Source organism: Coenobita brevimanus, chromosome 58 (assembly GCF_032717465.1).
Source record: "Coenobita brevimanus isolate Jiangsu-jjx chromosome 58, ASM3271746v2, whole genome shotgun sequence".
Lineage (NCBI taxonomy): Eukaryota > Metazoa > Arthropoda > Malacostraca > Decapoda > Coenobitidae > Coenobita > Coenobita brevimanus.
Window position 1 is genome coordinate 24,468,341 of NC_137011.1, and position 66,910 is coordinate 24,535,250.

General features: G+C 41.2%; 1 protein-coding gene across 1 annotated transcript; it reads right to left on the minus strand.

Moving 5' to 3' along the window:
- Positions 1-32,272: 32,272 nt before the first annotated feature.
- Positions 32,273-60,233, minus strand: LOC145402690 (glutamate receptor ionotropic, delta-2-like). The gene is made up of 7 exons (XM_080274663.1): positions 60,099-60,233; positions 58,617-58,749; positions 57,599-57,816; positions 49,979-50,156; positions 46,588-46,687; positions 33,928-34,057; positions 32,273-32,392 (listed from the first exon to the last, which is right to left on the minus strand). The coding sequence occupies exons 1-7, from the start codon at positions 60,231-60,233 to the stop codon at positions 32,273-32,275; spliced, it is 1,014 nt and encodes a 337-aa protein (XP_080130789.1).
- Between the last annotated feature and the right edge of the window lie 6,677 nt (positions 60,234-66,910).

Sequence of the window (66,910 nt, forward strand, 5' to 3'; positions counted from 1 at the left end):
TATTTAGCGCTTCACAAATATCTTTCTCTTGAGTATAGTTGATTCCCTCGTCCTTAATGGATTGTATAATATCTTTTACTTTGGTTTTGCTTCTGACGTTGCTGTAAAATAGCTTTGGTTGATCACTACTTTTATTTATTATATCCTCCTGAAACTGTTTTTGGGCTTCCCTCCTTATTCTTGTATAATCGTTTCTTGCCTGTTTTTAATTATTATATGCCCTTTCACTATTATGTCTTTTGTATCTATTCCACAACAAATCTCTTCTTTCTTTTGATTTTTTACATTCTGCATTGAACCATTTCTGTATTTTCTTATCTGCTTCTTTGTGCTGTGGGATGTACTTCTGGACTCCTATTTCATAAAATTCACAGAATTTTTTATATACAACATTTAAATCTTGTCTTCTAAGCTCATTTTCCCAATCAGCTTCTAAGAAATACTTCTTTAGGTCTTGATAATTTCCCTTTTTATAGTTTAGGCTCTTTTTGTAACTTTCATTGCTGTTAACTAAGTCATATCCTATCCTGAAGTTGTAATTTAGTACTGCATGATCTCTTTTGCCGAGTGGAGGGTGATATATTAAACTGTCAATATCATTTTCTTGCCTAGTAAATATTAGATCTAGCATTGAAGATACATCGCGTCCTCTTTTTCTGGTGGTTTGCCTCACATGTTGCGTTAGGAAAAACTCTTGCACGAGATCCAGAAGCTTTTGGTCCCAACAGCTTTCTTGGCTTATTATATCTAGAGTATTCCAATTTATATTTGTATTAAAATCTCCAGTTAGTATAATTCTTTCCGATTTCTCTTCCATTTTATGTAGTAATGATCTTAAACTCTGAATTGTACTCTCTGTCAGGTCCTCATATTCGTCTCTTTCCCATGTGTTTGATCTGGGTGGCATGTACAAATTGGCTACAAATTTTCTTTTCCTTCAGATGTGTTGATCTCTACTGCAATCAGTTCTACTTGTGATGGTATATCTAGTTTTATTTCATTGACTTTTAGATTTTTCTTAGTTAATAATATAATTCCTCCTTCTTTTTTTAAGTTTCTGTCTCTTCTCCACATATTGTATTCCTCGAAGTTTAGTATGTCCTTGGATATCCTTGGTGTTAATTTTGTTTCAGTTAGGCATATTATATGTGGTTCATTTTCTCTTACATAATCATTCATCCCTAGTAATTTAGATACCATTCCATCCACATTTGAGTACATCAACTTTATCATCTTGTTTATATACTTGTCATGACATGGTGTGTGTGTGTGTGTGTGTGTGTGTGTGTGTGTGTGTGTGTGTGTGTGTGTGTGTGTGTGTGTGTGTGCAATTCAGTAGACGCAACCTTTCGAAACTGTGTGTGTGTGTGTGTGTGTGTGTGTGTGTGTGTGTGTGTGTGTGTGTTTGCACTTCAGCAGACCCAACGCCTTTACCATTCTAAATTTATCATAGCAAATTCGGCTGGATTATTATTATTTTGTGTGTGTGTGTGTGTGTGTGTGTGTGTGTGTGTGTGTGTGTGTGTGTGTGTGTGTGTGTGTGTGTGTGTGTGTCGATTGACTGATTACACTTCAAAGTCCTGGCAGCGTAACATCAAAGGTCACTGCTGCTGCACAACAAGAGGAAAATCAAAACGAAAAAAAAAGAAATCCACATATGTACCATCACAGCTAGTACAAATATCGAAGTTACCCCTATAAAACAACACACAATAACATTATAGCACATTTTGAGGCGTTTTGTCTGCGGCCACCCTTTGCGGGATTAGGGCGTCGGGCTATAGATAGATAGATAGATAGATAGACATTTCAAGATAGAAGGTAGCTCCCCCCATCAGTCAAGCCTCCTCACCTACAGTAGGATTGAGGAGAGTCCTCTGTCGAACGGCCAGAGAGACATACTTAGCTGAAAAGGACCAATGCAGATTTTCTACGGGTAGTGAATGCATATTCTCTGTCGGTTCACTTGTATGGCCTTTTACTTACTGGTGAAATTTGTCGGAATAAAATGGAGAAGATTTCTTACTCAGTCCTCTCTCGGTCGACCAGATGGCTATAGTTTGTGGCTGCTTCTTAGAGGGGTTGTAAGACTGGTATTGATATATCATCACTCTGAAACATAGGGGGGATTTCCAGTTAAATCTCTTCAGAACGACATATATTCTTATATATGTTACATTGCCTTTAGAGTGCGATGCCTTTACGTAAAAAAGGCAATTTCAGCCTGTAATCCACTGAATTTACTTCCGGATAAGCCTGGAGAAGGAAACACGCCAACAAAAACAGCAAGTTACTGTATTTGTTTCGGCTTAGGAGGTCTCGTAGTTAGAGTCAGAAACATTCACCATTACCCCCCACATTTCAACTCCCTTGCTACGAATGTGCTTCCAAGCAAAAATAAAATTATCAGGTAGCAAAAGAAAGTGAAGTTGGAAAGCATTAAGTGAAATTATTAGGAAAATAAACAGTGAACTTTAGAAGCTATTGTTTATTTACCACGCCTGATCTGATCTTGTGTACTGTACACTGTAAGGTTGCCTCTAGGAAGAACAACTCAATGGGCAACGTCCTTCCTATACTGAACTACTGGTGTTGGAGCCTATGAAATTGTGGGACGGTCATGTAACAGAACGAAAAGAAAAGAAGCTAAAAATGAAGACATAGATCGAAGGATAGAAAGCATTTGAGATGTCAAGTGCAATGGTAAAGCTTTCGCCAAAGTCCCGAAAGGAGGATGACCAGGAGTCGGAAAGAAAGAAGAGAAGATCGCCATGGAGCATCCCTGGTGGAACCCATATTGACGATCTGAAAGGAGGTTTTGATAGGAAAGGTGCTTCAATTTTCTTTTCTTAAGAATAGATTCAAAAACTTTTGAAATACGGGATGTTAAAACAATTGGGCTGTACTTACAGGGTGGGGAGTTGTCGTTCTTGTTTGGGACAGGGTGAATGAGAGAAAACTTTCAGCAAGAACGAAAGGTACAAGTTGAGAGACAAAGGTGAAAAGGTTTACCTAGCCAGGGTGAAAGCACAGAAGCACAGTTCTTGAGGACAACAGGAGGGACCCTCTGAGGCTTATATGCCTCGTTTGTACTGAGGCCAGTGATGGCAGAAAATACATCAGTTGAAGAAATTTTAGTGTCAACCATGAGGAAGTCAGAGGGGGGAAGTGATGGAAGAACAGCACCGGAATTGTATAAGGTGAAACTGAAGGAGAGAGTCTGAGTGAAGAGTTCTGCTTTATCAGTAGAAGAAATGTTACTGAGACGCATGAGAGTGGAAAAGAGAAACGGACGATGAAGTAAGAGTGTTAGAAAGATTTTTGGCAAAGTGCCAGAAGGAGCGGGAAGAATTTTAGTTGGAGAGTTCAGAGCATTTAGTACGAATGACATTATTTTCAGAACAGCACAGAACAGACTTAGCATGATTCAGGGCAGAAACATAAAAGAGATGAGATTCAGGGATGGCTTGGCTCCGGTACCTTTTATAGGCCTTCTCTTTGTTGTGGATAGCATTAGAACAAGCATATATATATATATATATATATATATATATATATATATATATATATATATATATATATATATATATATATATATATATATCAGCAGCAGCAGCAGTTGAGGTTCACTGCAGGACCGGCCTATCCCTACCGAAGTAGGGACGATAAAGCCAATGTATCTCTACGCAGTGGCTTAGGCTGTCTGGTAGAGACTATATGTAGGGTGAGAAGTGCTTGTGAATGTGATTGTAGTGTTGTAGTGGCTTTGGATGTGTGTGTAGTCTGTGAACCAAGTGTAATCGGCCCGCCTTAAGCCGAGGGGGTGCAAGCATACTAGTATGCGACACTGCTTCAACCACAGCACCCCTTGTGTCCGCCAAAGTACCAAGTGGCTTGGTGAACGCTTCCCAAAGTTTTTACAAATCTGGCGGGAGGCGAACCTGCGCTCACCAGCGTGCGAAACGCACACTCTACCATTGTACAACAGAGGCTACACACACACACACACACACACACACACACACACACATATATATATATATATATATATATATATATATATATATATATATATATATATATATATATATATATATATATATATATTTAAGTGCAGTAGTCAGAGGATATCGGAATGGAATGTATACTTTGGACTTCTGCGCAAATCACATGGCACACTCATATGGCTCTTGGCCATAGAAACAATAATAATGCCAGGGAAAATGAAGAACTGCCTGAGGGACTCCCAATCAGAAGTCCAAAGTGCCACAACTGCTGCTTCATGGAAGGCTCCACAGGCCTTACTGGGGCAATAGGACAGGTCAGGGTGATAAGGTTGTGATCAGAGGAGAGGAATAGAAAGAAAAGATTAAGAGCACTGGAGTAGCTGAAGGATTAGATGCGAGGAAGAGGTAAAATGTGTTGGAACTCTCTCCGAGGCAGTCAGGGTTACCGTTAGGGTACTGTACAAGCTGCACTAGGTCAATAAGGATAGAAACGTTATAGGCTTGTTCAGCAGGTGGATCAGTGAAAGAAGAGGAGAGCCAAAGGTGGTGGTGAACATTGAAATCACCTAGAATGGAGAGTGATTTAGCATATATTACCACCATCTTTGGATCTCCTCTCCTTTCACTGATTCACCTGGTGAACAAGCCTACACCTTTTCTATCCTTAATGACCTAGAGGAGCTTGTACAGCAACCTACCCATATCCCTGACTGCCTTGGAGAGAGCTTCAACATACTTGACCTCTTCCTTACAACTAATTGTTCTGCTTATACTGTTAATCTTTTCTCTCTGTTGGGCTCTTCCGATCACAACCTTATCACCTTAACCTGTCCTATCGCTCCGGTACGGCCTCTGGCCCTCCAAAGAAACGTCGTCTGTGGCACTTTGGAGCTGCAGATTGGGAGGCCCTCAGGCAGTACTTCCTTGACTTTCCCTGGAATGATTATTGCTTCTATGGCTGGGAGCCATCTGAATGTGCCTTGCATATTACGGAGCTTATTTTCTCGGGCATGGAAGCATACATTCCTATCTCATATCCTTTGACTAATGCAAGAAAGCCTTGGTTTAATCACGCTTGTTCTAATGCTGTCCACAACAACGAGAGGTCCTATAAAAGGTACCACAGTCAACCCACCCTTGAATCACATTTTTTATGTTTCTTCCCGGAATCGTGATAAGTCTGTTCCTCGCTCTGCTAAAAGTAATTTCATCCTTACTAAAATGCTCTCAACTCTCCAACTCAAATTCTTCCTGTTCCTTCTGGCACCTTGCCAAGAACCTTTCTAACAACTTTACCTCATCATCCTTCCTTCCTCTTTTCTACTCTGATGGCTCTGTAGCTATTTCTTCTACTGATAAAGCAGATCTCTTCACTCAGACTTTCTCCTCCAATTCCACCTTAGACGATTCCAGTGCTCTTCCTCCATCACTTCCCCCCTCTGACTTCCTCATGGCTGACATTAAAATATCATCAACTGATGTATTTTCTGCCATCACAGGCCTCAATACTAATATGGGATATTGGCCTGATGGAGTCCCTCCTGTTGTTCTCAAGAACTGTGCGTCTGTGCTTACACCCTGCCTAGGCAAACTCTTTCGCCTTTGTCTATCAATTTGTACCCTTCCTTCTCTCTGGAAGTTTGCTCTCATTCAGCCAGTCCCAAAGAAGGGTGACTATTCCCAACCCTCTAACTATCGTCCAATTGCTTTAACCCCTCCGTGGCCGCCGGAGTCAAATGACGTTTAGCCGATCAATGGCCACAGACGTCGTTTGAGCGCGGCTTATAAAAAACTGCAAAATTTTTTGGGAAGTGAACGAACGTTCTGAACGTCTTCACACTGACCTACACTACACTCCCATACACCTCATCAAGCAGTTCAAAGCCTGCTGCTGTGATGAGTGGATTTTCGATTTTTTCGCTCCTAGCCATGCCTAAACAGGCACAACTACACCCATTATCTCAACCCAGGCAGAGCATATCATCTTTGTCTTCTCTTGCAAAACACACACAACCACCTGCTTACGATTATGAAGTAATACAGGCATATACAAAAAAGACATGATAAATGAAAAATACATTTTTGTCGTGGTATCTTTACCTACAGTATTTGCTTAGGTTTGCTGTAATGGTTTGGATCATTTGATGCAGTGCAACTTGTAGAAAACTGGAAAAATCCTTCGGGAAGTGAACGAAAATCTGGGACATGAGACTGACCTTGACTTCACCCTCTCACATATCATCTGTGTGTACTGCCATTTTTGTTTACATTATGAGGGAGTCAGAAGCAGGTATGTTAGAGTTAGTTTCGGAAGTTTGGACATATTTGGAATATATTAGTGGTGTTAGCGACTGTTCCTACGGTTATCTAATATAACAAGGTTATAGTTATTTGGCCTAGAAAGTTATGAGCAAAACGAAAAGTGAAAAAGGGGCTCGCTCTTTTAGCCCTTGTTTTCAGTATAAGTTTTCAGTTAGGTTCGTGTCTAACTTGACCCATAGTAACTGTGTGTTAACCCGCATTTTATGAATTTCAAATATGAAAATTCATACCATATTCTTAATTTAATAAAACTATTAATCTTAGATTATTCGTATGGAATTAATCATATTTTTTTTTTCTTTTAACTAAAGGCACATATAACTTCTAAGACTTATATTTGCATACCGGTACCTTTTGTCAGTATTATGTGTGAAATTGTGATCTACAGAATTTTTTTCAAATCTCAAGAAATTTTATGGATGATTCTACAGATATTTTAGGGCCAGCACCTGGCAACACTGTACTGTCAGTTCACCACCTGCTGTCATGACGAGTGGACTTATGATTTTTTCGCTCGTGGCCATGCCTAAAAACACATAGCTACACCAATCATCTCGACCCAGACAGAAAATACAATCATTTTCCTCCCTTGCAAAACACATACAATAACCCTGTTTACGAGACAGCAGTGTATATTGCGAAAATAACAAGGTAAAATGATAAAGAACGTAAAATAACAGAAAAAGATGAACATGTTGTTACGGAAAAAATACGGTTTTCCCCCGTCTGTAAACTTATTTATTTCTGCTTTGTATCTGTATTCGTAATAATTAGACTTCTGAAACTGCATTACGATTCTATTTTTTGCCATGCTCGTGGTGTGGGAGCTGGAAGTTGCGACCCAACCTCCACATTGCTAATCGGATCTGACCCTCCACTTTATTCTCCTCTGGCAGAGTCTAACCTTGGAGGACGTGCAGTTTTCTCATTTAGGACCGAAAATTCAACTCTTTCGCTCCCTTTTCCTAGCATGGGCACAACGATAACGTAAAAAATAACTGGAAACTACCATAAACATATTTTATATCAAAAAGGTGAAAAAGTATTCATATTTTTTTTTTTTCAGCCGTTCCTAACAGATTATGTACTGAAATCATTCGATATTATTATATCTCATATATGCACAATATTTCAGCACCATTCGTATTGTTTTGCGAGGTAAAAAAAAATAACAACACCTGCCCAGTTGCGTTGCGGCACCGCCCCTGAGCGGCGATATCGGTTGCCGATATTTCTGCAACTTCCGCACTCCATTGCAAGCAATAAAATGCATCTAGGAAGCTGGGATTTGCACTGCTAGATGCATCTGAACTTTCTCTTCAATATGGCAAGAAAAAAAAAAACAATTTTTGAATCTTAAAAAAAAAATCCCCCCCCCCCCCGCGTCAGCCTGGCGTGCACGGAAAATTCCGGGCCTTCGGCCACGGAGGGATTAACATCCTGTATCTCAAAAGTTTTCGAGTCAATTCTTATTAAAAAATTTTTTTAGCATCTTTCCTATCACCTTCTTTCTGATCGTCAGTATGGGTTCCGTCAGGGACGCTCCACTAGCGATCTTCTCACCTACCTTTCAGACTCCTGGTCATCCTCCTTTCGGGACTTTGGCGAAAGCTTTGCCATTGCACTTGACATCTTAAAGGCTTTCGATCGAGTTTAGCATAAATCTTTAATTTCCAAACTGCCATCTTACGGTTTCTATCCTTGTATCTCTGCCCTCATATCTAGCTTTCTTTCTGGTCGTTCTATAGCCCTTGTTGTAGACGGCCATCGTTCTTCTTCTAGATCTATTAACAGTGGTGTTCCTCAGGGCTATGTCCTATCACCAACTCTCTTCCTTTTATTCAACAATGACCTAAGCTGTAAATCTAACCCTATCCACTCATATGCTGGTGACTCCACCCTTCAATCGGTTCCAGCAACGCCCATCTCAACAGTTACTTCAACAAACAATGAGGCTATGGCACACCTAATGTCTGACTTGGCTCGTATCTCTGACTGGGATAAAAATAATCTGGTTGTTTTTAATGCATCAGAGACTAAGTTTTTACACCTATCAACCCGACAAAATCTTCCACAGGTATACCCACTAATGTTTAATACTATTCAGCCTAACCCTGCATAATCCTTGAACATGTTTGTGGTTTCATTTACTCGGGACTTATATTGGAAAGATCATATAACATCTCGTGTAAAATCTGCTCCCAAGAGATTAGGTGTGCTAAGCCAACTCCGTTCCTTCCTTACCCCTGCATAATTGTTGACTCTATACAGGAATTTTATCTGCCCCTGTGTGGAGTACAACTCTCATGTGTGGGGAGGCTCCCCACATACAGCTCTTCTCAATAGGGTGGAGTCAAAGGCATTTCGTCTCATTAACTCTCCTACTCTTGCTGATTCCCTTCAACATCTGTCTCTTCGCTGCACTGTTGCATCTTTATCTCTTTTCTATTGCTTTTACAATGGACACTCCTCTGAACTCTCTGCATGCATTCCTCCACCTCTACGATGGGCGCGTAGCACCCGTCTAGCAGCAACCCCTCATCCCTTTTCTGTCCAACTCTCTAATGCAAGAGTTAACCGTTACTCCCAGTCCTTCATTTATGCAACAGGTCAACTCTGGAACTGTCTCCCTCTGTCTGAATTTCCTGCTTCCTATGATCTCCAGTCTTTCAAACGCAGTGTGTCCAGGCATCTCGAAATGATCGGATCTTGAATTTGGCTCTCTCTTGTATTTTTTTTTCTCTTGGAAGGAACAATAATTGCGGGCTTGCGGCCTTTACTTCCTTCTTCTTTGTATATATATATATATATATATATATATATATATATATATATATATATATATATATATATATACGGGTTATATGTACGGATCTCGAATGTGGCTCTGGTATGTCGTTTTGTTTTTTCTTTGACGGAACAATTTGGAGTCTCCTGGCCTTTGGTTCCCTGTTCTCTGCATTATATATATATATATATATATATATATATATATATATATATATATATATATATATATATATATATATATATATATATATATCGTCATCATCAGCTGTTGAGGTCCACTGCAGGACCGGCCTATCCCTACCGAAGCAGGGACGACACAGCCAATGTATCTCTACCCAGTGGCTTAGGCTGTCTGGCAGAGACTGTATGTAGGGTGAGAAGTTCTTGTGTGTGTGATTGTAGTGTTGTAGTGGCTTTGAATTGGTGTGTAGTCTGTGAACCAAGTGTAATCACCCCGCCTTAAGCGGAATGGGTGCAAGCATACTAGTATGCGACACTGGTTCAACCACAGCACCCCTGGTGTCCGCCAAAGTAGCAAGTGGCTTGGTGATCGCTTCCCAAAGTTTTTACAAATCTGGCGGGAGGCGAACCCGCGCTCACCAGCGTGCGAAACGCACCCTCTACCATTGTACCACAGAGGCTCTATATAGATAGATAGATAGATAGATATAGATATAAAGCGACTACGTTAAACAGTAACGCAAGAACAGTTATCTGGTAATTGTTTAACAAAACTATCATAATGCAAGAGGAGTGAATTAGGTGAAATTCTGCTTCATTCCAACAGTATTGTTTGAGCATTGATATATTTAAAATGCACGGCTACGTCAGTGGTAGGATAATGCACTAATAGTCATCATTTCGAATGATTCCCCTTTGCTGTAGTGATATAGAAACATAATTTGTTCAAACTATAGACTATCTAGTGCTATAGTAATGCAAGGATAGTATATTAGTTAAAATTATACCTGTGTCATAATAATACAGAAAGTGAGTCAGGTGAAGTTGTACCTCAGTACTGCAGCAGTGGGGGATAATTCAGGAAGATGTTTTCAGCCACTTACTTTGAACGGACATACCTGCACCATCAGGCAGAAAGTTATTGATAAGGAAGTACACCATCAGCAATATGATAATATTTTTCATTCTTCGGTCAAACGAGATGCTGAAAAGGAGAAATTTCGAAACTATTAATGACTAACCGAAAAAGGGTGAAAAACATCATAATCCAGCTACTCAGGCTGTGTTTCTATAGTAATGTCAAAAATATTAACAATATAACATTTATGGCATCTGTATATTTACTGGTACCTGCTTATTTCGGATAGTTATAAAACTCCCACTGTCCACACACCCCTCGACCCCCCCAGACTCCATCAACACACTACTTGTCGAAAATTTGCTCATAAGGATGTCCAGATGAAGGCCACTATGTAATGGACTGACAACATAAAGTTTAGCTGCAAAAGCAAGAAGTATGCAAAGAAGAAAACTCAAAACTAGCAAAATATATATTTGAAAGAAAATTGTGCACATTAAAGTCCAACACTTACGAGTGCGCCCAAAATGCAGGTTCCGTGGTCTATAATGTCATTATGCCAGAGTAAAGAAGTTTCACTTAGAGATAAAATAGAAATAAATAAACGTGTTAGCTGACTCAGAGAATTGCTGAATGATTAGGTACAAGAAGACTCCTACCTGGAAACTGTGGAAGACGGAGTCATATGCATGGAGTGACTTTATGCAGGAAGTTACCATTCCTTTCTCTATTTAGCCTAACTTAATCTAACCTAACCAAACATAAACTAACATAACCTAACCTTATCCTAGATCAACCTAACGTAAATAAACCTACTAACCTTACTTCACGAAATGACTGATTTCACAGTCTGCCTGTAACATACATATGTATATTTATTTATACAATTCTCTATATAGACTAGAAGTTACATATAGGTCGATAAGACATCCAACTATCTCCATGACACATGTATTTCATAAACTGTTGTTGATAAATGACACAATACTTGAGATAACATGCAGATACTTTCAGCACAGCAACTAGAAGGGCACTCGGCGCTTGCACACTTAGCAGAACGGTGACTTCCTGCATAGAGTCACTTTTGTGCATACGACAACGAATGTAATGGAGTGGAAAAATGAAGGGAAAAGCAAATTGAACCAATTCCCCCCCCCCCCCTGGATTGCTGACTCTCTAAAAACATGACCATTCACAGTCAGTTTTTAGATGCAATTCAGATATGGAGACACCTAGAAACATAGCGGGAGGGTGAGATGAAAGCATAAGAAAGTAACCAACCGGTCAGTGATCCAGTAGAACAAATAAGGGTTTGGATAGCTTAAACCACAGCAATTGTTACGGTTACCCAGTTCTCCTGCGTTAGACTTTTGTGGCTAAGCCGCTAAGACGACTGGATAGTTAGTTAGTTATATATATATATAAATATATATCTATCTATCTATTGCCAGACGCCTCAATCCCGTTTGGGGTGGCCACAAACAAATCGCCTCCAAGTCGCCCTGTCCCCCGCCATTTCACTGCCCTGCTCCCAACTCACACACCCCTATCTCATATACCTCTCCACCCCATCCCTCCATCTCATCCTCGGCCTCCCCCTCCCTCTTCCCCCCTCCACCTCACTCACATACACTCTCTTCGTCAGTCTTTCACCCTCCATCCTCTCCACATGGCCAAATCACCTCAGTGTTCCTCATAACGCTTCCTATCACATCCACATCCACACCATATATATATAAATATATATATATATCTATATATATATATATATATATATATATATATATATATATCACCATATATATATATATATATATATATATATATATATATATATATATATATATATAAAATCATCATCATTATAAGCCATTCTAAGTCTACTGATGAAAAAAGATCTCCACCTTCCTTTCCATGAATTCCTTGACTGAGCCATTATCTACCATAGGTTGCCAACAAACTTCTTTACCTCATATTACCACCTCCTGTCTGACCTTTTATTGGTGTGCTTAAAAATTCTTTGAGTCCAGTAAAGCAGCCTCTTGCTCCATCGGCTATTAATTATTCTTGCTACAAGACCTGCCCACCTCCATTTTTCTTCTATCTAATATACCATAGCAGTAGCAGTGTGTGTGTGTGTGTGTGTGTGTGTGTGTGTGTGTGTGTGTGTTGCACAGCCAAAACTACACATACAAATCGCGCCAAAATTGGCACAAAAATCGCAATAAATTCGCTGATGTGAAAAAAAAAACTTGGTCCCATCACGATTGAAAAATTTGTCTATATTTAAGGAGCGATCAAAGTTTGACCAAAAAATGCCGGTCCCGGCGTCAGTGAGTGAAATTAGGGTTGCGTTCACCTTAGAGTTTTTGATGGCTTTATATCGATGTCGCATTGATGGACAATAGTGACATTAGACTAGAACAGCACACTAACGTGACTCGGGTTAAGTGAAATGATCGCAATACCCGCACGAAGTGCGAGAAAACGAGTGAGGAGCACAAGGAAATGAGTGAGGAGCACAAGGAAATAAGTGCGAGGCACGAGAAAGCAAGCCTGCAGAGCGAGAGCCCTCTGCAAGAGCAAGTGCGAGAGTGCCCAAAGGGCCCACGAGCACTTGTTCTAACTTCTATAATGTTTTTACTTTACTCATCTTTCTAATCCAAGTTGATCTTTACCTGTCTCTTAAAGATATCACCAACATTGGCCTTTCCATTACTCTTTGATAATGGCATTGTTCATTTTCCATCGATTTTGACAGTTTCCAGGTTCACAACTGTACGTCATAGCTATAATTACACATTCGTTATATCAGTATACTTTTCGTTTCATACATATTGACAAGGTACTTTTCATGATGTCTCTATGATTACCGAAAGCTTTCCATCCAATTGTAATGTGTCTTGTTATATCGCTATCATGGTCTTTCGTTAGTATAAGTATTTGCTCCAAGTAATTGTACCACATGACTTCTTCAAAAATTTGTTTACTTAGTCTGATGAAGCTTTTTGAGGTGTTCAGAATAAACTTTAGCTTTACTCCCGTTCAACATTAGCCCTACTTTGAGACTTTCTTCATTTAGACCATTTAATATTTATTGCAGTGTCTCTGCTGTTTCCGAGATTAAGACAATGCGATCTTCAAATCTTAAATGGTTTAGGTTTTCTCCATTTGTGTTTACTTTGTCCTCCCAGTCAAACTTTCTGAAAATACTTTCTGGGCATGCTGCCAATAATTATGGTGAAACTGTATCTCCCTGACTCGCGCCCTTTTCATTCTTAAATTCTCCGAGTCTTAATGAAATTTAACTGGTGCACTCCCCTCGTTTGATATGTTTTCCAGCAGTTTTGCAATGGTCTCGTTTACTCCTTGTTCCCGCAATGAATATTTAATTGCTATATGTTCCACTCAGCTGAAAGCCTATTCATAAAAAAATAATAAATAAATACATAAAAATAAGCATTGTGGTTTATTACATTCTGTAGTATCCTCAGTTAGCTGATTCACTGTAAGTAGATGACCAGTAGTTCAATACCCACTTGGGAATCCTGCCTGCCCACGAGTTGGTTTTCTTCTAAATTTGTTGTTATTCTGTTCGAAAGTATTTCAGTAATGAGTTTATAAATAGCTGGTGATAAGCTAATGGGTTGATAGTTACTAACATCTCGTCTTTCTTGTAAAGTAACTGTTGCATTACACCATGCTTTTATAATTTTCTTTTTCTTTATATACTGAGGAAATAAATGAGCAAGCCTGTTTAGTACTTCTACTCCTGCATTGGACAATAAATTTGCTACTATTCCGTCTTCTGGTCGTCCCTCTGTTCATACTTTTCAGAGAAATATTTACTTCGTCTGGTGTTACATCTCGTATTTCACTTGTCAGCTGGAAAGGTAGCTATTGGTACTTTTGTCTTTGATGCATAGAGTTCTTTGAAAAATCTTCAACTCTCTTCACAATCCTATCCTTGCATTTAACGACTTCACCGTTTTTGTCCTTCAGTGATATAATTTGTTGCTTTCCAAGTGCAGTTTTATTTCGGTCCTGTTTCAGACATTTTCCTTTTATGGTGGTTTCTTTAATCTGATCCACGTTTCTTCTTTTTTCTTTTCTTTGTTTCTGGATGACAAACTTTTTAAATTCCAGTCTTTCTGTTTCATCTTTGTTTTTACTTTCATGTGCTTGAGGGTCATTTTAAATCCTTGTTGGCTTTGGTTGCATGAGCTTTCCCTACTACCTCTACTATTCTCTTAGCACTTTTGGTAGTCTATCATTCAACTTATCATTGTCTCACTCAGCATAACATAGAGCCTGAAATCTTATTTCTAACTGAAAGGCTGCGTTGTTTTCACCTACTTTTATTGGGCATAGCTTTATTTTCAATCAGCTTCTTCCTTTCACATATGAAAATGAACTGGTTGTGCAACCCACTGTTCTATGGTAACTTCCTATATTTACTCTATTGATAACAGACACATTATGATCAACTTCTTATCTGCCACAATGAAGTTGATTTCAGTCTTTGTTTCTCCATTTGGACTTCTCCAGGTCCATTTTCTCCCTGTTCCTTTGTGAAAGAATGTGTTCCGTATTCCCATGTTATACATTTCAGCAAAATTAACCGCCATTTCACCTCTGTCAGTCCTTCCTCCCACTCCGAATTTTCCAATGCTTGCTCCATTTTTCGATTTGCCAACTTTTGAGTTGAAATCTCCCAGGTATATAGTATATCTGGTCTTTTCTTCTCCCATAATCTGGGAGATGTTTGTCATAGAATTTTTCTATTTCTTCATCAGAGCTTTGAGACGTCAGTGCATATACTTGTATTGCTTTCAGGGTGTTTGTTTTGTCTAGTCTAATTACAGTCCATGCTACTCTGTCAGATATGCTGATGAAATTAACAATGCTCTCTGCAGGACTTCTTCAAATTAGAAATCTTACACCACTAACTCTTTCATTTTGTCCTCCTCTTTATTAAAATAGGTGGTTGCTGTCTTAGAGCTGAATTAAATTCTCTTCTTTTCTGTGGACCTCAGACCCACAATATCCGAAATATATAGTTATCTAATTCAGTCATGAAAGTATTAAATTTGTAATCCTCTGCAAGGCCTCTTACTTTGTACAGTCGGCCTAAGAAGTGATGGCAGAGTATCAGAAGTTTTCGGTCAGCGATTATGTACATATTCTTCCTTAAATTTTTACAAGGAGAAACCTATTATGTAAAATTGTTACAGAAAACAATAAGTAAATGCAAAAGTACCGTTATATTTCAAAATTGTAGGAATCAGTTCGTTAGTTACGGTAATAGGAAATCCTAAACGGAACTAATTGAAATTTCAGAACTATCGCTCAGGGACAGTCAGGAATAAACTGCGGAGTTCATATCTAATATGTTAACACACAATAAGTTTTTAGTGGCGTATGATTAAAAAGAAATGCGTTTAATAATTAATTAAAATCAGTCATTATTATTTATAAAATAGTTCCCCTGACAATACTAAGGAATAATTTAAAGTCATTTATTTCCGTTTTTGTTGTCGCCACGCACGACGACAGAAAGCGGGAATGCGGCGTAAGTTAGTAGGCTATTTTAAATGGTTCGGTCAGTATCCACAGAGGGAAACAAACGTTTACTCAAAGACATGCAGTCATTACACTGCATTTGGCCAGTTTTTCAGTAAGAAAATTATTAATATAACCCAGAGGATTATCAGTGAATGAAAAATAAGGAAAACCTCGAAAATTTGCCGAGAGTCGGAGCTCCTTGGACGACAAACTTTGTCAGAGCCTATTATAGTATCCTCAGTATCTAAACAATTGGCAAATGATACGCAAATGTTCATAAACAAGCCACTGAGTTAAAAACTAAGCAGGACAAAGAAGTTTATTTTAAAAGATACTAGAGATTATTAGCTAGAGCAAAAAGTATGTGCTTTTGCACTGCAAGAGTATGAGCTCATGCTTTCGTCCTCTTTATTGCCTAGTGTATGAATAAAAGGTAAAACCTGTCATATCTTCTTACAGATTAAAATAATTTTGCATCAGTTAGGAATAAAGTCACTATAAGCGAGGGGAAGACAAGGAATAAAAGGCAGAATGGTCTTACTGCTACCGCAGGTAGGGTATCATTACTAAGATAAACTTCGTTGTTGCGGCATCCTTATTGTTGCTGTATCATCACCATAGCTATTGAAAATAAGGTGGTGTATTGCAATCACACGAGTTTTCCTTAACTGGTCTTCGAAACTAAAGCATTCTGTATTTGAAATCCTGGGAAGCAAATGGTCACGAAAGGGGTTTACGCTGCGCTCCGTGCGTGGAGTAATACATTGCACATTCGTTCAAATCGGGAGAAGTATATCTGAGTGTTAACTTCTAATATATCACTACCTATGTTATTCATTTTACGTAATTCTTAGCGTGATATAATATATATTTTACTTTATATGACGTAATGGAGGCACAGAAGTTTTACCATTTCACTACGTTTTCATTGAATGTATATCAATGCAGAGTGACCGAAGGAATCTGAAACTCTGCGATCACTTCTAGGGGCGACTGTATATGTAGATCTTCATGGATTTCAGTTTGTGTAATGTTCCAGTCTCAGAATTGCTGTGACAGTGCCTATCACATTTGGTGGCACACCAAACACAAGAGGCAGTGCAGTTCGACATTTAGCAGACGATGATCCAACAGGAACTCCAGAGAAATCATTAGGTGTAGAATTCAAGTTTGGTTGGGGGGATTGTGCAAATAATCTCACCCGGTTGCCACGTAGTTTCCAATGAGATGTAATTTTTGTGCCACTTTATTCTGTATATTTGTTGGACCCCAATATATCTATAGGGGGTCCTATGGTCTGTGCCGACTAAGATGATACCTCGTATTGCTGCAACACTTTCCCCTATCAGCCACCTGGGGTGCCAATGGGATGCTGCCCCTGGATATATATATATATATATATATATATATATATATATATATATATATATATATATATATATATATATATATATATATATATATAACAAAAACAATACAAAAGAGAGCCAAATTCAAGAGCCGTTCATTTAGAGATGCCTGGGCACACTGCGTTTCAAAGGCTGGAGATCATAGGAAGTAGGAAATACAGACAGAAGGAGACAGTTCCAGAGTTGACCTGTTGCATAATTGAAGGAGTGGGAGTAATGGTTAACTCCTGCATTAGAGAGTTAGACAGAAAAGGGATGAGAGCTTGTTCCTAGACGGGTGCTACACCCCCGTCGTAGAGGTCGAGGGCTGCAAGCAGACAGTTCAGAGAAGCAGTGACCATTGAAGTAGCGATAGAAAAGAGATAAAGATGCAACAGTGTGGCGAAGAGACAGAGTTTGAAGGGAGCCAGTAAGAGAAGGAGAGTTAATGAGACGAAAAGCCTTTGACTCCACCCCATTGAGAAAAGCTGTAAGTGGGGAGCCTCTCCACACATGAGAGATGTACTCTACACAGGGGCGAATAGAACCCGTGTATAAAGTCAACAACTCTGCAGAGGCAAGGAAAGTACAGAGTCGGCTTAGCACACCTAATCTCTTGGAAGCAGATTTTACAAGAAATGCAATATGATCTTTCCAAAATAAGTCCCAAGTGAATGAAACCCCAAGCATGTTCAAGGATGATGCAGGATTGAGCTGGATATTATTAAACGTTAGAGGGTATTCGTGTGGAAGATTGTGTCGGATTGATAGATGTAAAAACAGAGTTTTTGATGCATTAAAAACAAGAAGATTATTTTTACCCCAGTCAGAGATATGAGTCAAGTCAGACATTAGGTTTGCCATAGCCTCATCCCTTGTTTGTTGAAGTAACTGCTGAGATGGACGTTGCGGGAACCGAATGGAAAGGTGAAGGGTGGAATCATCAGTGTACGAGTAGATAGGGTTAGATGTACAGCTTAGAACGTCATTGATGAATAAAAGGAAGAGAGTCGGTGATAGGACAGAGCCCTGAGGAACACCACTGTTGATAGATCTAGAAGAACTATGGCCGTCTACAACAGCGATTATAGATCAACCAGAAAAGAAGTTATAGATGAAAGCACAGTTAGAAGGATAGAAACCATGAGAGGGCAGTTTGGAAATTAAAGATTTGTGCCAGACTCGATCGAAAGCCTTTGAGATGTCAAGTGCGATGGCAAAACTTTCGCCAAAGTCCCGAAAGGAGGATGACCATAATAGTAGGTGAGTAGATCACCAGTGAAGTGTCCCTGACAGAACCCATACTGACGATCAGAAAGAAATTGTGATAGGAGAGATGCTTTAAAATTTTTCTGTTAAGAACTGACTCAAAAACTTTTGAGACACAATATGTTAAGGCAATTGGACGATAGTTAGAGGGTTGGGAATGGTCAACCTTCTTTGGGACTGGCTGAATGAGAGCAAACTTCCAGCAACAAGGAAAGGTACAAGTTGACAGACAAAGGTGAAAGAGTTTACCTAGGCTGGGTGTAAGCACAGAAGAACAGTTCTTGACGACAACAGGAGGGACTCCATCAGGCTCATATGCCTTGTTAGTATTAAGGCCAGTGATAGCAGAAAACACATCAGCTGAAGAAATTTTAATGTCAGCCATGAGGAAGTCAGAGGAGGAACAGCACCGGAATTGTCTAAGGTGGAAGTCTGAGCAAAGAGATCTGCTTTATCAGTAGAAGAAATAGCTACAGAGCCATCAGAATAGAAAAGAGGAGGGAAGGATGACGAGGTAAAGATGTTAAAAAGGTTTTTGGCAAGGTGCCAGAAGGAGCCGGAAGAATTCGATTTGGAGAGTTGAGAGCATTTAGTACGGATGAAATAATTTTTAGCAGAGCAAAGAACTGACTTAGCACTATTCCGGGCAGAAACATATGCAGGATGTGATTCAGGGGTGGGTTGGTTCCGGCACCTTTTATAGGCCCTCTCCTTGTTGCAGACAGCATAAGAACACGCTTGATTAAACTAACACTATCTTGTATTAGTCAAAGGATATGAGAAGGGAATGTATGCTTCCATGCCCGAGAGAATAATCTCCATAATGTGCAATGCACATTCAGATGGCTCCCGGCTATGGAAGCTATAATCATTCCAGGGAAAATCAAAGAAGTACGGCCTGCGGGCCTCCCAATTTGCAGCTCCAAAGTGGCACAGTCGACGTTTCTTTGGAGGGTCCACAGGCCGTACCAAAGCAATAGGAGAGCTCGAGGTAATTAGATTGTCATCGGAGCAGCCCAACGAAGAGGATACATTAACGGTGTAAGCAGAAGGATTAGTTGTAAGAAAGAGGTCAAGTATATTGGAGCTCTCTCCAAGGCGGTCAGGGATACGGGTAGGGTACACATCCTTTTGATGTAAGTGCATCTTACACTCTTGGATACAAATTAAGGCAGAGATGCCTATTGTATCCGTGAGTGCGAATTTAAGATCATGTTTTACAAAAAGTAGAAGGAATTGCATAATAAATATTTATTTTATTGACCAAGTTCAAAGAGTACATGTCCGCAGAAAACAAGAAATTGTACATATTATGGACTCAAAGTCTTCTCTGTGAAGTTATGACTTGAAAGAAGCTTTTGCTGTCCTATACTGTATGCTCATTCCCACTGATCCTGGAATAAATATTGCGCACAGAGTACGAAATTTGTGTAAAATTATTTTTGTGACGGATGCAGCTTTATGCCATAAACGCTATGCATGTGTAAAGAAGAAGTCAGAGTTGGCACCATCACCGGACGGTATTGTTTATCTCTGTACTTTCTGGAACGCAAGTCACCTTCCCTCCTCCACCGCCTCACCCACCTGCAGAAAGGCCAAGCCAGATTCATAAATGTACTAAACAAATGGCAACATGCATTAAATTAAAAATATTTTATAGTGTTATGAGAAGAGGTACTAAAGTCATTAGAATGTTGTCAAGAAAAAAAAATTTGTTGTTTTAACATTTCTCCAAGCCACACTGGTAGAAGGCACCAGATGAATATTAATGATACTGGAATGGTATCTAGGACATTGCAAAAACGAAAAAAAAAAAAAAAAAGAAGTATATGTAACTCTCTATTATTATCATAAAGCATCATTTTTTTTTCGCTCAATATATTTGTTCGTATATCTCTTGGTCCGGTGCTAGAGTGCTAACTTGGTGTCACTGCGCACTTGTCCACGGTGGTGGCACTGGTGCCGGTCTCCTCTTCTTGGTGGCACTGGTGCCGGTCTGCTCTTCTATGGCTTTTAAGGACAGACCCTCGGACCAGAGTATTACAAGTTGCTTACGTTCTGCTTTCTCGGTTTTCCTGTACGATGGCCTGTCTGCCATGTTTTTCGCCTGGCCCAGTGGATGTACAGTAGGTGAAAATAACTAGATGTAAATATTATAATTCATAACATGTTCTGAGTAACAGTCATGTGAGGTGGAAGTAGGGCAACCTGGAGGTGGAGGGAAGGAGAACAACCTGATGGTGGGCACAGGGCGACATAAAGGTGATTTTTTCATGTCCACCCCTTCTGGGAGTAAGGCATCTGGCTTTTGATAGCTAGAACTTAACATTGTTTGGCGAATTACTAAATACTTATTTATTCCTATTATCCACAGTTATCTATTGACTTACGTTCTGTCGAGTACATCATTGCAAGATGTATATTATTAACACCTTTGTCACTGCACTAAGAATAATTTTGCTAGACTTTATTTTATTCTAATCAGTGATACACCACCCAATAAACAGGTTTGATTTACCTTTGATAAAAAAAAAATTCATAACAAGAGAATTTGGTTTCAAACGTTTTGAATAATTGATAAAATTTTGACTAGGAAAAATTTTGCTAAAATAGCATGCCTTATGCAGTAATCTGGGAATAAGGAAAAAGCTATACAGGTACAGCATTGATCAGTTGCTAATAACCGAAAAAAATACATACTCGTGTGACGCACATGGATCACCAGCTGACTTACATAAAGAAGAGTTTTATAGACAATTTGCATTGTTTTATATGCTGAGATAAAATTCACTTTCAGGTACCTTTAATCTTGTTTCGATGAACTTTAGTTTGTACATGTACTACAATAAATACTTACATCACGGAGATTATGTGTGAGCACAGGAAAAGCCTCCGGTTGCCTGAAGGCCTCTTTATTGTCCAGATGAGGTTAAATGATGGACAGCAAGGTGTATACAATATTGTTACTTCTTTTATTTAAGGTCACTCTTTTTGGTCTTATTTTTAAGCTATTGTGTGTGTGTGTGTGTGTGTGTGTGTGTGTGTGATTTGTCTTTCTTGCTGTATTGCAAATGATGACTGAAATTTGTGTGATTATTTTTTTTGTTTGCTATATTACAAATGCTGACTGAAATAATACTTAAAGTACAGTAACTTATACGTCCCTTTCATTTGTTGAAAAAAACATTCGAAACCTGAGGCCTGTCTTACGAACGACGCTTTTACTGTTATTGTTACACCTCAAATTATTATTCGGATTGATGTCTTTTAGGAACTGAATCAGTCAGTGCTCCAGGTTGCTTGTTATGAAGTATCAACTTTGTTTTATTCTGATTATTCTGTCACATCCTTCTCAGGGGGTAGGTCCATAATAAATGAGACCTTTAAATTATAGACTTGTGTCCAGATTGGATATGAAGATATAATAGTAAAGTGGATGCGCCATATGCTTAGGATGCATTTGAGTACTGCTGGGTTTTAGGGAATTATATGCTCCGATTCTGATGCACAAAAATAAATATGCCAAAAAACAATTACATATGCTGCACTAATACTAGGTAAGTACCCTGTTCATTCTAAAATCACCTTCCTCATACCAATTTTCCACATAAATACGAACCGAAAGGAGCTCTCGGAGTGTGAGACAAATGCTCCTTTCAACTGATGGAAGGGCCAAATATTTGACTTTGTTCTGTCACCTTGACGTACGTTTGTTACCGTCCAACTCGAATAACTTTACTCTTGTCTGTCCCTACACACTTCCATCAACACTGGTTAAATTAGATCAAACTGGCGTTGCCCAGTGACCTTGGCTTTTGACATTTCCCAGCGACCTTGACCTTTGATTGTTCTTAAAATTCGGTAAGTATCTTTGTTATAAATTGAATCTTTTCCCAGTTTCTAGTCTACATTGGATGAAAATTGTTGAAGTTGACGTTGCCATATGACCTTGATGTTTGACCTGCTGCTTTTATAAAACATTATGTTATCCTCTTGGGAGATCCTCGACTTATCCCCCCAGGGTGATTGAAATAAAAACAGAACGGTTTTAGTTATTCTCTTACACATGACTCAGACTTTGACCTGCCCCTGTGGCTTTGACTTTTAAGTGTTTGTTCCCAGTACAGAATTTCTTCATTCTTATCTCATCCTAAATTCCTCCATCATGGTTGGTCCTCTTAGACCATAATGTTTGAGTTGACCTTACCCTGTTACCTTGATTTTTGGCTTTTTTCCTGTGATGTTGACCTTTGATTATCCCCAAACTTGAATTTCTTGTTGCCGTATCATCAACTTTCCACAATGTTTGGTTTAAATTGGATAAACACTGTTTAAGCTGCCCGTGCCCTGTGATCCTCGACTTTGATGTGTTGTTCTAAAAAAGCAGTATCTTTACTCCGTGGCTGCCTCTCTACCGCTCCATCTAGCTTGGTCAAAATCGGATAAACTGTTTATTTGTTAAGAAATATTTTAGCAGGTAGAACTTTTATGTTGACCTGTGACCTTGATTTTTTATTGAATGTGTTCAAGATCCAGTCACTCAATTCTTGCCTTACCTTCAGCCCTTCTTCAAACTTTTGTCTAAATTGGATGAAACGGTTTAATTTGATTTTCCTAGGCCAGGTTTGACATTGCCATTTACCTTATCCTTTAATCTACCCATTGGCTAACCCCCAACCTTGCACCAAGTTTGATTAATATCAGATGAAACTAGGTTATTTTCTTAAACACACACACACACACACACACACACACACACACACACACACACACACTGCTCAAAGCGTACATCGCTCTCGCGCCACAAACGAAGGTGTAAAAATAAAAATTAGCCAGAAAGCGCACAGAGAAAGCATACCTCCTCCAATGCCACTGCCTCCGGATTCTTGGATATAGGTTCCCGATCCGGATCCGTCCCAAAATTTAATCAATTCTTTCTTGGTCCATGACCTCACCCTTACACAACATTTCATACAAATTTACGGATAATTTTTGGAGATATTGTGCGGGATATTACTGGTCCAGATCGGGATCCATCCCAAAATATGAGTATTTTATTTCTTGGCCCATGGCCTACCCTTGCACAACATTTCATCAAAAACAGTTCGTTACCTTTTTAGTAAAGGTGCTAACAGACAAACAAACAAACAAACAAACGCCGGCAAAACCATAACCTCCCTGTCGGAGGTAACAAAGCTCAACAATGGGAAGCGTACTTTCAGTCAGTATAATTTTCAGTGCTGTTTGTAAACATCTTCAAACGAGGCCATGTTTCTTTTAGAATATACATACAGAATTAGCATCATCTCAGTAAATCAGACACACATGGTAACACAATTGTTCAGTACTCCCATCTGGCTTTGGAATGTTTCTACAATATCGTTAGTTATTATCAGGTGGGTGTTAACGCCGAAGCGGTGACATGTAGAGGTGTATGGTATGTAGGAGGAGGACTACTGGGCCTTGGGAGCAGGCTGTGAGGCCTATGCCCTGAGTCGGACACATAAAAAAAAAAATTGTATTGTGGGACACATTGATTCCTCAAGACCCTAACCTAAAAGCTTCTCAGCAGAAACAACCTTATCACGTTCAGCCATGTCTGTACACTTATTATAATCGATATCGAAATGACACAATACTAACACCGTCAGCCACACCAGCACCACAATAACACCTTCAAGAACACCAACACCACACTGACACCGTCAGCCATACCAGCATCATACTAACAACTTCAGCCACCCTGGCACCACACTAACATCGTCGCCACACCAGCACCACACTAACACTGTCAACCGGCGCCACAATGTCGAGACTTGCCAGCAGAGAGAGGATGAACCAGGCAGTGGAGACTGAGGTAGTCAGCCGCGCAGGGTCAGGTGGCCAGTGAGTCATTCAGCACAGGGACTCAGTATTTATTGTATACCAACATCTCCACACTCTTGTACAGGGACCCTTTCATTCTATGGTCAATTATCTATGACCTACATTAATGTTCTGCTTGTAACTTTATCTAGACTAAACCATGCCAAGAAACTGAATAATTTTGCGTAATACGAAAGCTGTTAGTATGTGTGTGAAGGAAACTCTCGACATTATGTTGAATCTATTGGTATTGTGTGGAAATAATGACGCAAAGAAAATATTCGAGGGTATTTTTACTAAACTTAGTATTGCTTAGGCCAACTGATATTGTCAGACTGAGGCAGTGGGTGAACTGGTAGAGAGGTGGCTTGCGGTACTAACGGACCCAGGTTCGTATCCATGCTGGGGCAGGGAATAATATAATTATTTGAATTTCATTAAAGCAGACTTTAACGAGTTATCCCCGTACCCTGAAGATTGGGTCTATGAATGTGAGTGGATGTAGTACGATTGAGACTAAAAGGGAGGAGATTGGAAGAATGTTTGTGAGAAGAAAGTTGGATGTGTTAGCTCTGAGAGAAACGAAGATGAAAGGGAAGGGTGAGTCTATGTTTGGAAGTGTGAATGGAAGATTGTCAGGTGTTGATAGAGGAAGGGCAAGAGAAGGTGTGGCCTTGTTAGTGAGTCCGGAAGTACAGCAGTGTGTGATTGAATGGAAGGAGGTGTCATCGAGACTGATGTGGGTGAAAGTCTGAGTGCGAGATGTGGGTGTTTGTGAGTGGATATGGGCCTGGTAGTGAAAGGGATGCAGAAGAGACTGAGTCTTTCTGGAAGGATGATGAGTGTCTGCAGAATTTTGGAGCGAATGTGAATGTGGTAATGATGGGAGATCTGAATGCTAGAGTGGGAAATGTAGTAGTTGAAGGTGTAGTTGGTATGCATTGTGTGCCTGGAAGAAATGAAAATGGGGAACGAATGATAGGGGTGTGCATTGAGCGAGAGATGGTGATTGGAAATACCCTGTTTGAGAAGAAAGATATTTATAAGTATACATAGGTGAGACAGGAGGGTGGAAGGGTTGTTGACAGAGCATTGATGGACTATGTGGTTGTGTCCAGGAATGTAATAGGAAGATTATTGGATGTGAGAGTTCTGAGAGGGGAGGGTGGCGGTATATCTGACCACTACCTGGTGGAGGGAAAGTTAAGAGTAGGGAAGAGAAGGGTGAGAGCTAGGTGAGTTAGGTGTGGCAGGGAGGTTTTGAAGGTGAGTGAGTTGGAAAAAAGAGAGAAAATTATAGAGTATCAGGAGAAATTGAAAGAAGAGTGGAACGCAGTGAAAGATCAGGAAAATGGCAGTGTAAAGGAGGAATGCCAGCTGTTTAAGAGTGCTGTGGTGGGGTATGCGGAAGAGGTGTGTGGTGTGAGATGTGTGGGTGGTGGTGTAAGAAAGGAATTGAATGGTGGTGTGAGGAAGTAAGTATGGCCGTGGCTGAGAAGAGACATGCATATGAAGTGTGGCTGCAGAGGAAGGATGAAGTGTCGTATGAGAGATATAAGGAAAAGAGGAATAGGGCTAGAAGGGCTGTGCATGATGCTAAAGTGGCAGCAGATGAGAGGTGGGGTAGGCGGTTGACTGAGAATTTTCAACAGAATAAGAAAATTTTTTGGAAGGAGGTGAAAAGGGTGCGAAAGGGAGAGTCTGGGAAGGAAGAGCGAGTAAAAGCAGAGGATGGAAGGATGTTAACTGAGATGGATGCAGTAAGGAAGAGATGGGCAGAGTATTTTGAAAGATTGTTAAATGCAGAGGAGGAAAGGGTGGCTGAGATTGTGGCAGATGGAAGGGTGCAAAGAATAAATGTGTCGGGAGAGTTGAATGATTCTTTGATCACGAAGGGGGAAGTGCAGGAGGCAGTAAAGGAGATGAAAACAAAGAAAGCTGCAGGTATGGATGGGTGTGCTGTGGAATGCCTGAAGGGTGGTGGAGCGACTATTGTTGACTGGTTAGTAAGATTGTTGAATGTGTGCTTTGTGAAAGGTATGGTGCCAGTTGACTGGGCAAGTGCTTGTGTGGTCCCATTGTACTAAGGTAAGGGTGATAAGTATGAATGTACTAGCTTTAGGGGTACTAGCTTTAGGGGTATAAGTCTGTTGAGTGTTGTAGGTAAGGTGTATGGTAGAGTGTTAATTAAGAGAGATAGAGAGGGTACAGAGGGAGTGTTTGGTGATGAGCAGTGTGGCTTGAGTAAAGGGATGGGATGCGTGGATCAGGTGCTTGCTGTGAGACAAGTGTGCGAAAAGTATATAGCGAAAGGCAAGGATGTGTTTTCAGCATTCATGGATATAGAGAAAGCGTATGATAGTATTGATAGGGAGGCTTTGTGGACTGTTTTAAGATTGTATAGACTTGATGGTAGGTTACTAAAAGGGGCGAAAAGTTTTTATGTATATGGTAGGGCGTGTGTAAGAGTGGGAAATACTGTGAGTGGTTTCCTGTGAGAGTGGGGCTGCGGCAAGGAAGTGTGATATCGCCTTGATTGTTTAATATTAATATGGATGGTGTTGTAAAGGAGGTGAATGCAAGAGTTTTAGGTGGAGGTCTGAGTCTGGTAAATGTTGTTGGTAGAGAGTGGAATCTGAAGCAGCTGCTGTTCGCAGACGATACTGCACTGGTGGCTGATTCAGATGAGAGACTGAGACAGTTGGCAGAGGAGTTTGGAAGGGTGTGTGAAAAGAGGAAATTGAAAGTAAATGAGAATAAGAGTAAAGTGATGAAGTGTATGAGGTCAGTAGATGGTAGGAGGATGAATATAGTTTTGAATGGTGAGTTGCTTGAGGAGGTAAAGTGTTTTAACCCGCGGCGTCCCGTTGACGTATATATTTGTCCACACGTTTTGTCACTGTTAGTCCCGTTGATATATATAAATGCACATCAATTGCAAGGTCCCTAATTTGCACAATTTTCAATTTTTGTGCTTCATTTTTGGTATGTATGCACTGAACACCTTCCTCTACAAGAACCCAGCATGGACAATGCCTTGCCCTGCATGACCTCCCCCCCCCCGCACACCGTTGTCTCAGCAATTCACCTGTTACCAATGACCTGGCCAGTAAAGACATGTCGTGCCACGGTACGAAATTCAGCGCCAGAGTGATTCCCCAATCGATGACAATGTGGAGGACAAAGTTTACTTAGCATTAGAGGAAAAAACAGTCAGAAATGATGATCAGGTAATGTCGCCAAAAAAGGTCAGGTATGTTGACATGATTGGTGAGTGAAACAATGCTTATATTGCCTATATTACTGTGTGAAAACCAATATACTCTCGTACTACATATAAATTCTTACCAAATAAATAAATAAATACTGTTTTTGAATGGTGTGGAATAATTACCCTCCCACAGTACTCGTTTTCTTTGGAGCCAGCCTGATAGAAAACCCAGTAAGGTAAGGGGTACTCCTACCTGTATCGAGTATTTTAAACCTCAGGTGAGTGATTTCTCTGTGAATTTTCGATGTTTCTCACCGAACGCAGTGTGAGCAAAAAAAAAAAAAAAAAATCCAAAATTGGTCGGGATTGGGGGGAGTCAGTGGTGGAAAATTGGTCCAGACGGGGCAGGTTAAGTATTTTGGGTCACATGTTGCAGTTAAGTATTTAGGGTCACATGTTGCTGTGGTTGGAAGAATAGATGCAGAAATGAAGTTTAGAATGAATGAAGTAGGAAAGGTGTTAGGAGGAATGAAAAAGTGTTTGGATGTCATTTGCTTAGAATGGATGTAAAGAGAAGGCTGTATGAGGGTGTTATGGTACCGACTGTGTTATATGGGGCTGAAACATGGGAAATGGGTGTAGCAGAGAGAAAAAGTTTGAATGTAATGTAGAGGAGGTGTCTGAGGAGTATGTGTGGAGTGACGCATATGGATTGAGTGAGAAATGATGAAGTGCGAAGGAGAACTGGAGTTGTTCGGGAGATGGCTGATCAAGTTGAGCAGAGGGTGTTGCGATGGTTTGGGCATATGGAGAGAATGGACAATGAGCGATTGGTGAAAAAGATAACTAGATCTGATGTGAGAGGTGTAAGGCTGAGAGGGAGACCACGACTAGGATGGATGGACAGTGTGAAGAGAGCATCGGATGTGAGAGGGATGTCTGTTGAGTAAGGAAGAGTGGCTGTGAGTGACAGAAATAAATGGAGAGTAACTGTGAATGAATAAATGATGACGCAGCCCTGAGGGGATATTCTCATGCATTTGGTCTGATCAGCTAAACAGGTCAGGTGCAGGTAAGGGGATGGGTCTGTTATGATGTGGCAGGGGTAAACCAGTTCTGCTGTCGGGCCCTGCTGCGGATGTCACTAATTGCACTGCACAGTGGACCCTCATGCGGTGTGGTGCCGTGAGGATCTGTCCCTTCTCCCCTTTGGGGCTAAGATGCGAATGAATGTGTTTGAATGAATGAGTAAATTGGGAGTGTGTCGTCCTGTCTCGGCTACCTCCCTTTCCTAGGTGTATAGATAGACTTTACTGATTTGCCAGAAGGCCCACTAACATGTCATAAAAATACCCCAGCTAATACCAGTACACCTGTGTTGTATGAGACAGGCCTAGCATGTATTCAATATGAACGGTGGGTGTTAGCGCAAAGATGGTGACATGTAGAGGTTTATGGAATATAGGAAGACTACTGGGCCTTGAGAACGGGCTGTGGAGCCTATGCTCAGAGTCAGACACATAAAAAAAAAATCATTAACTCTACACTTTTTAATGGATAGTTAATGATGTAAATTGTTGGTAACCTCTCGTCAGAAAAAAATATTGTTTGTCCAAGCCTTAAACACTACTTACACACACACACACACACACACACACACACACACACACACACACACACACTCTCAATGTAATTGTCAATGTATGAGTTATTCTGCACCAGATATGTTGAAGCACTTTTATGATGTACAGTCGCCTTCACTTCTAAGTACTACACCGACTTGTGGCGTCTTGGTAGATGTGGCACCACTGTGTTTGTTTACATCGTCGTATTAAGACGCGAATGAGTTGGAGGAACCCCGGCTTAGTGGTCAGGTACTGACAGCTACTTTGCTATGATTTGGGTAGTGCTTGTATTATATAAAAGATGTAATGTAATTGAACTTGTGCCTGTAATTCGAGCTTAACTTAAGATGATGGTGCTTGGACCAATCAGGGAGTTGGGCGTAGTGGATGTTCAGGGGTGCTGTTGGTCCGAAGCAGGCCTTGTTTTACTGAATGAGACGCAGGCCAAAATAAGACTTGTCTAGCGTAACGTATAATGGAGGATGAACATATTCATCATCATCAGCATATATATATATATATATATATATTGATGGTAGGCGGGGACGCTAAACATCCACTCACTCGATGTAATGCTGCTCTTGGGTGCCTGCACCTCTCTTCCGTCCTTCCTTCCTCCCTCTTCTGCCTTTCTTTCTTTCATTATTTCCTCTTACTTCTGCCTATGGGTGACTTTGCACTGAGTGACGAGCCAAATGGTTTCCTGTACTACACCAGGAAACCATTTACTACGCTAGGTAACCTGATCTAAAAGCCATATAACCAAATAACCATATAACCAAATTATGACGCATTGTGGTTTAGTGGGTAATTGAGGTGCTCCAGTCGATTGCGACTGTGTAGGTTTATATCCATGGGGTGGTTGGGGTTTATTAATCACATAATGCGATTCAGGGATGAGTGAGGCCGATCATCCTCATCTTAAATGTCAGAACCTACTTGCCTAGGCCCCGGCTCCTACGCTGCTCATGGATAACAAAGGATTAGATGATGAATGAATTTTATATATATATATATATATATAGATATATATATATATATATATATAGATATAGATATATATAGATATATATATATATATATATATATATATATATATATCGAAAGAATAATGCAAGAACAATGACCAGAAAGTAATTTAGTTATGACATGGATGCGAAGTATTTCATGAAACTGTTCTACAGTGGAAAAAAAAAAAAAAAACAGTAGAATTTAAAGGAAAATAAGCAGTGATGAAATGCGGTGGTGTAACACAATAATACCTAATATCACACACCCAAACCAAGACAAATAAAAGCTGGTATGTTATCATGGGCATAGTATATTCGTAATCTGAACCGCCAAGACCGAATAAACGAAACCCAGCGGTTCTTAAGAACTAAAGGGGCAGTAGCCAATCATATTTTTTATCAGGCGTAGTGGGCTATCAACCATAGGCAAACCGAACTTTCGTCTGAGCATTATAAGTAATGCAACGCCAGTCAAAGAAGGTGTTCATCATGGACAGAAGAAACAGCGATGTTGCAGTACGAGGACAGATCATTGGTCTTCGAGAGAGAGGATTAAGTATCTGGGCCGTCGCCAACGAATCAGGCATATCAACTAGGACTGTGACAAAGTGAATACGAAGATGGCAAGAATCTGGAGACCTGACTAATCAGGGTATGTAGGCATACGGTGAACAACACTGCATTCCTTTTGCACCATTTTTAATTAGAGAGAGAGAGAGAGAGAGAGAGAGAGAGAGAGAGAGAATGAGAGTTACATACACAGTTATAGATAGATAGATAGATAGATAGATATAGATATATATAGATACACTGTATAAACAGATATGTAGATATATAGATATAGGTATAACGTAGATATATACAGATATATAGATTGATTGGTAGATAGACAGATAGATAGGATGAATATGTTCATCCTCCATTACATGTTGCGCTAGGCAAGTCTTATGTTGGCCCGCGTCTCAGTTCAGTAAAGCAAGGTCTGCTTCGGACCAACAACACCCTTGAACATCCACTACGAAGCATCCAACTCCCTGATTGGTCCAAGCACCATCATCTTAAATTCAGCTTGAATTACAGGCACAAGTTCATTTACATTACATCTTTTATATAATATAAGCACTACACAAATCATAGCAATGTAGCTGTCACTACCTGACCACTATGCCGGAGTTCCCCCAACTCTTTCGCGTCTTAATACGACGATGTAAACACAGTGGTGCCACATCTACCAAGACACCACAAGTCGGTGTAGTACTTAGAAGTGAAGGCGACTGTACAGTACATAACTCTGTCTAGGGATAATAATAGCCATTTGTTATTAATAATATACTTTGTCTTCGTTAGTTCCACAGATAGTGTGGAATATAAAAACAGATAAGTATACTTAGTCATCAAAATGAAATTACTTGGACACTTTTTTTTTTTTTTTTAACATAATAGCGCCAATTGTTCTACATGTTTTCATCACAAATAGTTTGACTCTGCCCTTTGGCTTTGTAAAACCATTCCTATCATTTACTTTTTTCTTTGGTCGAGTTACTTTCGAATGTCTTGTTTTGTATTAATTAAACTTTTAATCTAATTGTCAAAAGTACTCACTGTTTCTTTTGTATTAGTCATGATTTGATGTTTGCATTAATAAAGCTATCATTTCATACACCGATAGCTGCTTTCTAGTGTAAGCAGCAGGCATTGTACATTTCATTCCGATACAGTCAAACATACTGTTACATTTCCTTTCCCAGATACCAAATTCTTCAGTTCATCTACACTGACACTGTTTATTACAGGTTTTGGTAACTTCAGCCTATTTATTTCAATATCCTTAGTTCATATATGTATTTCAAGTATTTAAAGTACAGTTTATCAGTTTGTCTCAGTGTGGGGTGTTGGCTTCCTTGAAACTCCTTGGATCAATGTCACATTCTCTCATCAGTGGCATGAGGACCATTGCGTTAAGATCAGGTACAGATGACTAGCTTAATTCATGATTAATGCGGGTACAGGGTTATATCTTTGTAAAAAAAATCTTTCTTCCAAACACATAGCATGGCTGCATTTGCCAACAGATACCATTATGTGTTGCCAGATTCATTGTCCTGACAAATTTATACCATTAACTGGAGCAGCTGCACAGGTATGTGTTGTTCGTTCATTACTGGATTGAGGAGCATTAACTTAGAATGAGATACGGCCTTCGTTTAGACTACAGCCTTGGAGAGGCACTAGAAAGCGTATCTCCACGAAAAGCATGAGAAAACTGGCAATCCATCCTCCCGCCAACAACAAAAACATTCCCTGGAAAAAAACATTAAGAAAGAATTAGTGATTTATTGAGTATACCTAACTCTCTCAGTACGATAATGACCGTTTAAGCTGCTCTTTTTCAACATCTTGACGATTGTAATCATCTTTGAGTAGATTCGTCAGTCTAAAGAGGATCTGTCTTTCAGCTAATTGCGATCTGGTGGCAGCAAGAAGTTATTTAGAGACGTTCTCGTACTGAGGTGGCTAAATACCGTAATTGCTAGGACATAAGAAATAACAATACGGAATGATGGATTTGGCGATGCTCACAAAATAAAGAGAAACAAGTACCTTCCTAGGTCCGTCTGAAGAAAATTGACAATTGGCGAAATACAATAAAAACCCAGTCTTTACCAGTGCGTTTTTCAGATGGGTCGACTTTTCCGCTATGTATTTGTCAAACTTTGGGAAGATACTTGTGTCTCTGACTGTACAACACTTGAAGAAAATGATGGAATTGGGTGATGTAAACTTAAACTGGCTAGACCGGAGTCATCATCACCATTTATCATTAAAAGTTCCATTAATCTTGCACTAATTCGCTCAAACAGGCTAAGTGCGAGTCGTCTTGGAATTTAAAATCGATTTTTAAGTCAATATGTAAATTTTTTTACGTGTTTAATATGACCCGAACCTTTCCGACCTGCATGCAGTGTTACAGAATGGTAGGTCATTTCCAATTCTGTGTTTTAAAAAGTGCTAAAATATTTAGCTTACCCCCTGTGTAACTGACACTGAAACTTGGATATTTTATGGTGGGTTGCGAGGCGCCGAGTCCCAGTAAAATGTAAGGCATATAGTAAAATTTATTTTCTGAATAAAAAGTTGTTTAATATATGGCCATGCATTACATATGATTTTTCCCTGCACCAATATACTACATACCTCTGGTTTTTGTTAGGTGTGCAAACATTATTTGAATCTATAATAGAAAGACATAATTCCTAAACACACACACACACACACACACACACACACACACACACACACACACATCATTGAATCCTACGTGTCTCCATGAGGAGCGTAGGAGCCCGAGGCTAGGGAACTTCATCCTGGCATTTAAGATGAGAGTAACCAGCCTCACTCATCCCTGACTGGCATTGCGTGAGCAACAAACCCCAACCATCCCTTGGATATAAACCTTAACAGGGTCAATCCGATTGGAGCTCTGCTAACACCCACTAAACCACCAGGCGCCGTAATTTGGTTATATGGTTACCACCCAGCGTAATAAATGGTTTCCTGGTGTACAGGATACCATTTGGCTTGTCACTCAGTGTAGAGTCACCCATAGGCAGAAGGAACAGGAAAGAATGAAGGAAAGAAAGACAGAAGAGGGAATGCAAAGTCACCCATAGACAGCAGGACAAGGAATAAAGATAGACAGTAGAGGAAGAAAGGAAAGGAGGGAGGAGAGGAAAGGGCAGACTCCCGAGAACAGCACTACATCGAGTGAGTGGATGGTGAGCGACCCCACCACACACACATCCTAATTTCAAGTTCGATGACATATTGTAACTTACCCAGATGTTCCTAATGGCCAGAGGAGTGGTGATGGCAAACTTGGTGGGTGAGTTGAGACAGCTGGTTAGATTAGGGAAGATTTTTTTCTGCCAGTAGTCGTAAAAACCGGATTGTGTCATCTGCACGATCCTGAGACAAAAACAGGTAACAGTGTGTGTATAGCCGGAGTTCAGGTAGTCTAATAATAATAATAATAATATAGTAGTAGCAGCGGCAGCAGCAGCAGCAATAGTAGCAGTAATAGTAGTAGTAGTAGTAGTAGAAGTAGCAATACTATTACTAATATCAGTAGTAATAGTAGAAGTAGTAGTAGTAGTAGTAATTATTTGTCCACAAGTAACAAGGAGACGTGGGAAGCCTGTCACACACCTCTTGCACACTCCATTATCCTTGGGACACTAACTTCATTTCCCTAACACATCTGCTGTTACCACACACTGTATATCACAGGCCTGATACTCCCATTGATCATTAGCATACACACCACGCAACCATACGATTTGTACTCACCATATCAAGCAGTAAATATGGCAACAACTGCCACTAACAGTACAACAATCACTTATATACAAGCCACCAGCAAGGCCAGGTGGTATAGAAGTGTGGCATACAAAAACAGTTAGGTAGAGAGTCTTACACACACCCTAGCTGACACTGTCATGTCAACACACACACACACACACACACACACACACACACACACACACACACACACACACACACACACACACACACACACACACACACACACACACACACTGGTGCAGTGGTAACGTTCTCGCTTGCCAACTGGTGGACGGGAGTTCGCGCCTCGCTCAGGTTGCGAAAAGTTTCACTGACGAAGTGGGTGGTTACTGTCCCCCTTGAGCAAGGGGACGGGTGTGTGCGTGTGTGAAGGTCACAGCTTTGCCCTTAGATCGGACTATATGAGCTTTCAGCTCCCTTCCGGGAGGGTAAAAGCTGACGATCACGACCATCAAGCGATCCTGACCGACCCAGTGAATTACACACACACACACACACACACACACACACACACACACACACACACACACACACATAGACTTCTAAAATTGTTATAAATCATATTTTATACATCTCATCACATAAATAAAGGCAATCACAGTAGATAAATCAGTAATTAAACATAATCATCATCATCATCATCATCATCATCATCTACATCCGTGTTGCCCCACGAGGAGCGTAGGAACTCAGGGCAAGGCAAGTTGGTCCTGATATTTAAGATGAGAGTGACCAGCCTCACTCATCCCTGAGTGGCATTACATGAGCAATAAACCCCAACCACCCCTTGCATACAAACCTACAGAGGCTCAATCCGATTGGAGCGCCTTAAGTACCCACTAAACCACCAGGCGCCATAACTTCATCATATGGTTACCACCCAGCGTAGTAAATGGTTTCCTGGTGTACAGGAAACCATTTGGCTTGTCACTCAGTGTAGAGTCTCCCATAGTCAAAAGGAAGAGGAACTAATGAAAGAAAGACAAAGGGGGAATGTAAAGTTACCCGCAGGCAGAAGGAGGAGGAAGGAGTAAAGGAGGAAAGAGAGAAGAGAAAACAAGGAAGAGAGGAAAGGGCAGACACCGAAAGCAGCATTACATCGAGTGAGCGGAAGGTGACCTCCCACACCTACCAGTAAATATCATAATAATAATTAGAATGTTAGTTTTAATATATTTTAACAAATATCATTTGAATTAGAGTAACAACAAATTTAGTCATAGCACCCTAGTTTTAAATACACTTTATTATTATATATAGTAGTATTAGGAGTAATTTTAATATAATTCCATTACAATAGACCTATGTAAACTCTATAATTTAACAAACTAGAGCTATTTACAAAATCCTTACAGAATTTCTATTTATTATCTTATAATTATAATCAATACTAATTAAACCCTGTTAAGTCAATGTGCCTTACTAAACTAAGCTGCCTTTACTTTATCATAATCACCACGCACCACACATCGCCTGCTGCAACACCAACACACACACTGCCCCTACACCTCACATCACACCACACTCACCCCAACACCAAAACGCTTAAACGCCCAGTATCACCAAACAAGGCTGTATCAAACCACATTACACAACAGCCACTCATCACAAATCATTTTATGCAACACCAACACACAAACTGTTCCTACACCACCCACTACACTACTGTACTCTCACCCCTACACCATATTGCCTAAACACCCAGTATCTTTAAATAAGGCTCTATTGCACCATACCACAACACACCACACTCAAGCAAAACACATAATCTGCTGGAACACCAACATATACGCTGTCCCAACACAACACACCACACCACATTCATCCCTACACCATAACGCCTGAAGACCCCCAAACACTAAACAAGGCTCAAATGCACCACACCACACCACAGCCACGTATCACACATCATCTGCCGCAACACGAACACACACACTGTCCCGACACCACACACCTCACCATTCTCAGCCATACACCATAACGTCTAAAGACTCAGTATCACTAAACATGACCCTATTGCACCACACCGCACCACAACCACGCATCAGACATTGTATGCTGCAACACACACACACACACACACACACACACACACACACACACACACACACACACACACACACCTACACGCAACGCCTGAAGACCCAATATCTTTAAACAAGGCTCTACAGTATTGCACCACACCCATTGGCCACCTACCTAACTATTAAATAAAGAAACATTGTTCTACTTCAGTTCAGACTTTCATCAGTTCAATTAATTATTAGTAAATGACAAACTAATTATATATTAAATGATATGCAAAAATAAAAAAGTAGTAGTAGTAGTAGTAGTAGTAGCAGCAGTAATAACAGTAATGGTAGTAGTAATAGTTGCAACAGAAGCAGCAGCAGCAGCAGTAGTAGTAGTGGTTGTAGTAGTAGTGGTAGTAGTAGTGGTAGTAGTAGTAGTAGTAGTAGTAAGAAGAAGAAGAAGAAGAAGAAGAACTGATCAAGCTGAATCTGTAAATTTTAGATCAACAGCTAAAGAGTAGTTTGTAATGACATCAAGTGTTGCAGAGCATAAGACTGCACGGTGAAGAAGGATTTAAAGATGGTAGTAAATGAATTGTATAATCTAGTTCACATACTATCGACGAGTAGCCTGTACCCCCTCCACAATATGTCTACCCCCGATGTATATATGCCCCCCCCAATGCATTCATGCCCCCACTAAACTTGCTAACCTAGCACGCTTTCCCAGGCCCTGAAGCCTGGGAAGACAGCGTTATTGCATCAGTTCATAGCAGGCAGCCAAGACGGGCAGACTATTTTACTGTGAGCTTGTAATAAACTCCTTATCTAGCTGTTTGTACACGGAGTTTCTATCACCAAAGTATTGCAAGTTACATTTGGTAGCAGCGGTGTTTCGAACCATCAGATTCTGCCCACCTCCTCCAATTTTTATTGACATCACAAGATACATGACGTCTCGCATCTCCCAGCCTCGCAACCTCGCACCTCCTCAGTGCCTCTAGTGGTGTAATACCTGGCTGTGCTTTCCGAGTGTACAATTTTACTCACCAGTGCTCACCTCTCAAACAACCCCACCCACACGCCTTGTTCCTGACCGCAAGTGTCACCGTCGCTGACTGTTCCCAGCACCTGTTCCCAGCACCTGTTCCGAACTCATCATAACTCCTGCCCCCACGGTGCCACTTATCACTGTCTGCCCACTGCCTGCCCACCACCATTCTCTGCATTTGCAACTCAGCAGCTCTACACCTGCCTTGAACCAACATCTGCCCTCACAACCCACCACCGGCCCCATCGCTGCACCGCCCTGCCGTCACCAACATCTGGTCTGCATTACGGAGCCTCCTAAGACCGCCACTCCCTGCCGGTGACTCATCGCGGCATCTCTTCTCCTCTCCGCCCAGCTGTCTCTCCACTGCCGCCCCGCCTCGCCCAGCCTCGCCCCGCCCAGCCCCGCCCCGCCCCGCCCCGCCCCAGCCCAGCTACGCCCAGCCACTCCTGCACGTCATACATCTCGACAATCCCGTCTCTACTGTGTAAATATAGTATCCCTTACCTTTCTATAGAGATTATCCTCGATTTTCTCTACAGATTGGATATTGTAAATATTCCATCTCATTTCCATTACCCCGTTTTCATCTTCACCTACGTTATTTATACTCCATCTCATCCTTCGCCTTTTATTTAAACCATCCATCCCCGCACCTTCATTCATTTTCACACCTACTCGTGTATTCCATTCTCTCATTGTTATATTATACATTTCCACCTATGTATCCATCTTCATCCTTTCATTTTCCATTGCCGCATTACATGTCATACTTTCCACGTCAGCCGCTTAACACCAGCCCTCTCGACCCGGAAACATCACCTGCTCCTACCCTGTCTGCCGACTCTAACACAATCACTCATTTACGAAGTGGCAAAGAGTACCACCGCCCTGTACCTGAGACTCCCGTTTCACTTCCTGCAGGCTCACTTACTACCCCTCCTACACTCGTAAATCCAGATACCTCCTCCTCTACTCCTGCCTCTCCACTCCCTTCTTCTTCCTCTACTCCTTCCCCTGTCGTTCCCTCTCCTGCCTCCCTTCATACCCCGTCTTGCTTGCCCTTACCTGCCACTACCTTCTTTCTCTCCCACACCTCTCCTGCTACCACTTCTGAACTTCCAGCCATGGCCAACCCTCCACAGTCTATCTATCTCGACGATGCCAGTCGTCCCAAATTTACCGGCCAGGACCCAACTTGGTCTGTCTATGATTTCCTCAGAGAAGTCGAAACAGAAATCCACAATAGACAAATCACCGATGAATCGCTCAAAGTAGCCTACCTCATGGGTCGCTTGCACCATGGCAAATCGGACATCGGATCCGCGATCCGTGCAGGACATTTCGATAGCATTCATACCTTTGCTGATTTTCGTACGGAACTCATCAGCCTTTGTTGCCAGCATTCAAATACCGCGTCTCTCATGGGATTCATTAATCTCCTAAACCAACTAGATGAGGACTTGCGAGTCCCAGCGCAATATGCCAAACTCCGCGAAGCTGCCACCGCCATGAAAGCAACTAGTAGCGAGATGCTCCAATTACTGGTAGGCACGAAATGGTTAGAAGACAAGAATGGCGTTCCAATGCTTTCACTCACCAACTTTGCTGACTTAATTGGTTACCTGAGATTCCTTCACTGGCTTACTCCTAAACAGCGAGAGCTAGCCTTGGAAATAGGTTTCAATCCAGGAGATAAAATTATTCAGGTCACTAAAACCATTCATGAAAGAACCAGTTCGAACTAAATGCGTCAGGGCACCACCCAACCCTTGGCCTCCTCAGTCTGTCACACCTCCACTACCCCAGACCAATCTCGCTCCCGTCCCACCACACGCAGCAGACCTGCCACGCATCGTTCTCCTACCGCAGGTCGTGATCAATCTAGCGCCCGACGGAACAGACAATCTTCGATTCTTTGCTGGCACTGTGGTCATCCTGGACATCGAGCATCCAGTTGCGACCGTACATACAGCCGTCCTCACTCCCAAACCAGACAGCTTACGCCTTCCCGCTCACATCGTCCACACTGCAAATACCAAAAATCAAGCACGACTCACACCACTGAGGAATGTCATTACCTCAACCGCCAACAGTCGGGGGAAGCGCCGCACCTGTATCGGACCAATATCATGTAGAATTAGACACCCAACTCCCCATCCGCCATGTAGGTCCCATAACATCCTCGGGTTTAGTCATTCTCGGATGCAGTCATGACATACCAACGTCATTCTTCTTGGACACAGGATCTATAGTAAATCTCATCTCCGACCATTCCTTACAAATTATTCATCGACATCACAACCACGTCAGTTTCCTAGAACCACCAGACATTCGCCTATTTGGTGTCGAAAGCTCTGAGTTTAAGGTTAAGGGAAGAATCACCCTTGAAGTCAAACTCCACAGAGATTTGCCCCCTATCCCAATTGAATTTCATGTCACTAATGACTTGCAGTATCCCGCAGATGCCCTTATTGGTTTCTCCACCATGGCACAACACTTCATTGCATTATTACCTGCTTGTGGTAGTATAGACATTTCTGGATTCCCGGTTTACACTATGTACTGTCCCCGTCCTGTTCTTCCAATCAAATCAGTCCTTCAATTACCTCTGTCCCTATCACTACCAAAAGGTCCAACCCAGCCCAAACCACCACTATCATCATCTGAGAATACAGAAATCATTCCTTTACTGACTGCTAGCAAGGACATAAATTCCTCAATGTCTCCTGATACCTCATCTCAGCCCTCAAACATGGCTCTTACCTCCTCTGCCGACAACACTATCGCTGACTCAGACATGTCTCAGTTACCTACTTCACACAGTCTGAATGATCTTCTCCAACACGCAGAGATGAAACGTGCAGTAACGAATACGTGCACAATTTTGTTACCGCATGAGTTCACCAAAGTCTCTGTTTGTGTTGCCGGTGCAAAAGAAGGAGTGGATGTACTAACACTACCTGAGACGTGTTGTGTGAATGGCTTGACTTATGAGTCAGCGTAGTGTACAGTCTTAGAGGACAGTTTATGTTACCTGTACTTGCTCAGTGTCACAAATGCTTCACTAAAACTTAAAAGTGGTGTAAAGATTGGAGACTTCCTAATATACCCAGCGGCTGTAAAGGTGTGCCAGGATTCCTCAATTCCTACTATTCAGACTGATGATAGTACGCCAATCGGTGTATGTACTATTAACTCTACACGATCTGCGCCGACATATTCACCCGATATGCTCTCACATCTCACTTGCACAGATTTCCCAGAAAATACACCTCAACTCCTCGACCTTCTGACCTCATACAGAAACGTGGTTACCTTACACGGTGAACCGATGGGTAGAACAGACCTTGTCAAACATACGATTGAACTACTACCAGGAACTCAGCTGATTTACATACCAGCGTATCGATTTCCTCACAGTCAGAGAAAGCAGACAGATCAAATGGGACAGAACATGTTACACCAAGACATTATTGTACCCTCCTTCAGTCCATGGAATAGCCCACTTTGCTTAGTACCAAAGAAGGACAGCAACTTTAGACCAGTAGTCGACTATCGTAAGGTCAATTCTGTCACCGTTCCAGACCGTTTCCCGTTACCTGTCCTCACTGATTTGCTAGAATCCCTTGGTGAAAATAACGTAGTCTTTTCATCTTTAGACCTCCTCAGCGGGTGCTGGCAGGTCGAAATGGAAGAATCCTCTTGCCCAGTTACAGCCCCTAGCACCCCTTCCGGACATTTTCAGTTTAAGAGACTCCCTTTTGGTCTGAGAAATGCTCCTTCTGTGTTCATGTGACTTATCCATTCACTCTCCAGCGGTATGATGGGACACTCTCTTTTTGCTTACGTAGATGATATCATTGTTGTGAGTAAATAAATCCATCCCTGATCATTTTACCAAACTCCAGCAAGTCTTTGAACGCCTCCAGCTCGCAGGCCTGAAAATCAATCTCAGTAAATGTGACTTTCTGCAAAAGAAATTCAAATTCCTAGGCCATGTCGTAGATGTACAAGGCATTCATAAAATGAGGATAAAACTAAGGCGATTATTAACTTCCCAGAACCTACCACTACCGAAGCTGTACGAAGTTTCCTGGGCCTCAGTGGCTATTATCGTCGATTCATACGGGATTATGCAAAAATCGCCGCTCCTCTGACCCACTTACTCAAGCAGAATGTGCTCTTTGTTTGGGCTAACGACCAGTCACAGGCCTTCCAAATGCTAAAGACAGCTCTTGTAAATGCCCCTGTTCCAGCGTTCCCTGATTATACCACACCCTTCCTTCTCTGCACAGACGCCTCAGGCACTGGACTTGGTGCTGTTTTGATGCAACTCGATGAAGCATCAAGGAAGAGCGTAATAGCGTATGCCAGTCGCACCCTTACAACCGCTGAACGTAACTACAGTGTCACAGATCTCGAAGCGCTAGCGGTAGTCTGGTCCTTGAAACATTTCAGAGATATAGTCTATGGTTATCCAGTGCATATCCAAACAGACCACCTTCCACTATGTGATTTGTTCAAGAATCGCAACCTAACAGGTAGGTTAGCTAGATGGTCTGTCATCATCCAGGACTTTAATCCCACTTTTCAATATGTACCAGGCAAGTTGAATGTAGTTGCAGACGCACTCTCACGTCACGTAGCAGCAACTATAACATCACTGCAGCCTGAAGTAACTGAAAACACAACACTAACGTCAGAAGTTGTTCAAAACTTTCAGCGCCAAGACCCCATGTGGTCCAAAGTCATTTATTTCCTAGAATCTGGCGATGCCTCGACCTTACCTACTCTGCCAGTATCACTAGATGAGTTTATGCTAGATGATGATCTCTTGTACAGGAAAACACTGCTAAAAGGCAAAGATATGCCCAATCGCAAAGTACGCCAACTTGTTGTCCCTACTGCCCTGATACCAAAGGTTCTTCATATTGTTCATAATACTCCTCAACTTCCCATCCAGGTAAAGACCAATGCTTGCACCAAGCACGTCTCAAATACTATTGGCCAACCATGCGCCGCGATATCAATGCCCACTGTGACTCTTGCCTCTCCTGCCACCGCCACAAAGGATCAACCAGCTTACCAGCACCTCTCTTACAATACCCAATCCCATCACGACCATGGGAAACTGTCTCAATCGATCTCTTAAAACTACCTCTCACAGAATCTGGCGCTGAGTACTTGTTCGTAGCGGTCGACCACTTCTCCCGCTACTGTGTCCTCATACCCCTCTCTGACAAGACCGCGAAGAGCGTTGCATGTGCCTTTGTAGATCACGTAATTTGCCCGTTCAGTACCCCTCATACCATTCTTACTGACAACAGTACAGAGTTCAACAATAGCCTTCTAAATGAGATCTGTCGCCACTTTCATATCAGTAAGTGCAATGTCGTGCCTAACCATCCGGCTTCCAATGGCCTTGTAGAACGCCACAACCGAAAAATCTTAGAGTGCCTCGGACATCTAGGCTCCCATAGTTCGTCCTGGGATGACTGGATTTCCCAGGTGGCGTCCTCCATCAATAGCTCCATCAATGCATCCACTGCTGAATCTCCCTTCTTCGTCCTCTTTGGTTTTGACAAGGACCTCCCATACTCTCTCTTATCCTCAAAGCCAGAACCCATCTACAACATGGATGATCATGTTAAACTAAAATTGGCCAACTTCCAGACAATCCACCAGTATGTCCAGTCCACTTTGGCTTCCTCTCAGGAGGACATGCTGCAGTGCCAACATAAGTCCGCCTCTCCTATCACTATCAATGTAGGCGATCTTGTCTTTGCTCATTCCCATATGCGTTCCTCCAAGTTGGATGACAAATTTACAGGGCCCCACCGTGGCCTCACTCAACAAGGCAACAAATTTCACCTCCAGGACCTGTCCACTAAGAACACCAGATTGGTCCACGTCGATGACTTAAAGCGAGCACCCTGTGGCCTCGTGTTGGAAGAGTCACTTACACAACCTCCTGCCCCCTCTTCCCCTCCACACATCCCTCAGTCTACCTTGTCTCCACCTATCCCTCAATCTCCTTCCTCTCCACCTCCACCTGCTCATTCATCAACCAATCAATATCGGTCCAAACTGCGCTCTGCCCATCAACCTCTTCACGACCTCCCCCATTAACTCTACCCTGATTTTCTAGGTACGATGTTAGCGATCTCCCTGCTGGCAGTGCTGACCCTCCTAGGGTCTGGGTCAGGTCAGGACGATGGTGGAATACGTTCCGGGGCCTTGGTTGGCTCGGGAGGTGAGGTGACGTAGCCTCCTTGCGCTACAATCTTGCGCCCCTGGCCGACGTAGCCATTGCCCTACCTGCCTACGTGCACCAGCTCCATGGAATCAGGAACCATCTCATGGCCATCATGGGGACACACAACCTGACTGAGTATCTCTATAACCTTTTCCTCCCACTCTCCTGGTAATTGCAATACATACGTAACAGATTCACTGAGCTCAATGACACATTTTCCATTCCGACACCCGTTGGTCGTTCTCGTGTGAAACGAGGTCTCTTCGACTTCGACGGTGAGATTCTGAGTGGCTTGTTTGGCGTTGCTACAGCCCGTGACATTTCTGGCTTCAAATCTGATCTCAGTCATTTAGCTTCAGCCCTAGAAACACATCGCCGAGTCATTAAAATCCAACACACTATGTTACAGACGCTCACGACCCAACTCAATGAAGTCACGTCCACTCTAAACAATTTCACCGATATCTTACAACGCCACTTTTCAGGTCTCAAAGTTATCTCTCAGTTCTTCTACCTCAAACTCAACATGGATAATCTCCAACTGGCCATTGACTCTCTCCTGTCTCAAGTCTCTACCTTGGTTCGTATCCTGGTCGATGCTATCCATGGACGTGTCACTGCCTACTTAGTACCTGTCTCTGCTCTCCGTTCTGTCCTGGAATGGGCTCACTCCACCTTCGGTCTCTCCCCAGTCCTCCCCTCCTCCTCCCTTGAATATTATTATCCTGTTCTCGAAGCCACTTTTCTCACCACATACGTCGTCGTCCATATTCCTCTCCGTTCTGCCATAACCTTTAACCTTTTCCACATCATTCCTTTCCCTTTCCACCTCAACAACTCCTCGTTACAATTTCTTCTCTCCCATGATCATCTTTCCGTTGCCTTTCTTTCTTCCACAGATCTCCAGCAATGTTCCTCCCTTACTCCGACCTCTCGTCTCTGTGCTGCCCACCTTTTCACTATCTTCCCTAGCAGTGCTACACCCTGTGAGTCTGCTTTAGTTCACAACCATTCCATCTACTCGGCCTGTTCTTTTGTCCCAGCTCCTGACCTCCCGGTCCACCATGCTCACCTCAACCATGTCCAGTACTTCTTCTTTGCTGTTCCCATCTCTGTCACAATCATGTGTCCTGGTTCTTCGGTTTGATCCGTCCCCGCTAGTGGTCTCTACAAAGCACCTGACTATTGTACCGTCAAATCAGAGTCCGTCATCACTTACGCTACTCGCTATCACCAAGCTGTCCGTAAACACTCCTATGACGTCTTTCAACCAATTGACATGCCTTCAACCCTACCATCTGCCAACATTACTATCACCTCCCCTAACTTGCGCATGCTAACCTTCCTCAATGACAGTGATTTCATTATGGATCAATTTTCTCTGGCCTTCAGGCGTTCATGGGTTCATCCAACAGTTGTGTTTCCCCCTGTGGTTATCGCTTTCATAGGTTTTCTACTCATCATATGTGCAGTGCATTGTTGTGTCAGAAAAATGGAACGTCTACTCCAGGAAATCAGAGTCGCTACAGGCATAGTACGCCCTACACACGACGTAGAAACTCCCCGTACTTAGTGCCCTCACATTCAGTGACTACCAATGCCATCTGACAATTACCCAAACTGTGAACAGAACTCTGCCTACTAGAAAATGATGGTATTTCTTTAATGCATTACTGAGTGACAGTGTACTCTATAGAAAATACAAAAAAAAAAAATGAACGAAGAACAATAGAACTCTCATATCTACTCCTTGTTTATCATGTCTCAAACTATTATTGTGTAATTCCCATTATGTCTATGTATACCTCCGACCCTTACTGGGCTCGTACCTATTAATCCTTGCATATCTTATATGTATATATCCTTCTAATTCCCTCCCCTCAACATGGCCATGTCTGCCCCTGTATCACACTTATCCCTTGTACAAACCTCCCCGGTCCTGCCTTACTACTATCATCAAACCCCATTTAACTCCTGGTGTCAGGAGACACCATCTCAGCTACCCGGGGGAGTAGTGTACCCCCTCCACCATATGTCTACCCCCGATGTATATATGCCCCCCCCCCCATGCATACATGCCCCCACTAAACTTGCTAACCTAGCTCGCTTTCCCAGGCCCTGAAGCCTGGGAAGACGGCATTATTGCATCAGTTCATAGCAGGCAGCCAAGACGGGCAGACTATTTTACTGTGAGCTTGTAATAAACTCCTTATCTAGCTGTTTGTATACGGAGTTTCTATCACCAAAGTATTGCAAGTTACAAGCCTAACATCAAATCTATCACTCCTTATGCTCTAATGATCCAATATTTCGGATTTTTTTTTTTTAACTGTACACCAGTTTATCATTATCCCATCTCTATAAAAAAGAAACACCATCATCATTTTCACATCATCATAAGCATTTTCATGATGAACCACATTTCCATCAAAAATAAGGTACGGCAGGTTATTTTAAAATGGCATAATATGGGAGAACTATCAACAGCATATCCACTTGGTTAACACAACCTCCACCTTTACGATAATATATCATCGTATTCCAACTAGTTTCGGAGATTTCGTATCAGCTCGTAGCGATTTTTATTCTACATATTATCTCCCTTGTAAGTTATGATGCAAACTGTGTAGGTATGACAACGAAATGACATGACTAAGAGAGATGAAATATGCAAAATAAATCTCTAAGGAGGAGGTGTTATGAGGCCTCTTATACCACCTAGAAAACGGCTCTCAGTGCAATGAGTCGTACGTTCGTTCGCTCGGCCTTTAAGCATTATTTAAAAAAAAATAAAATAAAATAAGGTGCATACTTGCGTCCGAGGGCAGGAACGAGGGGACTGTCCTTACGACCCACCATGGCCTCCACGGCGGGTATGTACCGCATATTGCCCAGGCTAAACATACACCTGCCTGTGAGGTACCAGAAGTAAAGAGTGGATTGTTAATATTATACACCAGTCTCACAGACACAACACGCTATAGTTGTAGGTTAGAATCTAAATCCTTCATGAAACGAACATACCAAGGTTTTAACAAAAAGCGATGCCAAGGCACAATAAATCCATCCCCAGCAGTCATCTTATTGCTGACGTATGAACACAATGTGATATCTAGTCAAAGATATCACATATCATATTTGGAGTAAATCGGGTGAAAATTTTCGATTTTGTGCCCATTCAAAATTTTAGGCCCGACTCACCTAACACTGACTCCCCTACCGCCAAATGGGAGTGATCTCCGTTATGTAATGAGGCATGTTATAGGATGCAGATTTGAAAGATGCACATTTAGGTTTTGGTTTCATGTCAATATGACGAATTTTAAAGGAGTTATGGCGAAAAAAAAAAAAAACTTCTACCCATCCCCCTTCTTATATATATATATATATATATATATATATATATATATATATATATATATATTTGGGGCCTAGAGCCTGGACCTTGGCCCAATTAGGCCAAAAATTTAATTGTGTGATCAGAACGTCATTGCCCATCATCCCTCTAATTTTAGTCAAAATCGTATATCTAGTTTTCGTGTAACGTTAACAGACAGACAGACAGACAGTTAGACAGAGAGAGAGAGAAAAAAAAAAGAGTGAAAACAACATCCGTCCCCGAGCCCCTCCGGGGCGTGGACAGGTAAAATTTTTCGTCCAAGGACCTAAGGAAACCTTTAGAGTGCAGTAGTTTTCACTGATCTAAAATAAATAAATAAATAAATAAATAAATAAATGACAATTCATCTTGTATCCGTAAAATAGGTAACTAAGTAAGAACCTTCCAATTTAAGTGGGTTAAAAGTGGTTTATACTATTAGTTTACCGCAATGGGGTGCTTCTGAAAAGCCTAGAATTCCGGTAGATGTCACCACCATTGGGACAAACACATTCCCCGCGCTGTTTAAACAGCATATTTTTCTTTTGTTAAATATCTACAATATTGCGTGGAACTGTGAACCATAGTAGTGTCATATACCGTAATATGAATAAGACAAATAGAACACGTATATATAACGTAGCATGAATTTTTTATATTTATCATAAACGGAAATTGAAATATCATTGACGGCATATGATGGCAACCCGCCCTTTCAGTGGCCCTATATTATTAAATTTCTGCTACATTTAGTGCAAGTTAAGTTCTTAATACATAGTTTGTTCAGACTGTAAATTACGCCTAGTGGGTGCCTTGACTCATTCAGTCTCTATTTGGGCAGAAATTTAATGTTGAGTAAATACTGGGACTTGACATTTTGCTCACTCCTTTCACGCATGAACACCACAAGACCCGTGTTGCCACGGTTTGAGAAGGCCTTGGTGTTGCCCCCTCAGACCCTCTAAAGCAATTACAGTACCTTACTTTATCTAACCTAACCCTTGCTCCACCCTCTCCATTCCCTCCACCTTCTCCATTCTCTCCACCCTCTCCATTCTCTCCACCCTCTCCATTCTCTCCACTTTCTCCATTCTCTCCACCCTCTCCATTCTCTCCACCCTCTCCATTCTCTCCACCCTCTCCATTCCCTCCACCTTCTCTATTCTCTCCACCTTCTCCATTCCCTCCACCTTCTCCATTCCCTCCACCTTCTCCATTCTCTCCACTTTCTCCATTCTCTCCACCTTCTCCATTCCCTCCACCTGCTCCATTCTCTCCACTTTCTCCATTCCCTCCACCTTCTCCATTCCCTCCACCTTCTCCATTCCCTCCACCTTCTCCATTCCCTCCACCTTCTCCATTCTCTCCATCTTCTCCATTCTCTCCACTTTCTCCATTCCCTCCACTTTCTCCATTCCCTCCACTTTCTCCATTCCCTCCACTTTCTCCATTCCCTCCACTTTCTCCATTCCCTCCACTTTCTCCATTCCCTCCACTTTCTCCATTCCCTCCACTTTCTCCATTCCCTCCACTTTCTCCATTCCCTCCACTTTCTCCATTCTCTCCACTTTCTCCATTCTCTCCACCTTCTCCATTCTCTCCACCCTCTCCATTCCCTCCACCTTCTCCATTCCCTCCACCTTCTCCATTCCCTCCACCTTCTCCATTCCCTCCACCTTCTCCATACCCTCCACCTTCTCCATGTGCCATTGATATAAAAAGTATGATATGCTGGGGTCAGTTGAAATGTGAAATATGCCATCTCTTGTTCAGTTCGTAGTGTTGGCAAGCATGTTTAATTCCCAAAAATGCTTGAGTGGCTATGTAGTGCAATGTTACCCTGACTAATCCAGCTATATGTCTGTAAAAATCATCCACTCACTTCATGTAATGCTGCCTACTTCTTCCTTAGCCTGTATCATTCTTTTTCTGTGCCTGTCCTCCTCTCTTCCTGTTTCTCACCATCATCCACTCACTTGATGTAGTGCTGCCTACTTCTTCCTTAGCCTTTATCATTCTTTTTCTGTGTCAGTCCTCCTCTCTTCCTGTTTCTCACCATCATCCACTCACTTGATGTAGTGCTGCCTACTTCTTCCTTAGCCTTTATCATTCTTTTTCTGTGCCTGCCCTCCTCTCTTCCCATTTCTCACCATCATCCACTCACATGATGTAGTGCTGCCTACTTCTTCCTTAGCCTTTATCATTCTTTTTCTGTGCCTGTCCTCCTCTCTTCCCATTTCTCACCATCATCCACTCACTTGATGTAGTGCTGCCTACTTCTTCCTTAGCCTTTATCATTCTTTTTCTGTGCCTGTCCTCCTCTCTTCCTATTTCTCCCATCTTTCCTGTCACTTCTTATTGCTTTTCTTTCCTTTACAGGTGGCTTTACATTGAGTGACAAGCCAAATGGTTTCCTGTAAGCCAAGAAACCATTTACAACGCTGGATGGTAACCATATAACCAAACCATACGTGCTGCCTACGTGTCAACAAGTGGGTTGATGGAGGGTTAGTGCCCCTCCCCGTAAAACAACTAACTCAAAGTCAAATGGCCACCCCTTACGGGATTCGTGTTCTATTTGTATTATTCATATTACGGTATATGACATTACTATGATTCACAGTTTCACACAACAGTGTAGATATTTAACAAAGAAAAATATGCTGTTTAAACAGCACGGGGAATGTGTTTGTCCCAGTGGTGGTTACATCTACCAGAATACTAGCTTTGAAAGCACCCCATTAAGTTACTAAGATTCATATGTCAAAAGATTTAGAGGCACTGATCAGAGAGAGAGAGAGAGAGAGAGAGAGATCCATAATACCTGTCTTAGTAAATTCTAATGCCATTCTCCTCTTCAGGTAGACATCCAGAGTGATCATGGCAGACTTCCCCTCCAAAAGAATGGCCTGCACACCGTCCAGCTGAGCGCCACCAAAACGCATGATACGATTCTCCTTCCTCAGGTTCCAGATCTTTTGTTTGATGCCACTTGTAGCTGTCTGGTGAGTAGTACCGATATGTCCATTGCAATTAGGTAGTACCATAATTCATTTACTTTAACCTGAAGGAAATATTCGTCTTTTTCTTGTATATTACGCGTATTTCGGTGGCAGCAATGATAACACTATGGCCTTGCATCGTTTCCACAGCACTTTCATGACCAGCACCAAATTTTACAATTAATCTCTATAGTTCAGCGGTCAAGATAGGGAAAGGCCAATACGCCAAGTTAAGGTGAAGAGAATATAGTAAATGAACATAAAATTATTACTATATTCTTCACTTTAAACAATGATTAAAATTCCCATTCTTCCATCTTCAATGTAAAGCTATATTAAGGGACTAACACAAGACTACGTTACAAGTCTCAAGGAATTGTATTAGGCTCTCTTCAGTGTGTCTTATATTTGCCAAATCTCCATTTTTGATGCAGAGTTGTAACAAGAGATAAACACTAAAATATTATGCACCCGATATTAAATGCTATGGATCGGATGTAGAATCTTGTCTTTTTCTGCCACTGAACTGAGAGAAATAAACTGCAAAATGACTAAAATTTCCACTTATTTAACCCTTTAACCGCGGGGCATCACTTTCATGACACTCGTGAGCAAAGGCTCATACCGCAGGGAGTCACTTTTGTGTTTCTGTGTTATTTTGAATTCTCCCAGCCTTACAAGTGGTGGTTTGTATCATCTATTAATACTGCCAATGTCCAACAGTAGTCAGCACTCCAAATCTCATCTGTACTCCCATGTATTGTTGACAATTTAGCCATTTTTCCCCGTTCCTGACTCCCCTCCCTACCTCCCCTCCATTACCCTCTCCTCTCACCTGCCCGGCTGCGCTGCGCCAAGCAAATTTTCCCCGGAATTATCCACTGATTTCATCCATTGAAATGAGCCCTATGCCCTATTCTTATACAAAATAATATATACCAAAAAGAAATAAGGTAAGTGATAGTGCTATACACCTGGATTTGGCTAAATATCACTTGGCAACATCTCACGTGCACTCGTACGCTAATTTCCCACGGAAATTTCCCCTTTGAAATATGCCATATAATTATTCTCGTAATAAAATTATATATAAGAAAGGAAGGGAGAAGCCTAAGTGATATTTATATTCACCTGGAACTACCTATTTTTTTATGTATTGTTGAGATTTCCTACCAGTCATTTTTTAGAATGTACTGCTAATGTCCAACAATAGTCAGCATTCCTAATCTCATCTGTACTCCCATCCATTGTTGACAATTTAGCCATTTTTCCCTGTTCTTGACTCCCCTCCCTACCTCCCCTCCATTACCCTCTCACCCCTCCCTACCTCACCTCCTTTACCCTCTCTTTATCGCCTGCCTGGCCCCGCTGCACTAAAGTAAATCTCCCCCGGAATTTTCCACTGATTTCATTAATTAAGCCCTATGCCCTATTCTTATACAAAATAATATATACAAAAAAGAAATAAGGTAAGTGATAATGCTATACACCTGGAATTGGCTAATTATCACCTGACAACACCTCATGTGCACTCGTTCACTAATTTCCCACGATAATTTCCCCTTTGAAATATGCCGTGTAATCTATTCTCGTAATAAAAATATATAGAAGAAAGGAAGGGAGACGTCTAAGTGACATTTACATTCACCTGGAACTACCTATTTTTTTATGTATTGTCGAGACTTCCTACAAATAATTTCTTAGCATGTAAGTTAACAGCTGTCACCCTATTATCACTGTCAACCCTTGCCTGCTCAGATACGCCGCGCCATTCAGTTCCTTGTCGTCCTCTGTGGTCAAACCAAGAGGCACTCGTGCCCCGCCATTTCCGCTGATTCTGCACCCATTGCAAAGGGCACTGTGACCTCTATCTCTAGAAAAACTCGTAGGGGAAACAGGAAAGGACTAAGTGACTCAGCAGTGGAACATGAACTTGCAGAATTATCAGTGATAATGATGGATAGTGACTTTAATCATTCGCGTGATTCGTGTGATGAGCTGGGTGAGGAAATCGTGATAGAAACTCCTAGTACGAGTGCTTCAGTGTCCCAAGTTATCCCTAGCTTCAAAGGAAAGGAACCCTTAGTGCAGCAAGGGAAGGAATTTGGGAAGGGAGTGAAAAGGCGGCGGGTTAGCCCTGGAACAATGGCCCCGCATGACCCAGCCCACCATGAGTCCCGAGGTGAATCACCTCCCCGCTTCCCTAGCCCCACTTCACTCATTTATCCTCATCTTCAGCAGAATTTTCTCCTAAGCCTTCGTCGTCGGAGTCGCCACCAGCACCTACAGTGAAGGCAGGCCATAGAGGAAGAGGTTAATCCCTGACCCGTAAAAGTAGAGTTGCAAGTAGAGTAAGGTCTGCTAGTCCTACACGGCAACCTAGGATCAGTGCGAGTGACCTTGAAACAGCCCAGTCTGCCTCACAGCCACCCTCCACCTTCACCCACCCTACACCGCCACGACAGGGAATCCTGGACGCCTTCGTGTGGACGGAAGGTTCCGATTTTGTCCCAGAACATCTTCATTTCGACGAGAGTTCCTCAGGGATACAGCCTACCTTCACTCTTGACGATAATGCTGAGTGTGTTGACTACCTTTTGGCCTTCCTCGATGACGAAGTCATGCAGCACATATGTGACGAGACAAACAGGTATGAATCACAACGTGCTGCAAGTGGTACAGGTGCAGCGAAGATGCAACAGTGGACCGTGCTGGGAGTGCAGGAGCTGTATGTGTTCTTCTTCCTCATGCTTCTCATGGCATACTCAAAGAAGCATGAGTTGGAAGAATACTGGTCCATGGACCCCTAACTACCCTCACCCACTTTCAATAAGTACATGGCCAGAGATCGCTTCCGGAACATCATGGGAAACCTGCACTTCGCCAACAACGATGTACCTTCCCAGACTGACACACTCCGGAAGATCCGGGAGATTCTGAGCAGAATGAAGGATAACTTTATGTCATTCTTCGACCCATTTCAAAAGGAGTTTTCAAGGACGAATCCTTGGTTTTGTTCAGAGGACGTCTTAGGTTTGTACAATATATTCCAAGCAAATGCCATCACTTTGGAATCAAGTTCTTTGTACTGTGTGACTGTAAGACGGGGTACATCCTTGACTTCGTCATTTATTCAGCCAGCACTGTCGATCTGGATAAAACACACCCCCCTTGGCTTCTCAGGCTGTGTAGTGAAAGTGCTCCTTGAAAGGTATTTTGGTGGGAATCATGTGCTGTATACTGACAACTATTATACAGCACCTAAACTTGCTAAATACCTTTCAGAGCACAGCATCGGCTCCTGCGGCACTGTGAAGAGTAATCATGCCCACTTCCCCAAATTCCCAGAGGCAGGAACCTCGCAGCGAGGAGATGTGCACCTATGCAAGTCTGAGAAGATGCTGGCAATACGGTGGCATGACAAGAGGGTCGTGCACATGCTCATCACCGTACACAATGGGGAACTGAAAGACAGTGGGAAGGTCGACCGCAGGACAGGCGAACCTGTGAGGAAACCTGATGCTGTCTTAGACTACAATATCAACATGCGGCTGGTGGACAAGTCCGACATGATGCTTGGAGAGATCGCCTACCTCAGGAAAAATACTAAGTGGTACAGGAAAGTTTTTCTGCATCTCATTGACATGACGATGCTGAATGCCTTCATCCTGTACAAGATGATGGTAAGGCCACCCAAGTCCTTCTCCCTGAGGTCGTTCACCAGGACTTGTGTTCAGCAGCTGCTTGAGAGATATGGTAAGGTGACAACAGTAGCTTCAAGGTGCCATGCAGTAAGACTTCCTGACAGACTTGAGCAGAGGGCGTACATGGATCAGCACAGACTGGTGCAAATGCCTGCCACAACCAAGAGGAAGGCTGCGATCTGCAGGTGCCATGTGTGTGCACATACCACCTGACACAAACCTGAGATCAAATGCACCTCTTGGCAGTGCGCTGAGTGCCTGGTTCCCCTCTGCGTTACCTGCTTCTTTGATTACCACAGCCAGAAGCAGTTCTAAAAGTGCAAGTGGAAAATGTAAATAATGTGTAAATACTGTGTAAATAGCAAGTGAAAGCAATGGATGTAAATATGATGGGACAGTGTAATATAGTTTAATAAGTTACTGCAAGTGACAGTGAAATACATAGTGTAAGTAAAATAGAAGTGTGAAGTGTAAATATTGAAAATACAATAGAAAATGTAAATAGAAATGTAAATAATTAGTAATATAAGAGTAAGAGTACAAATACTTGAGATTATGAAAGTGAAAGTGAAACAGTGGCTCTCTACGTATTTTACTGAAAGAGAAATTGAATGCCTACAGTGACAATAAACTACTACTACTGAAGGAAATTTATGGATAAAGATTGAAGATATATATAAGTGTTATATAGTTATAGGAATATAAAGTGTAAGTGTTTTTATGAACTGTAAGTGTTTTATGTACCGTTGTTTGCAGATGATACTGTGTTGTTGAGTGAAGACGAAGGGGAGCTGCAAGGCTTGGTGGATGAGTATGGGAGAGTGTGTAAGAAACGGAATCTAAAGGTGAATGTAGGGAAGAGAAAATTGATGGTCTTTGAGAGAGGTGAAGTCAGTGAATGTACAGCGAGGTTGGATGGTGAGGAATTGGAAAATGTGAGTACATTTAAGTACTTGGGTAGTGTGATGAGTAAGGATGGAGGTTTGGAGGGTGAAGTGCTTGAAAGGGTACAGCAGGGAAGAAAGGTTGCTGGTTCTTTGAAAGCAGTGATAAGAAACAGGGAAGTGAGCATGTAAGTGAAAAAGTTACAACATGACAGTATTGTGATACCAGCTCTAACGTATGGAAGTGAAGCTTGGACGTTGTTGGAAGGACACAAGTCAAGAGTGAGAGCAGTGGAAATGAGTTATTTAAGAGGAGCCTGTGGAGTTACATGGAGAGACAGGCTAACGAATAAGGATATAAAGGAGCGCTGTGGTGTCGATGTGGATGTGATAGGAAGCATTATGAGGAACACACTGAGGTGGTTTGGCCATGTGGAGAGGATGGAGGGTGAAAGACTGACGAAGAGTGTGTATGTGAGTGAGGTGGAGGGGGGAAGAGAGAGGGGGAGGCCGAGGATGAGATGGAGGGATGGGGTGAAGAGGTATATAAGAGAGGGGGGTGTGAGTTGGGAGCAGAGCAGTGAAATGGCGGGGGACAGGGCGACTTGGAGGCGATTTGTTTGTGGCCACCCCAAACGGGATTGAGGCGTCTGACAATAGATAGATAGATATAGTTTTTATGAACAATAAATGACAGAATACCAGCAGCAAACTAACGCAAGGGGGAAGGTCATACGCGCTCGTAATTTTCATTGCTTTCACTGTGTTTTTTTTTTTTGGAGTATGGATTCCAAACTACTTGAGAATTATAGAATAGTGTTTCTAGTAATAATATCTGGCTGTGGTAATCATATTAAGTGTTGTCGGGAAGTATAAAGTGGAGACTTCGTTACCCAACTTCAGAGGTCTCCACAAGTCCTACGGTACTCGACGAAGGCTCAACAAACATCCCAGGAGAAAGCTGAAGGAATGTGCCATATGCATATTTAATATTAATATTCTGGGGCTAATAACTGATTTTAGGCAAATATTTTTAGAGAGTCTGTCGGAGCGCAAATAACCCCACGGGAGCGGCAAGTCGAGCCAAAACATCCCCGTGTTTTAGGGGTTAATTCTGACGAACTAAAGAATGTTTGTATTCCTAAGAGTATTTCATTATATCAATCAATCAATCAATCATTTCCTGTGGCACCCTCGGGGATGCATAGGGCCTCGATGAACTCACACCACCACATCCTATCTTGTGCTAACTCCTCAAGATCTCCCAAACACTCATCTCCAGCTTCCCGTCTCATTGTCCTCACCCACGTCTCTTTTGGCCTTCCTCTACCTCTCCTACCAAGTGCCACCCACCCTGGTGTACCTCGTACTATTCCCTGTCTCCTATACACATGTCCTAGCCACTTCCATCGTGAGAATCTAACATATTCATCGATCGGCTGCACTCCCGTTATTTCTCTAATTCTACTATTTGGTATCCTTTCCCACCACTTAACTCCTAATATTCTTCTAAGTGCTTTATTTTCAAACACCAAGAATTTATTTTCCATAGTCACTGTGCTGTACCAAGACTCGTGTCCATAAATTAAGATACTCCTAACCATTACCTTATAAAGTTTGATTTTTGTATGCACAGAGAAATTGTTATTATTCCAAATATTTTTAAGCATTCCCATTGCCTGATTAGCCTTCTTTAACCTTTCCTCGAATTCAAAGTTCAAAGAACCATCCTTGGCTAAATAAGTACCTAAATATTTAAACCTATCAACTTGCTTTACAACCATACCTCCAATTACACATTCCTGCGCATTTTCCATATTCATATTGATTATTTCAGTTTTTCCACAATAAAAAACCAAACCCACCTTGCGACCTTCACTCACCAAACAGTCCAACACTCTCTGCATCTCTTCTGGCCCATCACAAATCAAAACTATATCATCTGCATAATCTAAATCCAAAAGTTTCCTGTTCTCTCCCCAAAGTATACCTGCACCGGTTTCTGTTCCAACGCGTTTCATAATATAATCAATGACCAATATAAATAGTAAAGGCGATAGAACACCACCTTGAATTACTCCGGACTTGACTTCAAACGAATCACTCAGACAACCATCAACCATCACTTTACAAAATGTGTCCTCATGCATGTTCATAATGACCCTCACAAACTCCTCTGGTATTCCATAATGTCTCATGATCTTCCCCATAGTCTCTCTCGAAACACTATCAAAAGCCTTTTCAAAATCAACAAAACAAAGACTTAACGGTACTCTCATTTCATTAACTTGCTGCATCAAATGCCTAACTATAAAGATCTGATCATTGCAACCACGTCCCTTTCTAAAACCAGCCTGTTCATCCCTCAGAATACCCTCAACCACTGGCTCCAACCTATTTAACAACACTCTACTGAAAACTTTCAAAGCTATCGGTGACAAAGAGATTCCCCTCCAATTACCACATTCACTCAGGTCTCCCTTCTTCGGAACTTTAACAATTACACCATTCTTCCAAACTGATGGTAGTAACCCCGTCACCCATATCTTATTGAATAGCTTGGTCAGGATCATTATTAATTATTTCATTATATGCTGCCCACTAAAATTCACATCCACCTTTTTCACAATACCTCCCACAATCATCAAGTTTAAATCATTCGTTTTCATCTAAAAAAAAATAAAAAAGTAAAGCTTTAGAAAATTTAACTGGACTTATCTGACTATGTTAACTTTAATACGTTATCTTGTCTTCTACACACACCAAAAAAAAAAAAAAAAAATACCGAGAGAGAGAGAGAGAGAGAGAGAGAGAGAGAGAGCTGTCTCATGAACACAAAATACCAGAAACTCACTCTAAAAGCCTGTTCTTCGGCGGTTCCCTTGACCATAATAATTTGAACCGGGTGTTTGAGCAGGTCTTCGAGCGCCTTGAAGGGTTCAGGAATCAGCCTGACCGAAAGGAGAGCCATAAGGTTGCCGGAGTAGCTCCGCGTTAGCACGAGCATCATCAGCATCCACACCCCCAGCACCACACGCTCCCACCACCACCAGCTTGAACCTTCATCCACGTCTAAAGCAGAGAGATGATAAACAGCTGATCCAAGGCTGGGGCAGAAAATAGTTATAGTGCATAGTTTCAAAGATATTTCTCTATAGTACACTGAACGAGTAACCCATAATCACCTCTAGTAGTTTAAATTTAATGCACAAAGGGCCGTCCCTCTGATTACAGTCCTCTAAGCACTTGACTACCAGAAATTAAGAATAGCTTATTCTGTGTACTTATAAATAGTGGTAGGTGGTGGCGACCATCATAGTCTCACTTGATGTAGTGCTACCTAGTTCTTCCTTCACTGCAGTCATTCGTTTTCTGTGTCTACCCTCCTCTCTTCCTATTTCTTCCTTCCTTTCTGTCTATTTTCATTAGCAATCTTTCTACATCATGTGGCTCTACACTGAGTAAAAAGCCTAGTGATTTCCTGTAATTCAGGAAAACATTTACGACGGTGGGTGGTAGCCATACAGCCCAATAATGGGGTGATGTGGACGCTTTAATGGTGTCATTGTTACATGGGTAGAGATAAGCAAATGTGTCACCCATCCACCAACCAAACCTTTATATTCTTCGTCACGACTTGCTGTGGCAAGGTGTTGACTACCACAGGGAAACATCGATTTACTGCACAGGATGGCCCTGCAAGGGGAGTTGCTTGCCTGCTGTCGATGGGTCTGCTTGACCATCAGACCAGGATTATACTCGGAAACAACAGTAACTTACTCATGATTAAAAACAATTCGTTAGAGTGTGTTCGAAGACTGTGCCTTATGAATCAGTCATATTTGAAGTATGCAGAGTGTGTTTTACCCTACCTTGCTGCAGCAATACACGAACACAGTGGAAAGAGCTCCTCCTCAGTCTGGAGCGAGTGAGAGTCTTATCGGGGATACAAGAGGGCATCACCATCACCAACATGTATACAACCAGCGCAGCCAGGATGCCAATCTGTGTTGGATTTTTGATATGATATAATTTGTCTGTTGAATTTTTATTTGTTCAGGTACTCTGAACAACAAAAGTTCGGTCGCCTCTCCAGCTTTTCTCTCAATGATCTTTGAAAATTCCCCTAGCAAATACAAAGCAAAGCACACTGATGACAATTATCTTTATCCAGGTGAAATCATGTGTTCCTTGCAGCTGATTTGTCAAACAAATTGGGAGAGGTGGCAGGAGTTTTGTTGTCGACTATTAAGAGTTGGTTGTTTGACTAAATAACTAGTTTTAAAAGCAAAAACATTATGTAGTGCAAGCCAAGAACATGTTGTTTTGTGTTGGCTTTCATATATCTATTGTTTCGAGTTTTGTTTCAGAAATCGATTATATTTTATCCCAGAGATAACCCAATTTTTTCAAACTTTTGGTAAAACGGAACATTCATATTTTTTATCGTAATGGTCTTCACTCCTATGCCACCGGTCTGTAGCCAAAATTATATTCTCCAACTGATCCCAGGAATGTCTCCTCAGGTAGAGGTCGGTCCTTGTTGCATAGAAGGTAGACGTGGGTCTCTCGGACCCAGAAATATAAAAAATTGGGAAAAATGTTTATGTTTCGTTTATTCCAATACTGAAAACAGAGTAACATGTATAATGTTTCTGCAACACATACATGTAAAAAAATGAACTGATCTTGACTTTCTATATTTTAAAAAATTGTTGAAAAAAAAACTGTAGAAAAAACTAAATAAATTTTGACCTATAAGAAAAAAAGAAAAAAATGGTTGCTCGAGTGGTCCCATAGCATGGTATGGGATGTTGCTTCATGGTGTGAAGAGGGGATGCCACACTCTGCAATTTTATCTGCAGTCAGGGAGAACAAAACCCCCACACACCTCAGGTAGACATGGGTCTCACAGAGCCGTAACATATAAAACCACCCTTATACTGGGGAAACGGAGAGACAGCTTGAAGTAATTCCTTCGCCCCTTGCATGAATACACAAAGTTAGGAAGCTACTGAGAAGAACAGGGCTCCCGGGTATTTAGAAGTTAGTGAACTATACAATGGGACGGGGGGGAGGGTCTCACAAACCTATCTCTACCTGAGCAGTGTTCTTATTCTTGTCAAAATCTTGAATATTTGAACCAGCTTTAAGTATACTAATTTGAACTGGAAAGGTTAGGTAAAACGTTAATCAAGCACTTTAGTACACAACAGACCTTTCCTAAGTTTCATAAAATCGTCCGTTAGCAGCAAAAATACACTGAAAAGAACGTCGCCTGATCCAATTAAATGAGAGAGAGAGAGAGAGAGAGAGAGAGAGAGAGAGAGAGAGAGAGAGAGAGAGATCCTTACCCACACATTCGTCGTCAGGGGCTGCAGGAACCCCCACAGTGTGACCTCGGGACTTCCTCGGGCTGCTAATATTCTGGCGTAGTTGATGGACACGTGGTCTGTGAAGTCGACTGCTGTTGCTCGCTCGGGTGTCATTGTAAACAGTCCTAGGGCAATGTCTGCTTCCTATTGAGGTGGGCAATATACTAAAAGTTATGATCCTTGAACTGTGTGGCGCCGCCTATTTCTTTTAACCCGCCCCGTCCCGGCCACTTTTTGACCACTGGTACCCTCCAATCCCGGGCAATTTTCGACCTTTTTTTTTTTTGCTAAAACTTTCGCTTTTGGTGAGAAACATCGAAAATTCATAGAGAAATCGCTCACCTGAGGTTTAAAATACTCATTACAGGTAGGAGAGCCTCCTTACTTTACTGGGTTTTCTATCAGGCTGGCACCAAAGAAAACGAGTTCTATGGGAGGATAACTATTTCACACCACTCATAAACGGTATGTATTTATTTACTGTTACGAATTTATATGTAGTACAAAAGTATATTGGTTTTCAAGCAGTAATATAGGCATTATAAGCATTGTTTCACTCACTAATACCTGACCTTTTTTTGCCACATTACCTGATCATCATTTCTAACTGTTTCTTCCTCTAATGCTATGTAAAGTTTGTCCTCCACATTGTCATTGATTGGGGAATCACTCTGGCCCTGAATTTCGTACCGTGGCATGACATGGCTATACTGGCCAGGTCACTGATAACAGGTGAATTGCTGAGAAAAGGGCATGCAGGGGGGGGAGGAGGTCATGCTGGGTAAGGCATTGTCTCTGCCTGGCATCTTGTTGAGGCAGGTGTCCCGTGTACCAAAAATGACTCGCGAAAATTGAAAATTGTGGAAATTATGAACCTTGCAATTGCAGGACGTTGAAGTACGTCCTCGGGATTAGCTTTGACAAAACGTGAGGACGTGGAAGTACGTCCTCGGGACGGCACGGGTTAATCAGTACTTACCATATCCACATGGTGATGGTTCTATTCAGCTTAGGGATGACCTAACAGTTCAATTGTAATTTCTGTCTTCTGTTGGGGTGGGGAATATGGGGGGATGACGCATTCTTTAAAATTTTCACTAATGTATTTAGTAGAATACACTTCGAGGCGATGTTAAAGATCGATGTGCAAAATGGAGTGGAAACTTTCACAGGCGTAAATAATTCCATCGAATGAAATGTAAATCGCAGTAGCCCTTAGAGGTGCCTAATATACTGCTTGAAGGTAAGATCCATCTTACTCTCCATGAAGTTTATGGAGGGATGTGAATGACTACAGAAATAGAGACTGAGCAAGCGAGTACTTCTTAAATTATCAGTTTCCATTAAAAAATCATTCAGGCTAAGCAGGCAAGTAATTTCCTAAATATTCATTTTCCATATTGTAAAATCGTTCATTTTCCTCCCTGATCTGTTCTTGCATATACAAATTAATCAGTGCCCTCATTTCAAAGCTAATGTAATTTCAAAGTACTACTTACTATGTGAAGTCTCCTTGAATACCCAGTATTGTAAGAGTCAATATTAAACGAGGGAAACTTTGCCCACCTCTCTATACACCATGCCAAGCATGCCTGTCCACAGCCCGTCGCTGGTCAGGTACCCCCACTCCTTATCTTCTGGCGGGATAAATTTGATTCTGGAAAGGTTCAGAGAGAGAGAGAGAGAGAGAGAGAGAGAGAAAGTAAATTAGGTACTGTACAATACTTCTTATATTTCACACAAATCATTGCCTTGTGAAGAGCTGTGACACCTATAAGCGATTTAATTCAACACTGAGAAGCATCTCGTTCTTTTAGTTGGTATAACGAGGATGAATAAAACATCTGGCAGTTCAGTGCTGGCGAATGTGGAGAAAACTAGTTAAAGTTAAGGACTGAAAAATATTCATATAAATCAGTTTATCTATTAGACTTTTCATCCACTGATTTAATTTATATATCGAGATACTACGTCCTTGACTATGAGTTCCACACATGCTGCTGTTGTTGCTGCTGCTGATGATGATGATTTTTATTATTATTATTATTATTATTATTATTATTATTATTATTACTATGATGATGATGATGATGATTACAGCTGTTCATGATAAAAGTCTGCCACAGACATTAATGAATCAACATTATTTGGATAGTTTAGGATGTAGGTATGGAACAATGTCAATAATAATTAACACTGTTGCCCATTTCACGGGACACTTAATGGAAAGAAACTTTTCTTTTCTTTTGTTTTTTTATTTCTATATTTTATATAATGCATCTCAGTCTACCCTGGAATGTGAAATGTAATGATACTAAAGATTTATAATTTTTCCAATTGTTTTGCAACTGTTGGAAACACACACACACACACACACACACACACACACACACACACACACACACACACACACACACACACACACACACTACCTCCGTCAAAATCTCAAGGCTTAGCCTACTTATCTTACGTGAAGTTCATAGATTTGGCGATTGCCTCGATAAGAGCGTTTTCAGCGTTGTAGACGATGATTTTCTTCTCCCCAGGATGGTCCGGGTCGTCCACGGTCTCAGTTTTCTCAGTGACAACCACGAGTCTGGACACTATTAGCCTCGGTCGATGGACAAACCTAAGCAAGGGAAAAGTTACATAAAACTTTGTCACCACAGTCGGCTTTTCACCGGACACTCATCCGCATCCCCTCTGACATTTGTTGATGGTCAAGTAATCAGACTGGAGGATAACTTTGACTAGCAACCAAGGAGTTTCATTCCTTCCACAAAACAAAGTTTGTCGAATTTCTTGCAACCACGTCTTAGACAGATTGTGACAGGCTCATTTCCCTCCGATGAAAACAAACTAGCTAAAGTCTAACACACACCCTGCTGTTTCTACTTTAACATGACCTAAAGTGCTTTATACCCATCTTGATTGCTAAGGTGTAACAATAATGCTACATGCTAGTCATGAAGAAGTGCAGTGTAATGGATGTATAACCGTATCATCGTCTTATTTATACCTGACGTATGTGAAATATTCTGCATAAGGACTATAATCGAGCCAGTTTAACCAAAAAGATCTACAAAAGTACCAGATGCAGGTAAAAATACAAAGCACAGAGAGCGCATAGCTTCGCCAACGCCATTGTCACCAAACCTTTAAAAATCAGACTGCAGTTTTCAGGCTATGCTATGACAAAAAGCATGACAGTATTATTTTTTCATCACACAAAGGTTTTAGTAATAACTACAGTATATCACAGAGAACAGGAAAGCCTTTACTTACATTTTAAATTATTATTTCAGACACTAAAAGAAATGAAGTTCTATGCATTAATTTTATAGACATTTAATAAAATCCGCAAAATTTCCCTATCTCGCAATGTTAATAACACCAAATTAAGAAAAATAATCCACGATCCTTCTCTGGATCAAGATCCTCCTCAAAATCTAATAAACTTTCTCTTGGCCAATGGGCTTCCCCTCGAAAGAATTTCATCTAAATTTGGTTGTAACTATTTGAGATATTTTGTGGACAGACAAACAGGAAGACACGAGTGATCACATAACATCCGCAAAACTTCCTTGGCGGAGATAACAGCACAATTCAGAGCAAAGCACAAACACATCATTCACAATAGCAATTACACAAAATTAATATCAGTAGCCTAAACAAAACTCTACTGCACTGTAGCAACGCAATAAAATTCGTTATCATGTACACACACACACACATATATATATATATATATATATATATATATATATATATATATATATATATATATATATATATATATATATATATATATATATTCGAGGAAGAAGGAACCAAAGACCGAACCCGCGAAACGTTCCCTCCAAGAAAAAAAAAAAAAAAAAAACAGCCAAATTCAAGATCCATTCAATTCGAGATGCCTGGACAGACTGCGTTTGAAAGACTGAAGATCACTGGAAGTAGGAAATACATACAGAGGAAGACAGTTCCGGAGTTGGCCTGTTGCATAAATGAAGGACTGGGAGTAATGGTTAACACTTGCATTAGAGAGTTGGACAGAATGGGATGAGAGTTTTTTGCTAGACAGGTGCTATGCTCCCGTCGTAGAGGTGGAGGGATGCAAGCAGACAGTTCAGAGGAGTAGTGACCATTGAAGTAGCGATAGAAAAGAGATAAAGAGGCAACAGTGTGGCAAAGAGACAGAGGTTAAAGGGAGCCAGTAAGAGGAGCAGAGTTGATGACATGAATAGCCTTTGACTCCACCCTATTGAGAAAACCTGTATGTGGGGAGCCTACCCACACATGAGAGTTGTACTCTAAACAGGGGCGAATAAAACCCATGTATATAGTCAACAACTGTGCAGGGGTAAACAAGGCATGGAGTCTGCTTAGCACACTTAATCTCATCGAAGCAGATTTTACAAGAGATGCAATATGATCTTTTCTAGATAAGTCCCGTGTGAATGAAACCCCAAGATTGTTCAGGGATGGTGCAGGATTGAGCTGGATATTATTAAACATTAGTGGGTACCCCTGTGGAAGATTTTGACAGGTTACTAAGTGTGAAAACTGAGTCTTTGATCCATTCAAGACAACAAGATTATTTTTATCCCAGTTAGAGATACGGGTCAAGTCAGACTTTAGGTGTGCCATAGCCTCAACCCCTATTTGTTAAAGTAACTGCTGAGATGGATGTTACGAAAACCCAGTGGAAACGTGAAGGGTGGAATCGTCAACGTACGAGTGGATTGGATTAATGTAGAGCTTAGAAGATTATTGATGACTAAAAGGAAAAGAGTTGGTGATTGGACTGAACCCCTGTTATATTAGGTCATCAGGCCTGTTGTTTACTATTGTTAAAGTGACTACCCATATTTTTGTTATTGTAGCTATAGCTTTAGTACAATGTCTGAAACATATGACCTTTATTATGTCTCTAAGGGCCAAAAAATCTCCAAGTATGAGGGGGTAACGCCCATAGGTAATTATTCGCATAAGATTATGTATTCCTAGTAAGCGAATTGACAGTGCGTGAGCTCGTGCACAGCCCAATCTCTTGCGCAATGTGCGAGCCCACTACTCAAAGTGAAATTGCCACCACTTACAGGATTATGGGGTCTGGCAATATATATATATATATATATATATATATATATATATATATATATATATATATATATATATATATATATATATATATATATATATATATATATATATATATATATATATATAATATACATATAATATACATATAATATATATAACATATATATAACATATATATATAATCTCTCTCTCTCTCTCTCTCTCTCTCTCTCTCTCTCTCTCTCTCTCTCTCTCTCTCTCTATATATATATATATATATATATATATATATATATATATATATATATATAACATATATATATATATAAATATATATATATATATATATATATATATATATATATATATATATGTATATCTATCTATTTATCTATCTATCTATCTATCTATATATAGATATATATCTATATTTCTATATCTCTCTATCTATCTATATCTATCTATCTATCTATACATATATATATTATATATATATATATCCATATATCTATCTATTTATATATCTATATCTATCTATCTATCTATCTATATATCTATATATATTATATAGATAGATAGATAGATAGATATAGATATATATATATATATATATATAGATAGATAGATAGATAGATATAGATATAAATATATATATAGATATAGATATATAGATATAATATTATATATAAATATATATATATATATATATATATATATATATATATATATATATATATATATATATATGTATCTGTCTATCTATTGCCAGACACCTCAATCCCGTTTGGGGTGGCCACAAACAAATCGCCTCCAAGTCGCCCTGTCCCCCGCCATTTCACTGCCCTGCTCCCAACTCACACCCCCTCTCTCATATACCTCTCCACCCCACCCCTCCATCTCATCCTCGGCCTCCCCCTCCCTCTTCCCCCCTCCACCTCACTCACATACACTCTCTTTGTCAGTCTTTCACCCTCCGTCCTCTCCACATGGCCAAACCACCTCAGTGTGTTCCTCATAATGCTTCCTATCACATCCACATCCACACCACAACGCTCCTTTATATCCTCATTCGTCAGCCTGTCTCTACGTGTGACTCCACAGGCTCCTCTTAAATAACTCATTTCCACTGCTCTCACTCTTGACTTGTGTCCTTCAAACAACGTCCAAGCTTCACTTCCGCACGTTAGAGTTCGTATCACAATACTGTCATGTAGTAACTTTTTCACTTCCATGCTCACTTCCCTGTTTCTTATCACTGCTTTCAAAGAACCAGCAACCTTTCTTCCCTGGTGTACCCTTTCAAGCACTTTACCCTCCAAACCTCCATCCTTACTCATCACACTACCCAAGTACTTAAACGTACTCACATTTTCCAATTCCTCACCATCCATCCTCGCTGTACATTCACTGACTTCACCTCTCTCAAAGACCATCACTTTACTCTTCCCTACATTCACCTTTAGATTCCGTTTCTTACACACTTTCTCAAACTCATCCACCAAGCCTTGCAGCTCCCCTTCGTCTTCACTCAACAACACAGTATCATCTGCAAACAACAATACAGGGGGTTTCTAAACACTATCCTCTCTCATTAGGGCCACTCCAACATCCACTACCCTACCTTGTATCTCTTTTATTACCCCATCCATGTACAGATTGAACAACCATGGAGACATGACACATCCCTGTTTCAAACTAACTTTCAA

Coding starts and splice junctions, on each gene's coding strand:
- LOC145402690 (XM_080274663.1), bottom strand. CDS start 60,233: ATGACACCCGAGCGAGCAACAGCAGTCGACTTCACAGACCACGTGTCC. Junction 46,688..49,978: donor ATTAGAATTTACTAAGACAG/GTATTATGGATC, acceptor GGTACCTCACAG/GCAGGTGTATGTTTAGCCTG. Junction 34,058..46,587: donor GTTCCTGCCCTCGGACGCAA/GTATGCACCTTA, acceptor TTTTTGTCTCAG/GATCGTGCAGATGACACAAT.